Genomic DNA, 60,948 nt, shown 5'->3' with positions numbered 1-60,948 from the left:
TACATTTATGGTAAAGGTCTAATGAATTTTTCTACTCCTGTCCACAAACTCTAGGACCCGATCGAGGAGCGGTGACCGTTGATCGCAAATCGGACCCGTACGACCAAACCCCAGATCCGATGGTCTCCAAATTTTGCATGGCCCTTCATCGGGCCATGGAACAGTTATCTTATAAATTTCATGGCCAGAGGGCCACAAGAACCGCTCCAATCACCGGAATGGCCCCACAGGACCATTTAAAGATCGAAATCGTTGACTCAAACCCCATAACCGTTCATCCGTTTGTTCCCAAAATTTATATGGCCCCTCATTGGGCCATAGGGCACTTACCCACCAAATTTGGTGGCTGGAGGGGTGTTAGGGCCGCCCCTGGGCCAATATGGAGTCCTAGGGGGTCATTGTGGGCATTTAAAGAAACTTAAGGCCAAAGGGACCAAGTTTAGGAAATAAACCCTATCTCTCTCCTCCATAACTTCCTCCATTTTTTCAACAACCAAGCTCTCCCTCATATCTCCCACCATTCTCCAACAACAACAAATCCCCCTCATAAACTCCCCCCATCCATCAACAACCAACCTCCCTTATCTCATAACTCTCACCATAACTACCATTGCCAAGGGAGTGAAAAGAGAGAACTTGGGAGCAAGGAGAGAAGAAAGAGAGAGTGGCAGAGCTTAGGTGGACCTTGGATCGAGGTGAGGCCAAAGGGAATCAACCCTTTTAACTCCCTATCCCTTCTCTAAAGGAAATCCTACACCACTACCACAATAATCATTTCGTTGAGCATCTAGGTAAGATCTTTCACCTCTTTTTCTTGAAACCCATGTATTGAGAAGAGATTGACTTGGATTTCTCACATGCAAGACCTTGTTTTTAGAGATTCCGGCCAATCAACCCCCGAAATCCACCCTCTTAGGTCGATCCCATGCCTTCTACAAATCCGAAGTTGCGAACTGTTGTTCTTAGGTGGCCTAGCACCAGTTTTAGTACGAGCTTAATGATTTTGATTGCTTGGATTGTATTTGAAATTCTAGAGAAAACCCTAGGAATTATATGTTCGTTGGAATTGTATGGATGTGCATGCTTAGCTCTCAAATTTGATGTTGATCTTACCTCTCACATGATATTATGTATGGATGATAGTATGCTCATGTTTGCTTGATTCTTTTCCCTCATATGTGGTGCTTCATTGTGTGTATGATTTACTACCCTTGTGCTCATGATTTCTTAAAGTGGAGGAAGTGCTTCACTTCCTCACAAACCCACGCACTCACACGCACCTTGTTTGTAGATAATGTTTGCTTGCTTGGTAAGAGTATTCGTTTTGTATGGTTGAGATGCATGAGAACATGTTGTTGATATGTTAGTTGATAACCTGGATAGTTGGCAGGTTATGGACCACCCTCACACTCTTGGGTTGGTCAGGAACATGAGGAGAGACGGTAGTCCCATCGGTAGGACTATGCTAGGGCTAGATCCGTGGGTTTGGGCGGGTGTGTTCGGGTGGCTGTAGTTCGACTACATGGGTCCCTTGTGCCCGATGTCACTCGTCTCACGCTCGCCTGACTCGTGCGGTCTAGCCTACTGTTTAACCAACCTTATTTGTTAACTTTGTTTGCTCACATATGTATGGAACCTGATCCACCCTACAACTGTTGTAGCCCATCAATAACCCACTTGAAATTGGTCCACAGCCTCGTGAGCCGGGCATTGTGGGATGAGACACTGTGTCGAAGCTGTCAGCCTATGTTGGGGTACTACGCCTCCCCGTAGTGACCGCGAGCGATTCCTTTCTCTCGGCACTCCTCATGTGTTTGAAGTTGGGGATGAGGAACCCGACGGGATCACCGACCGCGGGGTCTCGGCCTCACGCATTGGGGGGTCATGGCCTCGCAATTAGTTTAGGGCATTGATACGTGGGGTGTACCAAAATTTTCAAGTTGCTGGATGAATGGACTTAACTAATAACTCGGCTAACACGATCGCATCGCATCGCATTAGTTAGGGTGACGACTCGGTAGTCGAAGTCGCTTTGAGGGAGTGTTGTCATACGCGATCGTTAGATGGAGTCGCTCGAGGGAGCGTTGTGGAGAGGGCACGCATAATATCATTTATCATGCATGCGCATTAATAAGATTAGCTATGTGTTTATGATTGACTGCTTTTTATTAAGTTCATGTTATAATTGATGCCTGTTATAACTTGAGACTAATAGCACCCACTGAGTTGATCACTCACTCCTACTCTGGGACGGTGTTTTAAAACAACAACCAGACCCGTTCATAGATGCAGGTGACTCAGGGCTGGAGGAGCCTGGCGAGGCGAGCTTCGAGGAGGAGGACGAGCTGTCCTACTTCCAGTTGATGGACGGTTCACCGCCAGCTTGAGAGGCAAGATTAAATCGCTGAGTAGGGGGCTCAGTTCTATTCTTTTGGACTCTCTATTCTTTTTCTGATTTTGTTTGGTGGCGCCATGTGCGCCCCTTTTATTCTTTTGGACATGTATATAAATATATGTTTGATCTCTTCATCTCGGTAGACTTGTGTGATTATATTCATGTTCCAGGAAATTCTAGGCTGCGCAATTAAACCGGATTAAAAGCACATTAATAAAAATCTGTTATATGTGACTCTCGGGAACTCGGGAGTTGAGCGTATGCGTGACCCCCAATTTTCAGGGCATTACATTAAGTAGGCAGAGTAGCTACGGAAGTGACATCACCAAGTTATGTGTGCCCCGCATGATGTATGTGTTATATCCCCACCGTCTATACATTTGGGGAGATCATTTTAGGATATGGTCCAAAGAACGAGGTAGATTGAAGGTTGGGGTGGACCCCACCATAGAAAATAGTGGTGAGAGTGACGCCCACCATTAAAACCTTTAAAAGGTCCACCATAATTTTTATTTGAGATCCAATCTGTTCATGTGTTAACGCATACATGAAAGAAGGGAAAACACAAATATTAGCTTGATCGAGAACTTTTGTGGCCCACTGAACTTTTTAATGGTGGGTGTCACTCTCCTCACTATTTTCTGTGGTGGGGTCCACTAGATCTTTGGATCTGACTCATTCTTTGGATCATACCCTAATACGATCTCTCCAAATGGATGGGCGGTGTAGATACAGAACATACATCATGGTGTGGTCCACACACCTTGGTGATGTTCACTTCATTAGGGAGCCTCTTTTTCCTTCTTTCATGTCTGCGATAACACATGGACAGTTTGGATCTCAAATAAAAATTACGGTGGACCTTTTGAAGGTTCCAACAGTTGGTGTCACTCTCACCACTGTTTTCTACGGTGGGGTCCACCCTAGCCTTAGATATACTTCGTTCTTTGGACCATATCCTAAAATGATTTCTCCAAATGTATGAATGGTGGGGATATAACACATACATCATATGGGGCATACAGAACTTGGCGACGTCACACCAGTAGCGACTTTGGCTAATCAACCTCTGCTAGTATCCAATCCGCGTTAGCTACTCAACCTCTGTCATGACGTGGATTTCCTACGAAAGCCTTTTGGAGGAAGTCCCTGGGCAAGGATTCTAGGTGGGGCCCACGACCATGTTTTTGGAAAATATACTTCGTTTATCAGTTTTGCAAGCTAATTTTAGGACAAGCGACAAAAAAGAGGTATATCGAAGACTCGACTGGGCCACACGAGAAGAAACACTAGGGATTCAGTGAGAACCGTTGAAACATTTTTATAACCATAAAAGCTTCTTTTTTTTTTCAGGATAATTTTTTATTTTTTATTTTTAACTTTTCACTTCATCCTTGTGTTAATGACCTTATAAACGGTTTTGATGCCATATAAACATCAAGGTGGAGCCCAAGAAGGTTTCAACGGTAGGTATTTCTTTTCCTAATTTTCCATCTCGTGTGGCCCACTTTAGTTTTGGATCCACCTTGTTTTTGGTTGATTTTTCTAAAATGAGTTCGACAAATGGATGAACGAAGTATATTTCCCAAAAACATGGTGGTGGGCCCCACCCAACATCCTTGCGCACTGACCTCCTGCGGAAGGCTTTAACATGGAATCAAATCCGCCCCTAAGTTCGTTGGAAATCTAGGTGGGCCCCACCATGATGTTTTTGAGAAATCTACCCTGTCCATCCATTTTTCCTTATTATTTTAGGGCATTATCCTAAAACTGAGGTAGATCCAAATCTCAAGTGGACCACATCACAGGAAGCAGTGGTGATAATGATTCTCACCGTTAAATATTTTTTAGGGCCCAGCGTGATATTTATTTGACATCCAACCTGTAGATTAGGTCATATAGACCTGGATGATGGAAAAAAAGCAAATATCAACTTGATCCAAAATTTTGGTAGGCCCATGAAGTTTTTAATGGTGAGAGTTCAATCAACACTGTGTGCCCCACTTAAAAATTTGATCTACCTCAGTTTTGGGTTCATACCATAAAATTATTTTTAAAAATGTATGGATGACATAGATTTATCACTAATATCTTGGTGAGACCCACTTAGCATTTCAATAGAAGAATTTAATGTGAAAAGGCTTCTACCGCCATCCTTCGAAAAGAGGTGTGCGAGACATATATATATATATATATATATATATATATATATATATATATATATATATATATATATATATATATATATATATATATATATATATATATATATATCCACGCCTCCATCATTTTTACAAATCAATTTAGGTAATGAACACAATAAATGAGACAAATTGAATGCTCAAGTGGACTACATCACAGGAAGTGGGGATTGAATGCTTACTATTGAAATCCTCTTTGAGGGCACAGAAGTTTTGGATCAAGATGGTATTTATGTTTTCCCTTTATCCAGGTCTATGCGACATATGAATGGATTGGATGGAAAATAAATATCACAATGGGCTGTTGGAAGGTTTCAATGATGGGGTCATTGTGCCACCACTGCTTCCTCTGGCATGGTCCACTCGGGCCTTTGATATGACTCCTTTACGGGATCATGCTCTAAAATTATCTTTAAAAATGGGTGGCCAGCTTGGATAAAGCAAATATATCACGGTGGGCCCCACAGGCCCTACAACAAGATCGTCCGTATCTGGCGAGGTCCTGATGGGGTAGTGGGAGCTGAATAAGTGTTACCCGGATAATAGCTTAGTGTGTGTTACCCTTACCTTCGTGATTTGTTGTATATCCATGCCGTCAATCCGTTTCTCCAGCCCATTTTAAAGAGTTATCCCAAAATTTAAGCAGATCCAAATATCAGGTGGACCACACTACAGAAGCAGTGGTGATAGAGTTCTCACCGTTAAAAATTCCAAATGTCCCACTGTAATGTTTTTGTAATATTTACTTTCCATCCAACCTATTTATAATGTCAAGAGACCTTAATGAAGAGAAAATACAAAGATAATCTCATTCATTACTTTTTTTAATACTGTGGTCCACTTGAGATTTATATATCTAAAATGAGATGGAAAAATAGATGGATCGTCATGGATAGAACAAAATACATCCACAGCATTAACGTAACACCTAGTAATCTTATACCCGGGTAACAGCCAATCAGTCCCCATGGGATCCAATCCGCGCCCGTTGGTCTTTGGAGCTTGGTCCCTGGTCAGGTAAAGCCCACCCGATAGCAACCGGATCTATGACACGGATTAGCTACTGACAGGTTGAGGAGTGAGACAGGCTATTGAAGTTACGCCAACTAATTTTGTGGATCCCATCACGATGTATGTTTTGTATCCACGCCGTCCATCCATTTGGAGAGATCATTTTAGGGCATAAGACATAATGAATAAGAAACAAAACTCGAGTGGACCCCACCATAGAAAATAATGGAGAGAGTCACGCCCACCATTAAAAACTTCTAATGAAAGTTTTCAATTGAGCTGATATTTGTGTTTTCCCTTCATTAATGTCTTTGCTAACTTATAAACAGGTTGGATCTCAAATAAATGGTAGACGTTAGGAAGGTTTGAAGGGTGGGTGTCAGTCTCCCCACTGTTGTCTGTGGTGGGGTCCACCCCAGCTTTGGGTTTGCCTTATTCTTTTGATTGTGCGTGGATTGGATACTAACAAGGTCAGTAGCCAAATCGCTGCTGAAGTGACGTCACTAAGCTCAATGGACCCCACCATGATGCATGTGTTGTATTCATACAGTCCAACCATTTTTAGAGATCATTTTATGACATTACAAGGAGAATGAAATAGATCTAAATTTGAGGTGGACCCACCATGAAAAACCGTAGGAGAAGTTACACCCATCGTTAAAACATTTATAGGGCCCATCGTGATGTATTTTTGAGATCCAACATATTCATAAGTTAACATAGAGATAGATGAAGTGAAAACAAAAATATCAGCTTGATTGGAAACTACTGTACCCCCTAAAAAGTTTTGAACGGTGGATGTCACTGTCCACACTATTTTCTATGGTGGGGTCCACTTGAACTTTAGATCTATCTTATTCTCTTTGTAATGCCATAAAACTATCTCTAAAAATGGTTGGACGGCATGGATATAACACATGCATCATGGTGGGGTCCACAGAGTTTGGTGACATCACTTTAGTAGCGAGCTACTGACCTTATCAGTATCCAATCCGCGGCCCCTTTCGATCATGCCCTTAAATGATCTCTCCAAATGAATAGACAATGTGAATACAAGACATGCATCATGGTGCGCCCCGCAGAATTTGGTGACGTCACTTCAGTAGCGAGTCTCGCTGCTCAACATGTCAGTAGCTAATCCGTGTCCCCGGTTCTAAGACGGCGGACCCGGACTCGATGGCCCGTACGAAATCATTAACAGGGACTAGGGAGCACCGAACTGGTGCTCACGCGGTGTCTTATTTCTTAGACCTTACCTGTATCCAAAAAAAGAATAAGAACAAAGAAAAAAGAAAAAAAGAGCTATAACTGTTGTCGAGCAAAAACAGAGAATCCACAACACAAGGGAAGATGGCGAGTGTTTCGATCAAAACCCTACATTTCATTATCTGCTCCAAAACGCCACCTTCAAACCACACCAAAGCCCTCTTCTCTCTCCCAACCAGCAGCAGTAGCAGAATTCCACTCTCTATAACTAGAAATAACAAGAAGAAGGTAGAATTCCTTCTTCAAAGAGCCCGGGCTTCTTCAACCGACGGTGTAGATCTTGCCGATGGTGACGACAACCCGGAAGGAATCATCTCCGGAGAATGGTCCCAGAATTTCTCCCTTCTCAGCTACGACGACTTGCGAGCTTATTTAGAGCCTGAGATCTTCAAGGACAAGGTCACTTCCTCTTCTCACTCTTCTCATTTCTTCTCTTCTCTCCTCATTTTAATTCTTTCTTTGTTTTCGGTTTCTGTCATTTCCGTCTGCAGATGCAACCTTCTGCTCTATTGGGAGAGGTCATGTCGACCCTGATACGGACCGTGACTGTCGATCAGACGCTGGAGGAGATCGACCATCACTTTGAAGTGGTATCGGGGCTTCCCGTCATCAATGAGGAGTTAGTTTGCATTGGAGTCGTGTCCAAGAAAGACAAACAAGAAGCTTCAAATGGGGTCTGTCTTTTCCTCTGCTATTCATCTACATTTCATTTATTTGTTCTCTTGTTCATGAAGCAGAATTCTTTAATTGTTTTGGAGTCGGTTGGGATCTAATCGCTCTCGGGAAATTAAAAATGAGAAATGGATGCGCCTTTCCGTAACTATCCAAGGTGGGAGTAAACACAGAAGAGAATAACATAGCAATATGAACAAACATGTAGTGGTGAGAGTTTGGGGTCTTGTGGCAGCTTGGATTTGGATTTTTACTCAAGAATCCAAATCTAGGATTTGGAATGGTTGAGATTTCCATTCTATCAGTTGGCAACCTGGATGGAGAGTGATATGTCTGTTGTGTTTGACAACCTAGATTGAGGGAGGGAGAGGTGGTCCTTTTGAAAATTTGCAATGCAACTTTTTAAGAGGAATTGAAAAGTGGTCCTCATGAGGATCTTTAATACCACTCAACCAAATTCTAGGGGGCCAAACACAAGATTTTCGCTTGGATTTGGATCCAAATCCAAAAGGCCCAAAATGCAAGCATGCTAAACAAGCCCTTGAGAAAACTTGATGTTGTATTCTCAACAGCTGCATCTAGAGAAGGTGACTTATTATTATTATTTTAAAATTTAAAATGTGTTATGAGCAGTCAAAGTATCTTCCTTTTGAGGGGGATGATGTTGTGATACTGATTTCCTGCAAGAATGGATAGAAGCAAATTTCCACTTGGGGGAATGGAGGTCATCATCCGTCGGGTTTGTTGATCAGTGATTATCAGTGAATTCGTGAGAATAGGACCAAGAGATGAAGCAATGGAGTTACATCAAGCTTAACGATGAATTGTTCCTAGGGAGAAGGTTATACATGCACAAAACAAAAAATGGTTAGGAGGTCCTTCAACTCAGGCTGAATATGTTGGTGGCAACCACAGAGTGAGTAACATAGCTGGTCCTGATGAAAAAGTGAAGGCGGCCAAGATAGGAAGGTTGAAAACGAAGGGGAACAAATCCTATCATAGGTCGTTCAGGAGTTTAGATCGATGAGTCCCAGTGAGGATAGGGATGGAGCTTCCATAGTCAAGAATACAAACCTTTGGGACTTAGCAGCTGTTGTGTAGAGCTCTTAGAGGGCCTTGGAGTGGTGTGTAGTGGCATTGATGTAGGAAGGTGCCTCCATTGAGGAGGTTAGAGACTGGCATGCTTAGAGGTGTGGTTTACTAGAGGACCATGTTATCAAGGAAATCAGTTAGTCGGAACTGTGAATCTCTTCAGCCAAAGTGGACATTGATAGTCCTTTGTGTGCTACCAAATTTTCTGGTGAGGGTCCGTTCAGGCATTTGAATAGGTGGGTGGAATGATCATCGCTTGGATTGGTTGAAGGGTTTTCTAATCTTGTAATTTTGCTTGTGATCTAGGATCTAGAGGTGATGAGAGCAATTGATGCTATCCTTTAAAAAAGGATACGTGTTTTTGCTTGTATTGGAGAAGTCATTGAGATCGATACCAAGTTGGAATTATGTGAGGACTTTTTTTTTTTTTTGAAAGATCACTGAATTATATTAAAAAGAAAACAATTTACAAAAAGGAGAAGAGGGGACGTTGAGAAAGCATGCCCAGCTAAACTCCAGGTAAAAGGAAGTCACTGCCCTTTAGGCTGTCAACATGAGTAGCCCATTCTATCAAAGTGCGCTTAGCCTTACTAGCTGCAGACTCAGCGGAATGAGCCATATCCCGAAAGCATCTCTCATTTCTTTCTTCCTAGACACACCACCAGATTGCGATTATAGCCATTCTCCAAATCTGTGTTCTCTGCTTGCCTAATCTGACCCCATGCCACGCTTTTAGGAGGAAATCCGCTGAATCTGAGAAGCATCAGGTGATTCCGAAATGAGAGAGAAAATCAGACCATTTGCGATTGATAAAGGGATAGTGAATAAGAAGATGTTCCACTGATTCTTCCTGTGACATGCAACAAAGACATAATTCACTAGAATCATTCCCCTTTTCCTCAGATTATCAACTGTGAGGATTTTCTTCTTACCAACCAACCATCCAAAAGAGACATGCTTGGGAGGAATAGAGTACTTCCAGATATGATTAGTCAGAGATTTAGCTTTGGGGAGACGATTGTTAACCATCTGGTTGAAGAGCGAATTAACCGAGAATGTGCTGGATTTATTTGGCCTCCATATTAACTTGTCATCACTTGACTGATCTGGCACAACTCTAAAAATGCGATCAAGAAGAGCAACATACTCGCTGATTTCCTGGTCTTGAAGATTTCTTCTGCAGGGCACGTTCCAAACAACTTTCCCACCTTGAATATCGTAACAGGAAGCTACAGAAATTGCTTGGTTAGGGGCAAGGAGAAATATATTCCGGAATTCATCTTTCAATGGCATGTCCCCTACCCATAAATCTTCCCAGAAACAGATGTTATCTCCCTTCCCAATCTGGAAACCAACACCTCTGATCACCTCCCTTTGCAAGGAGACGATACCCGTCCATAGGTCAGAAGCCTTATAAAAGGAAGAGTCCTTGGTCCACCAACCTCCAACCGAATTGCCATATTTACTTTTGATTAGCTTGTTCCAAAGAGTCCCACTTTCGGAGCCTAATCTCCCGATCCACTTTCCTAAGAGAGCCCGATCCATTTTCTTAAGATCCTTGACCCCTGCTCCGCCTTCCTGAAAATGTTTGCAAACCTCTTTCCAATCTACTAGATGAAATTTCTTTTTATCTTCCTTACCTTGGCATAAGAAATCCCGTCTAAATTTTTCGGAAGTTACCAGGACTGAAGGCGGGCATTTAAATAAAGACATGAAGTATAATGGGAGATTTGAGAGAGCAGCCTCGATGAGGGTGAATCTCCCTTCCAGCGAAAGATATCTACACTTCCAACTAGCAAAATATTTTTCAAACCTGTCTATGACCTTGTCCCAAAGATACTTAGGGGGTCTACCAATACACAGGAGAAGCCCAACAAATGTGGTTGGAAAGGAAGCTATAGAGCAATCGCAATCTTTCGCATAATTCCTTAACTCTTCTTCCTCCATATTGACTCCAAACATCTTAGATTTAGACATCTTAACTCTAAGCCCCGAGACAGCTTCAAAACAACGAATCATAGTACGTAAGTTATTTACATTGTCTAGATTAGCTTTGCTAAATAGTAAAGTATCATCCGCAAACTGAATATGGGAAATCGGAGTGGCCATTCCTTTCACGCTAATTCTGCTTAAGATACCTACTTCTTGACCTTTTTGGAGCATTCTTGATAGGGCCTCCCCGACTATGAGAAATAGGAACGGGGTGAGAGGATTGCCTTGCTGCAAGCCTCTAGAGTTATGTGAGGACATTAGGTAGACCCAAGTAAAAATCAAAAGAAAAAGGATTCTTCTGGTGGTGATTGAGGTATATATCGGATATGTTTCTGTAGGGGTTAGAATTTATCAAGAGCCCATTGAGGGCCAATCTTAGATGTTAACCAAAGAACGGGATAAACAAGTTTTGTGTTAGGAGGCGTGGCCGAAATCAAGCTATTGGGGGTGGAGGAAGCAGCACGGAATTGCATACTCTTCGATCAACTAGAAGAGGGTAGCAGTACTTGTCCCTCTATGAATGGTCAACAGGGTGAGGTTTGACAACTTGTTGATTCTTAATGGGAAAATGTCTACAGCTGGTGAGGCTTGTTTAATCAGAAGACATAAGACATAGTTTTCTCATGCGTGGAATCTCCGTATCTTACACTCATGATGGGACTGTCTCATTTCCTAGAGCATGTAATCAGGTGGTGACTTACTGTCCGTTAGTGGAACCACAAATAGCTTGAGATTTGAGAGCTTACTATTCAATTGAGAAGACAGTCTTGTGAGGATTATTAGAAGGGGCAGTCAGATCTGAACATATGGGCAATCATGCAGCTATGGTGCGTGGTGTTAGATGGCTTCCTTGTATCATTGGTTCTTAGGGAGGCTTCTGGTTCTACCCTCATGAGTTTCAGGAAGACATCAACCCCCATGTTTCTTCCACGCAACAAATGGGCAATCAGGGAGCCTAGAATGGCAGAGTAGCAGAGGTCCTAAGTCGCCTGACAAGAATTCAATGGGCGGAACAAGAATCATACATGGAAGGTGGGTAAAGTCAGGTTCACATGGGTCCTTATCTGCCGAGAGTTGCAATTGGGGGCATTTGATGCAAATGACAGCAATGATATATGGGTTAATTGTAGTGGATGAGTCCCAATTTGGTGATAGAAGACGAACTGCTAGTGGTTATGGTTTGTTATCAAAGTCTTAGAGTCGCAATTTGGTGATAGAGTCGCAATTGGGGGCATTTGATACAAATGACAGCAATGATATATGGGTTAATTGTAGTGGATGAGTCCCAATTTGGTGATAGAAGACGAACTGCTGGTGGTTATGGTTTGTTATCAAAGTGTTGGAGGAAGAGGAGGTCAGTCAGGGGATGATTATGTTGTCAGTGGATTTTTGAAACCCCACAGAAGCATACATTGGAAAAATTGCATGTTTTAAGAAACCCAATTAGGATCCCCATTGGATATTATCAAGTTTTAATAGTAAAAATCAAAATTACATACACACCTTTGATTTACGCTGTCGGATCGCTTGTGTAATCTGGTATTGCTCTCTCAACGTAGGAAGTCTCTTCTAGATCTATCCTAGAAAAGAGGTGAAAGGAGAGCCGCTACATGCATGAGTTAGGGTTGGGCCTGTGCACCTGAGAGCCGCCCAAGGTGGGCCACATGTAACAAGTCTCTGCTTTTTCTTCTCCTTTTCTCTCTCACAATAGACGTCCCAAGGGGTGTTGGGGTGTCCAAAGCTCTCTGTCTCTCTACCCCTCTAGGATGGGATCTATTTATAAGAGGAATTGGGGATCCTTCAATATAATAATAATAATAATAGTAGTAATAATAATAATGATGATGATGATGAGGAGGAGGAGGAGGAGGATGAGAAACCAGAGTTCTAGAGAAAACACCAGTTATGGTGTTCTCTCACCCCTACAAACTTTTGTAGTGCCTACCCCATCAAAATTTCTATATACTTGCCTTATGCATGCATCGAAATTTACCAAATTCCTTCACCATCCAGTGGCATCTATGCTTGACCAAAATCTCTTGTTTGCACAAGAGGCAAACCACATGATTTTAACCATTGAATACCCATTAAGTACTACAAAAATATTTTTAAAGGTTAAAAACAAAAGATCAACAATTACAATCTTTAATTACAGATTATAAACCTTTTAGCTAGAAAACCCATGATGGGTGGTCCGATAAGCTCCAAGCCACAGATAAGTTCCTCAAGGTAACCAATGGATCCCATGTTGGAGCACGCAGGCGTCTTATGTTGAATCCTAATTCATGCATCCAAGAACGCCATATGCCAACCACTAATGTAACCTCGTAAGGTGAGCCAAAGCATATAACATTAGGACTATGAATTCTTGACATGATCTTAGGTCTTGTGATTAGTCAAAGCTAGTGCATGATCAAGTTTATCCGATCCGGGCATGATGGGCCTCGCAGATTAGAGACTTAATGTGATCTTTCAATGCAAGTGCTTCGCCAAGGCCTCAAACACAAGAATCTACTTCCATGAAAACTAATGTAGGGTAGGGCGTAGGCACAAGCTCGTCATTGAGCTCGATGGTAGAGACCTTCCATCCTAACTCTTCGTTGGTTCCCTCACAAAGGATGACTAATCTACCTTTAATGGATTGCCCAATCCTGCTACTATGGTCATGGAATTTAGTGTACTATGATCCAAGATCCATGAACACAACTATCCGTTGGCCATGGTAGTTGTGTACTTACATTTCCCTATAACAATCGGTGGAAACCTTCCCCTTAATCCATATAGCTGATTGCCCAATCCTGCTCTATGGTCATGGAATTTAGTGTACTAAGGTCCATAAACACAACTCTCCATTGGCCATGGTAGCTGTGTACTTACATTTCCGTATAACAATCGGTGGAAACCTTCCCTTTAACCCATATAGCCGAGGCTTCCCACACATATAATTATGGCATCCATTACAAGAAAAACACGTGTTCATCAATGTACATAATCATAACAATCATCATTGGTAATTTTTTTTTTCAGGGCACAAAATACCAATAGACTATTTAAGCAGACGTTGGGAAAATCATTATCCTCTCAGGCAGTGTTCTAAATATCGGTATCGCACAATGTATCGCACCCTTGGGATATAGATATGTATCGGTTATCGCACGGGATATATCGTTTGTATCGCGTAATTTATCGCACTTTTTGGGAAACATGGGGATACATTGGGAAAATGGTTGAATTTTTCAATGAAACTTCGGGGATTATTAAATAAGACCTTAATACACACTTTTAAATCATAAATTCTCAAAAAAAAAGTGCACATAATAGGTTTCCTTTGTATAGGGTCTAAGCTATGCGCTGTCCCATTGAACTAAGACAACTATATTCAGTTTCCACCCCATCCATCCGTTTTTCCATATCATTTTAGGACATTATCTAAAAAAAAATGAAGCAATCCAATAAGTAGGTAGACCATACCATTTGAAACAATGGTGATTGACCATTAGTGGACCACAAAAGTTTTGGATCAATTTGATAATTGTTCTTTCTCTTCATTCAAACTTATGTGAAGTTATCAGCAGATTGGATGCCTAATAAAATATAGGGAAAATTAAGGTGCACCTTAAGAAGTTTTTAATAGTACCGTATTCAACTACCACTGTTTTCTTGAGTATAGTCCACCTGATAATTGGATTTTCTTAATTATTGGGATCATGCTGTAAAATGATCTGAAAAAACGGATGGATGGAGTTGATACAAAATACACATGTCAAGTTGGGCTCCACGATAGGGTTTTACGGTCTTGGGTGAGGCCAAGGTCTTACCTAAAACCATAAAATTATATGGTAAAATGGATGGACGGAGTAGACACATAATACACATGGATGGACGGAGTGGTCATTAATCACTGTTTCATGTACTGTGGTCCACCTTAAACTTTTATCTTATTCATTTCTGGTACCATGACATAAAATAAGCTAAAAAAACATATGAACAGCATGGATATATAATTCATACATCGAGGTGGGCCCTATGGTCTGCGGTCCCACACAGATTGCTGGTTTCGGGGACTCACCCAAGTTGCGATCGGACACGGATTAGGTGTTGTCTGGGTAACAATTCTTTGGGTGTTACCCTTACCATAGGGCCCACCTTGATGACATTTAGTATATCCACTCTGTCCATTCGTTTTTCCATAATATTTTAGGACAAGTTTCTAAAAATTAAGCATGTCCAAATCTTAGGTGGACCGCACCATAAGAAACAGTGATGATTGAATATTCACCATTAAAAACTTCCCAAGGCCCACTTCAAGTAGATCCGTAATGTTTATTTTCCATCCAACTTGTTGAAGTACAAGCAGAAATGAATGAAGGAAAAATACAAATATTAGCTTCATCCAAACCTTGTGGCCTACAAAAAGCTTTTAATAGTTATCTACCACTTTTTCCAGTGGTGTGGTCCACTAGAGATTTGGATCTGCATGATAACGTCCTTTAATGAGCTAATAAAATAGATGGATGTTGTGGATATGGATAAAAATCATCAAGGTGGGCCCCACACAGTAAGGTTAACACCCACAAAGCTCTTATCCAGTAACAGCTAATCCGCTCCCTCCGCCCGTGCATAGTAAGGGACGGATGGACTATCAAGAACTGTATGGGGCCCGCCATATTAAGTATGTTTTATCCATGTTGTCCATCCATTTTGACAGATCATTTAAGTGCATAATCTGAAAAAAGAGGCAGATTGAAGGCTTCAGTAGACCACACCACATTAAATAGTGTAATTAAGTTATTTACCATCCAACCTGTTCAAAACATGGTAGGGCCCATCGTAATGGTTATTTGGCCATCCAAGCTGTTCATAAGGTCTCATGGACCAGAATGAAGGTAAAAATTGAATATCAGCTTGATCCAAAACTTCTATCCCTATCAAAAAGTTACTAGTGGTTAGCGTTCATCTCCATTGCTTCTCGTGGTGTGGTCCATTTTAGCCTTAAAAATTCCTATTTTTTGGACTCATGCCATAAAATGTTCTTCCATAATGAAATGGACGGATTGGATAAAACATATATATCAAGATGGACCCCACGGAGCCCGTGATATGATCGTTTGTCTTCAGCTAGCACGACACACTTGCGTTGGTAAAACGATTTAAAAGCCCATGTTCGAAAACCTGCAAACAGAGAGGGTTTCGGAAAATCTCTCGAAAAAAATCCCTAAAATCAAGGGAAATCTCTCAATTAAACCCAAATCTCTAGGGCTTTCGCAGATTTCTTGCCGAAATCTCCTATACAATGTAAATGGAGCATCTATTCGAAGAAAATCAAGGGAAATCGAGATTTCGTGGAGCTTACGACGCACCGCTATGGATCGATTAAGTGGCCTACCAAATTCTGCTTCCGATCACACAATGTTCTTCCATAGGTACTGAAATCCTCTGGATTGAATGATTTTCCCTATTTTTTTCGATTTTTTTGGTGATATCGCAAAAAATTGTGCGATATGGTGCGATATATCGCACGATACATAGATATCTATATATATTTTTATTTTCCAAGGGGTTTCGACGGGTTTTGTTTCACTGGCCAGCGATGACGATAATATCGGCCGATAGTATCGATATTACGAACACTGCTCTCAGGTGAAGCTAGCAGTAGGGAACGATGGGGGCAAAGTTTGGCAAATGGATGCAATTGGGCATGTGGGGCATATGGAGGAAGTTATTTTTGGAGACCGTGAAGAGGACTATGTTGCTCAATTTAAATTTGCTAATGGGAATTAAAAAGAAGCAAATGCTCATGCAAGATAGGTTGTGAAGATGCCCAAAGTAAAAGGGGAGTTGGTGGGGCTAATCCCTTTTGTGAACTACGATAAAGGGGGAGTAGTATGAGAGGGTGATAAAAAGGAAAGTGGGTTAGAAAGTGTTCGTAATGAACTTCTATCTTGGGCATAAAATATCCCCCCAAAAAAAAAAGGAAAAAAAGAAGAAGGATAAAAGCAAGAAATTTTGTAAGTGCCAAAAGATGAATTTGTCAACTTCCCAAGAAACTAGTTTGTAGTCTATATGTAGCAGGGTGATACTCTTTATGGATAGGTAGGAATAAAGAGTGTGTGGCTCTAGATGTCGTAGGAGCAACAGGTGGCATTGTGGCAGTTTGGAACTCCGATGTGTGGAGGAAAGAAGATTGTCAGGTTGGAATATATTCGATTTCACTCCTAAAGGATTTGGCTTTAGGTTTCAATTGAGTCTTCATTGTGGTTTATAGTCCAAATTACTTGAGTTTGAGATCTATGCTATGGTCAAATGAATTCTGTGTAAAATAGATAGCATTAGTTGTGGTGTGTTGGGTGTGAGTTTAACATTGTCAGGTTCTCTTATGAGAAGCTAAGTGGGGGTTATATTATTAGAAGTATGAATATCCTTTTTGACCGAATTGAAAGAAATGAGATAGTGAACTTTCCCATGGAGCAAGGTATTCTGTAATGGTAACAGTGGCCGTAATGGCTACCATTGTTACCTTTACAATACGGGTCGTAACGGCTGTTACAGCTCCCGAACGGCCGTTAAGATCTCTCTCTCTCTCTCTCTCTAATTTTTTTTTTTAAAAAAAAAGCCTATATCTTCTCCGTAATGTTGAAAAAAGTCCGAAAAACCTGTATTTGCCCCGTAATAAACGAGGTTGTTGGGGCCTTTGCAAGGGGCATAACGGGCCATTAACGACAGTTACGGGTTATGTTTCCATAATGGTTGTTATGGCCCTTGTAACGTGTAACGGTTGCCACCGTTACCTTTACGCAACGGCCGTTATGGCCCCATAACGGCCTTTGCAACACACTATGCCATGGAGGTGTGAATTCCCTTGGTCTAACGGACTAGATTGGTTAGCTTTGTCTAAATTGCATTATTTTGGTGTCATCTCCACTCATGGAGCAATGGGGTCTTCCCTGTCTAGTTTCATGTTGTTGTGCCATAGCCATGGAGGTTAAGGAAGATGATTGGGGCCCACTCCCTTTCCAGTTTGAGCTCATGTGATTGGAGGTGGAAGGCTTTTGTTAGCCGGTGAAGGAACTGCCTCTCAGCAGAGAGTTGGGCTGGTCATGAGTTATTTCACAAGCTTAAAGTCCTTAAAAAAGTTTAAGCAAAGGAGAAAAGAGCATTATTGGAGCATCTAAGAAGGCAAAGATAGTATTTTGCGAAACATTAGATGCACGACATTAAGGAGGAGTTGGAATTGTTATCAATAGAGGAAAAAAATTCGAGAACCAATCTCATTCTTGAATATGAAAATAAGTTAAAGGAAGAAGAGATCAAGTGAAGGCAGTGGCCAAGGGCATTGTGGTTAAAAAAGGTGATAAGGATATGAAATTCTTTTAGGGCATTGCTAGTGCAAGGTGTAAAAACAATCGGATCTATAGCCTTTTGGTAAAAAGGGATAGGATCGAGGATAAGAGCCAAAAGTTTTATTCCAAGATCTTCATGGCAAAAAGGTGGAGCCGTACAATTTAGATAATTTGTCTTTTGATAAGGTATTGAGGGCAGATGAAGATAGTCATGAAACTCTGATTGATGAAGAAGAGGTTAAAGGTGCAATTTCTTACCTGGGAAGGGATGAGGCATGGTTGGATGGCTTCCCATCGCGTTCTATCACATATTTTGGGAAGTGGTGAAGGGCGGTGTCATGGATTTCATTTCCATGTTCGTCGATAGATGTTATCTTTTGTTGAGTTAGGGGTGTTGTTTATTGTGCTTATTCAGAAGAAGGGACATGATTTTTTTAGAGTTTTCAAGCCTAATAGCTTAATTGGGAGTCCATATAAAATCTTGGCTAAAATTTTGGTTGCTAGATTCCACAAAGTGTTGGGAAATGTTATTTCTAAGGCTTAGGGAGCTTTTGTCTTTGGAAGAAAAATTCTAGATTGTGCTCTAATTGCTTATGAATGTATTGGCTTATGCTATAGGAAAGGCAGAAGGGGTGTTATATGTAAGCTTGACCTGGAGAAAGCTTATGATCATGTGAATTGGAAGCTCTTCGATTATATGTTTGCTTCACGAGGTTTAAATTCATTGTAGCTCAACTCATTGGTGCCAAGGGCCATTCCTTCTTAGAATTGACATCCACACTGTTTTTCCGATAGATTTTTGCATTGGCTAAGAATTTCAACGACAAGACGAATACACTCTGGCTCAGTGACGTAAGACAACTAACCACTTGCTCTAAAAGCTCGGACTAATAGAGTGTTGTGAATCAATCCCTTTTATCTCATAACCCAAGTCAGGCCCTTAGCCAAACCCCCCTTGCGGGCCCCACTACACATGAGTCACCCACTTCACACGAGCCGCCCACCTTGAGTGTGCCCCCGCTTCATACAAGCCACCCCACTCGAGCCCGGTGTGAAAATGCCCTTACATTAATCACCTTCAGTAAGGAGTCTTGAACATGAGACCTCCCGCTCTGATACTACTTTTTACGCAGGACAACTAACCACTTGCTCTAAAAGCTCGAAATGATGGAGCGTGACGAATCAATCCCTTTATCTCATAGCCCAGGCCAGGCCCTCGGCTAAACCCCCCTTGTGGGCCACATTTCACATGGGTCTCGTCTCACACGGGCTGTCCATCCCGAGTGTGCCCCTGCTTCACACAGGCCACCCCACTCGAGCCCAGTGTGAAAATGCCCTTGCATTACTCAGCAACAACCTGGTTTGATTTGTGATCAGAAGATGCACAATTACCTCTTCTCCTAACCTCCATTTCAAATCCTCCTGGTTTCTTAGGAGGATTTCAGTATTCTGATCAGAACTATACAAATTTAACACTGTTTTGACCTTATCACAAATTGCAGATGCCTTGGCAGGCATCACCCTTCATTCACAAATTCAAGTGGATCTTGAAAATGAGCTTTGATGGGCCATTAGTTGCAATGGTTCTGCCTGTGACTGCAACAACTGAGTTCAGGAGCTTTTCTTGCAAAGAACAGCAGTACGGAATGATAAAATCCAGACTAAAGATGATGTTCGGTAAGGCTGCTGGTTGAAGCCAGATGCCTGGCTGAAGATCCTCGTTATCATTCCTCCTTAGTCCTATCATTCATTAGAGCTCCTTGAATCCAAGGAACTTGCCCACTGGAAAAATGAGGTACAGCATTGGGCAAAATTCCAAATGTCCAGAAATTACTTTAATAGCTGAATTTTCAAAATAGATAGCTAGATTTTGTCAGAATACAGAGAATTGTCAGGGTTCTACGGGTGTAAATTAGGTTTTCAGATTAGGATACGGAAACATACAGTTAAACACTGTTCCAATACTTCGGGTTCCTTGTCCAGTCTGTTGATTCAGATGCTCAAGGACTCCTAATCATTAGCTTGAGTTGCATCTCCTTTGACGGTTGAGAATATCATCAGTTCCTCTGTGGATATGAAAATAAATCAATATTTTTGCTGATGACATGGACAGCATGCTGGTGGCTGTATTCCCCATTTTGTATTAGTAGATGTTATGAAGGATTCATTGTTTATTATAAGGTTTTTCATTCTCAACCTTCAGTTATCATGGCGCATTCCTTCGCCAGCACTGATTTTTGAAGAGTTCTTTCCCCTCTCAGTAAAATCTTCATTTCTTCATATCAGGCCCTCCAATCATTCTCTCCCAGAGAGCCCCCAATTATGTAGCTTTTATAATGGTTAGTGATCACTGATTGCACTGTCAATAACCAATCACCAATCTAATGTTTCTGATCAATCACCAGTTACCAATCTTTGCTAATCATCAAACCCAGTTCTCGAAAGATTCAAAATGGACTACTCAGGGATTGATCAAGTTCTTCACCTTGGTTGTAAATGCTGAATCCAAAGCTGCTAAAGGATAGTAAACCATTAGCAGTTGTTAACAGCAATCTGTTTTGAACAAATTGTATGATTCATCTCAATTCCTGTCAAATAGGGTTTTAGATGAATCGTAAATTGTTTTTTCTACATGAATAATAGAATCCATTCCCATATCCTAAATGGTAAATTCTAGAATGTTAACAACAGCAGTTTGAAGCTTATAGCTTAACAGGAGTCAAAAGGAATAGGCCTCTTAAGTAGATTGTTCGAAACGTATGAGTGTTCCTAGTATCAGCCTTCACATGAACTCCTGCTATGAGAACTGACAGCAGAAGACTGTCATGCTTTAGTGCTGAGCTATTAGATCTGAGTATTTCCAGCTAAGCTTCTTCTGATGACCGCATATTTTTCTGCTTTTTGTTCCCAACTAATCATGGTTATCCAGTTGAAGTCGAAGGTGGGTGAAATCATGTCATCTCCTGCCATAACGCTATCACCTGACAAGACTGTTCTGGGTAATTTTATCTACCTGCTTCCCTTTTCATTTTACTTTCTGCTTTCCTTGAGACTGAGTAAAGAAGATCACCTTTCTTGATTTCTTCTTATAATTGCAGATGCTGCGGCTTTGATGCTGAAGATGAAAATCCATAGGATACCAATTGTGAATGAGGGAGGCCAAGTTGTAGGTGAGAAATATATGTAGAGACCCTTGTCAATGTTATTACCTGCTGCATGCAGCGTTTGCAATATTGATAATATCGGCCGATGTTATTGATATCGCATGTCAGTGATACGAAATCCATAGGGAGTAACACGGGAAAGGCCAGATTCCTGAGTATCGACGATAATATCGCATTTTATCACTATGTATTGGCAATATCGTGAGATATCGTCGCTTTTTTCTGAAGGGTTTTACCAAGTATTGACGATAGCTGTCGATATCGACAAATATCGTTGATACTTTTCAGGAAACGTACGTTGCCCTCCCAAAAAACCCCCAAAACCGATTTTTTCCCCCATTTTTCTTCAGATTTCTCTCTTCTAAGCTGTTAGTGGGTGGATTTCAGTCCATCCTTTGCTTGGATTTGGGAGAAAAACCTATATTTGAAATTAGAATCAAGATTTTCTTGCATTGGGGGCCGTTTCTCATTCGATGAGTTATTTTGCGTGCTGATCTTCTTCTTCTTCTTCTTCTTCTTCTTTTTTTAAAATCATATAAAATGAGTGTGAAATCATAAGAAATCCTTGATTCTTCATGTTTTGCATGGAAAATCAAGGATTTCAACCTTCGATTTCGAGATTTGAGTGTAGGTTGCCCGATTTGGGGAAAATTCAAAATTTCTCCAATTTCTCCCAAATCGCTTGCAATGTTGCACTCCAAACATGAAATCAAGCATATACGAGGCCTGATTTACTGATTTGTTAACTTTTTGTCAAATTTCAGATTTTTTTTTTAAATTAAAAAAATTAAAAAATTAAAAAATTAAAAAAATATTAAATATATTATTATTATTATTTTTAAAATTTCCCTTCTAGCAATGACCAATTGAGTGCAATTTAAATTATTTAGGAGTCTTTGATAAATTCAACCAAATTTCCAATGTTTCCCAAAAAGTCAATAAATTACCCAATACAAAACGATATATCCCGTGCGATAACCGAATACATATCTATATCCCAAGGATGCAATATGTAACGCGATACCGATACTGCGAACATTGGCTGCATTTAGCTTCTTCTTCTTCTTCTTCTTCTTCTTCTTCTTCTTTTTTAAATACCTGCTGCATGTAGATTATTAGCTTATTAGATAGTTTGCTAGTTGGTTTCATTAGTTGAAGTAGACACCGACTTGGAATGTCAAAACAGGCATAGTCACTCGCACTGACATTTTCAAAGCATTGGAGGGCCTGCCAGCATGAGTACCTGTTATTCTCAGTTTTTTAAAGCATCGCCTGTGAGCATAGTGGAGGTAGGTTTTTTGTAAATTATAAAGTTGTTGCTTGTCTTCTATGTATGTATATTATGCTTGGTGCATGGAGACAGGACATGAATTAATTAGTATACCATGATGCTCATAACATGACAATCTATCTTCCCAAATAAAGACTGATAATGTACCAAAGGCTCAATAGAAATGTGGTAGGAAATGCTGACCAGTGGAGTAGATAAGTTACAAGAGGGATTTAATTGTGTGTATGCTAATGGTAACAGTGCCATGCTCAAGTTAGACCCTAGACCTTCATGGTAACATTTGGTCCCCACTTCTCAACACCATATGATCTTTGGGTTAGATAGTGATTAGCTTCACCCATAGGCAACATTTGTTGCAGATATTTCACAAACCCTCATTTCCTAATTCTTGAAGGGGAATGATCAGGTGTGGAAAAACCAAGGTGAATTCCTTATTACTGTCCAATCAAGTATTATGGTGATTGGAAGTGGTCCCCACTATTTTGATGGTTTAGGGGGCGGTTGGAACAATTGGTTGCACTTCCACCACCATTTGGTTTGATCAGTGATCATATATTTGCTATTGGTCTTTGGTAGGGAATGATGTGATATGAGAGACACACATTGAATGCAAGCTTATCATTCTCCGAGCAACATCCAAAAACCATGGAAAATGGGTAGGATCAAGTAGGTCTTCATTTCCCATCACCTTCTCTTCTTTGATTGGCCAATGATAATTCACATCCATAACAAACATCGAAAATGGGTTTCACATCTAGACCTTTGCCACTTATCATTTATGGTAGGTGCTCCTAGTTAGACTTTATCTTTAGAGATCATAGTGAAAGCCATAGATGACCCCAGTTAAGCAGGGAACTTCTATTGGGGTTGAAGAGCCTAAGAGGATTAGGGGCACACCTGAAAGGACTTGGCTTGTGGTGGCGAAAAGGGGTATGAAGGCTTCCACACTTCCCAAGGATAGGGCCTTGGACAGGAATGATCGGTGAAACATGATTATGAAGGCGACTCCAAAAAATTGGGATGAGGCTTCCAATTACGACGATAACATTAGAGATCATAAAGCAGAAGAAGCTCTCTGATAATTTGTAGTCTAATTGTGCCCGTTCATTCTATAAAGTATTATAGTTCCATTGATATTTCAGCATTTTTTAAAAAGCGTCTGGAGAATAAATAGTCATTAGAAGCTACGACAGCTGCAAGACGAGGTTTGGGAGAAGTGGAACATCATATACAACCTTAATTGACCCAAAAGAGGAACACAAGTTTCTTTTCTTAGGTTGAAAACCCATGTTGTAATATTATGCCATTATTCTTCAGAATTTGACTTCTTATTCCCTCCTATCTCAGATACAATGTTTCTCATTCGGGTTTTCCCTGAATTCTGTTTTTAACCTCCCTGTAGCTATATCTTCCTTTATTATTATTATTATTTTCCCAAATTCTGTTTTTAACCTCCCCCGCAGCTATATTCATTGTATTATACAATTTAAGAAAATCAGTGTTCAGTTCAAGAAATGAAAAAGCCCACAACAACATTTGTTTATCTATCTTCTGATTTTATTCCCTTCACCAAAGGAGTTGGGTATAGCTTTTTTTATTTGTTCGGAATGGCATGTGTGGCGTCGTGCTCAATTGATAATCTCCTCATGGCTTGGCATGGGGGAGGCATGGGCAAGATAGGAAAGAAAATCTGGACTCTCTTTGCTGGCAAGCATCTGGTTTCTGTGGGAAGAAAGGAATTCTCGATGTCTTAGGAACTGATGCAGGCGGGTCTCCAAGGACTTCAACAGGGCTAGTTGAATGTAATGGGTTGGCCTCGGCCTTAAAGGTTCTAGGTGAGGGTTTTTTTTTTTCCTTCTTCTCATTTTTGGTCTGATTTGTAATTCTTTTGGCTCCGGCCTTGCTTGATAAAGTCGTCACCTTTTGAAAGAAAAAAAAATTTTTAGGAGCTAGAGATCATGAACTTATCTACAAAAGATTTTTTAAAACTAAAAAGAGAGGAAGAAGGGGATCATGGAACTTGGGATGTCATCCTAATTCAGACTCAATAACAAAGCATCAAGACTCTGCCCAAAAATCCAAGAAAATCTTCCCAATTACATCCTTGAATCGAAGACTTCCAGAGGTCCAAAATATCATTGTCCCTTTTGCCCTCTGGAAAACCACTTCAAGCCCTTTCCGACTTCTTGTTAAAAATCTCCAACTGTTCTTCAAGCCTTTTCCGACTTCTTGTTATCATGCTTGGGTCACTACCGCAATAGACCCAGGAATCACCCATAGAATTTTGAAAACAGTGAGCAGCTTCCTCCAAACCACAAATGAAAACTCGCAATGAATAAAGAGTTGGTTTACTAATTCTGCATCTTTCAGGCATAATGGGTTGGTTTACTGACTCTTGCAGATGGCAATAGTCAGTACGTTGTTCTTTGCAACTAACCAAACATTACCACCCCTGAGGATCCAGGAAATTGCCACAAGCAAGCTGTCAGATAAGAATGAGAATGATCCTGAATTCTACCCTTTCTATCAACGTCTGTGGATCCAGGAGACAACAATAAATGCACTCTAAGTCTTGTAACTGACGAAGTCCTCAAACTCATCATCAGATAGGTCCCCACCAAATGTAGGAGACCAAGTCACCACACCTCTCGTCACTCTAAAGCATTGGAATACTAATTCGCCCTTGTTGATGACAATGCTATAGAACCTACCATGGTCGAGGTAGATTGGTCTATCATCGAGCCATGCATGTTCCAAAAACCTGATCAAGTTCCCTCACCTAGTGCAAATGCAATTCCCTTGAAATCAAGTACTCCCATCGTCACCTTCCAAATGCCCAATGTTGTGTTCAATGAAGAACTTGAGGCAAACCATCCTTTCTTTTGAATGCCGTGTGCACATGATATGATCGTTTAAAAAAAACTGTCCATTTCCATGCTAAATCTCCAAAGCCACTTCCCAAGCAGAGGGCGGTTCATCACTTTGAGGTCTTTTATACCATTCTGCCAAGGTCGTGTGGGTTGCACGCCTTGTTCCAACCAACCAGGTGAAACCTTTTCTTTTCTTCCATGTCTCTCTAGATAAATCCCTTTGCAATGTCTCTATTCATTGGATGACAAACATGAGCCGATGTTGGCTGTTTTGTCATCCATGGGCTGTGTTTCCTTTCCTTTTTTCTGCTTATGAGTTATTTATAAAACAAAATTTTCATACACACAAATATGTGTGTGTGTGTGTGTGTGACAACATATATCTTTACATCAAAGGTCTTGCAAATACAAATGCTGAAAATGGAAAGAAGAAGATGAGAACTGCATACAAAATGAGTGGTTATTTGCCCAGGGATTTGAGGGACGATGATTTCATTATATTGCCAACTCAGCCCAGCAGTCTTGAGCTTGTCAATAGTAGCCCAAGGGACAACAGAGATCTTTACATCAAGGTCTTGCAACTACAAATGCTGAAAATGGAAGGAAGAAGAAAAAGAAGAAGATGAGAACTGCATACAAAATGAGTGGTTATTTGCCCAGGGATTTGAGGGATGATGATTTCATTATATTGCCAATAACAACTTCTCAAGCATTCACAAGGTAAATGTTGTTTGTTTCTCTTCTACTATTAATACTACTAAACAAATCTTTACATATTCCATTGCTAACATTCTAACTGATAGCAAAAGAGAAAGTAACGAGCCAAAGAAGAAAGACTTCAAATGTCTTCTTCTTCTTCAAGTACAGAAAGCATCATCTACTTGAAGGCTGGTTTGGCATTATTATTAGAGGAAGAAGAATATAGCAAGGAGGAAGCAGAGAAACTGGTGTTGTTGCTCTGTTGACATGACACTGATGCTGATGATGCCGGACCTCCTTTGTCATGGCAGTTTGCCGGACTTCCCTTGAGGAGCACATCCACCTTGGCGTACTCTTCTCTCTCATGCCGGATCTCCTTGAGCATCGCAGCCACATCCTTCATCGTTGGCCTTTCATCAGGGGTGGGGTTGACACAAAGTAGAGCTACACCCAATGCCTGAAGCATCTCCTCCACTTCTGATTCAGGGCGACCATGTAAGCTCGGATCAAGGACCTCCATGCCTCCTTTCCTATGCCTCACCCAGTCCACGACATGTAGCCCGTCAGGGATTGTTGGATCAATTGGTTGCTTCCCTGTTAAAACTTCCAAGACGACAACACCATAGCTGTAGACATCACTCTTCTCTGTTATCTTCATCATGTACCCATACTCTGCAGCAATCATCACCACAAGCCAGAGATGATCTTATTTATATTTCCTCCCTCAACAATAATTTAACAAGATGGAGAAAATGAAGAAAAATATTAAGAAATGAGATATTAGTACTAACCAGGAGCGATGTATCCATAGGAGCCCGCAACAGTGTTTGATGACCTTGCGTAATCTCCATCATCAATGAGCTTAGCCAGCCCAAAATCCGCAATGTATGGCTCAAAATCAAGCCCAATAAGGATGTTGTTCGCCTTGATGTCCCGGTGAACGATCGGAGGCACACAATCATGGTGAAGATATGCTAGACCTTGTGCTGCTCCCAACACTATATGGTACCTCAGATCCCATTCCAACGAAAGCCCACTTCTCTCATGCAATAGACTTCCCAAGCTTCCATTAGGCATGTAATCATACATTAGAAGTCTTGTGTTCCGATTTGAGCAACACCCCAAGAACCTCACTATGTTCTTGTGTCGGATTGACCCCAGTGTCTTCACCTCTGCTGAGAACGAGTCACGCACTGTACTGTCATTATGGTTGTTTGTACCCATAGTCGTAGGCCACAGCTTCTTCACTGCGATAACCTCTCCGTTGTTCATGTCTGCGCGATAGACTACGCCAGAACACCCCTTACCAATCACATTAGCGTCAACTAGGCATCTCACTACTTGATCCACTGAGAAGCTTAGCTTCTGGAAAGGAGTTACTTCCCACGGCCATGATGATTCTGAGCCCATCTCAGAATCCTCCTCTTCCCTTCCTAGAATTCTCCTCCCCCGGATCACTGCCACCATTGCAAGAAGCATTGCGACAGTTACAGTAATCAGCAATGCAATCCCCAACTTCAACTTCTGTAATCTCCTCCTGCTGGAGCTATTCTCCTGTGCTGTCCCTTGTATAACATCACTTAGAAAACAAGAGTTGTCACCAGAATTACATAGCTCTTCGTTACCTGCTAAGTCAGTTATCAGTAACTGCCGGAACAGTTTGGTGTCGGGAAGATAACCGGAGAAGTTGTTGTATGAGATGTTGAGAGCAACGAGGTTCTCCAGCCCGGCCAGCGGTGTCAGATTCCCAGCGAACTTGTTGTGGGAGAGATCAAGAACAGACAGCTTGTTGAGATTGGATATCTGGGATGGGATGGGCCCCGCCAGAGAGTTCTGACTTAGGTTGAGTGCAATGTCGAGTGACTCAATCCGACACAATTCAATTGGAATGCTGCCTGATAACCCGTTGCTGCTCAGATCAAGCAGTTGGAGATTTGAGCAGAAGCCGAGTGATGCAGGGATTGATCCGGAGAAGGAATTCTCACTGAGAATGAGCTTGTTCAAAGATGATAAATGCCTGAGAGAAGATGGGATCTGACCCACAAATTGGTTTTGTGAAAGGTCGAGAACCTGAAGTCCAATTAGTGAAGAGAGCGACTCGGGCAGAGCTCCTCGGAGTGTATTGTTGCTGAGGTTCACCATCTGTAGCTGCGTGCAGTTCCCGATCTCATCGGGAAGGGGTCCTGCCAGACGGTTTCCGGACAGGTCTAGGAAGGTCAGGCTATTAAGTCCACCAACTTCGCTTGGTATCTCACCGCCGATCCTGTTGTTTCCAAGCCGGAGCCTGACAAGAGACTTAGCATATTGAATTTCCGACGGGATCAAGCCTGATATGTCATTTGAAAGCAGCAGCAGCTTTGTTAAATTCTGGAGTCGAAACAGGCCCGGTGGGATGCTACCAGTAAGAGAGTTATGGGAGAGATCGAGAGCTTGGAGGCTGCTGCAATCTCCCAGAGTTGAAGGAATACTCCCTTCAAGCTGATTTTGCCAGGCAAAGAACACTGTCAGCTCGCCAAGCATTCCAATCTCAGGTGGGATCAACCCTGATATCTGGTTGGTGTCAAGCTGCAGCTGGGAGAGATGGGTAATGTTTGCAATGACGGAAGGGATCGATCCAGATACATTGTTGTTGCTCAGCATCAGCCCTTGGAGCTCAGAGAGGTGTCCGAAAGATTCAGGGATGCTACCAGTGAGTGAGTTCAAAGACAGATCAATCATCTTTAAGTTGCTGCAGTTCCCAATCTCCTCTGGGATTGCCCCGACTAAATCGTTCTGCCACAGCAGCATCTTTTCAAGTTTCCGCAGCTTCCCCAGCTCAGGCGGCAGCGACCCAGATAGTGAATTCTCGTATAGATAGAGATTGATGAGCTCTAAGCAGTTTCCAATCTCACGCGGGATTTCTCCAGATAGCATTGCTGTGTAGACAGACAGCGTCTGAAGCTTGCTGAGGTTCCCGAAAGAAGCAGGGATGGAGCCAGAGACCTTAGTGTCAGCGAGGCCCAAGATGGTGAGGTTGCTGCATTTTGAGAGCTCGGGTGGAATCTTCCCAGAAATGTCTTTGTTCCCTCCAGCGCGGAGGATTTCTAGACCAGACAACTGCCCGAGCTCGGCGGGAAGGTTCCCACTAAGGCGATTGTCAAACAGCTGCAGACTCTTGAGTTTGAGACAGCTGCCTAGCTGCAGTGGGATCTTCCCGGTGAGCTGGTTGGAGTTGAGAGTCAGCACCTCGAGGTTCATGAGCTTCCCGACAGTGGCAGGAATGGAGCCTGCGAGACTGTTGGAGCTGAGATCAAGAACAGAGAGCCTGGCGTAGCTTCCTATATCATCTGGGATAGTCCCGGTGAGGTTGGCACCGGAGATTACAAGTATCTGGAGGGACGTGAAGGAGGAGAATTGGGAAGGGAAGGAGAGTCCAAGTGGAACAGATTGGATGATGATTGATGTAACGAAGCCGGTTCGGGAGCAAGTAATGTAAGTCCAGTTGCATGGGTTGGAATCCAGAGGATTCCAACTAGGAATAGGAGATGTAGAAGAAGAAAGAGAGGTATTGGTGGTGGTGTGGAGCCAAGAGAGTAGAGCAAGAGACTCATGATTTGGAGGAGCAGCAGCAGCAGCAGAGGATGTGATGAATTTTCCAGGGATGGCTAAGAAGAAGAGGAGAAAAAGAGAGAAGGTGGTATTGGAGACGGTGGTTTTGCGGTGGGTTTGCTGCAGCAGATGCAGCTGCAGCTGCCTCGGCCTTGTCATAGACATTGCCCCAAATCCCAACCCTCCCTTCTCAGCATTTGATGCATCGGGTCTCATCCTACTCTTCCTTCCTTAAACTCCTCTCCTTTCTTTCTCCTCATCAGCTCTTTTGCCGAGAGAGAGAGAGAGAGAGAGAGAGAGAGAGATGCTCTTTTTATTTTTAATTTGAAAGGGGGCCAGACCCTCTCTCTCTCTCTCTCTCTCTCTCGCTGAATTTTCTTTTGGGTTTTTGGGATTAGAATATGTATATTGATAGATCGCGTCACGCGCAACAAGCAGAGACACCATGTGTGCGTGAAATTCTTTTTCTATTCCCAGCCTTTCCTTTCCTGTTTATTGTTCTTTCTTTTTTTTCTTTCTTTTTTTTTCTTTCATTTTGTAGCAAATGATCCAGTGGACTACCTGAATATGGTGGGCCCATCTCTCCACAGTCGTTCTTAGGAACCGTCGTTCTAGCAGCTTCTATCGTTAATAGGGAAATGCTTCAAATTATTCATTGATCAGATGAACTTAGTTAGCCATCTAACCAATGTCCTTCAAAGCAATGGTAGAAACAGAACAAGTTGAGTAAATCGAGTGGTAGGTGTGAGTTTTGAAATATGAGAAATCCATGATATGTCTTACAAGATGGACGGTCGGGATTGATGCATCTCCCTGCCATGTGTACTGTCAAGAGATAGCTCTACCAGTTTTGTGTAATCTCCCGTGTTTTGTTGGGTGTTAAATAATGGGATTTTGTGGGGCCTTGATTGAAAAGAAAGGTAGGGTTGTGAGTGAGGGAGGTGTGACCGACCGGACTCTGTTGTTGTTTGCTTAAACTAGTTAAGTGTGACAGCTCACTTGCACTTGAAGTTACGATTTGATTCTGTTGATAGTTTAATACCATTTTCCCACTGGTGGTGACTAGTCCTATATGCACGTGGCATGCATCTATGTCAATCCAGACCGTCCAAATTGTGGACCTGCTTCGTGGTTATTTTTATATGTAGAGTGGCTGCAACTGGACTTCCCCCAAGTGTCCAATCAGTGGCCGTCGAATGAATGGTTAGAAAGTTATTAACAGTCCGAATTCAACAGTCACCACCAGATCATTAAGATCATTGTCTACGGATAATCATCCACAATCCAGTCTGCAATTTGGCAGTTTGGATTGGTGTATATATGCGCAGCGTGTAGGATTGATGAGCCACCACTGTTTTGTAAATGGTGGCGAAATAGCACCGGTGTGTTGCGGTTGAATTTATTAGGATTTTGTTCGTTGTGGGAGCTTCGGTAGTGCCGTGTTGATGTATTGGGTGGCTAACGCATCTCCATGCACGTGGGGTGAGCCGGGAACGCGAATTTCCTACAACAGTTGTTGTAGGGTGCTCGTGCGACAAAAATCTCTGTGGGCCCACCGTGATGTGTGAGATCCTCTCCATCCATCATTTTCGCCAGCTCATGGTGAGTGTGACCCAAAAATCAGGCCGATCCAAAACTCAAGTGGGCCACAAAGAGGGGGAAGTGTCGATGGGGGCGCCCCAACATCAAAACCTTTGGGGCCCACCCAAGTTTTGGCTCATGCTGATATTTGGTTTTTCCTTTAATCCTGATTGGACCCACCATATGAATGGGTCGATGGCCTATAGACATCATGGTGCCCTGGGAAGGGTCAATGACGAGATGGCACAAAGGATGAACGAAGTGGATGCCACACAAGCATCAAGGTGGACCCCACAGCTTTTGTTACTCGGCTCGCCCATAACAACCGTCGAAATTCTGCGTCTCGATGTACATGGTTGGATTGACCCCATTTACGTGGCCAGCAAACTGATATATGTGGGTCCATTTTAGTGATCCACGTCTTTTGGGGTTGGCCAGTCGTGGATGAGATCATTGGATCTGATTGCCCGTCAGCAAGCAAATAATCACATGGCTAGGATCTATCTAATAAGGAGAGTTATATGGGCATGACCATGGTCCATACCATGATGGGGAGTCATTGGTTTCGATTATAAGGAAATGTCTTACCTTTCTCAGATTAGTGAATTTGTTTTGGGCGAGGACTGTTGATGAATGGCATAGATCTCTCACACAGATGGACTATGTTAGCATGTGTGTAGCTGACTGCCATTTCATTTAATTTTCAATCTATCCTATGGACGAGTCGTCGTCTTTATCTAATATAAAAATGTTCCACTTCTCTGTGCGCACTATAAAGGTATAGTGCTCCTTGTTGCACTGGATGCTTAGTCTGATCCATCGATTAGACTATTCAGTCGTGTGTTGACGTCACCAAGTTCTGTGGCGCCTGCCATGATGTATGTGTTATATCCGCACCGTCCGTTCATTTTGGGAGATCATTTTAGGGTAGGGGCCATAAAGTGAGGCAGATTCAAAGCTCAAGTGGAACACACCGTAGAAGCAGTTTTGACAATGACGTTTGCCGTTGAAACCTTCCTAGGGTCCACCATGATGGTTATTTGCCATCCAACCTGTTCATAAGGTCACCTGGATGAAGGGAAAGCACAAATATCAGCTTGATCCAAGACATCTCTGGCCCTAAGAAGTTTTTAATGGTAGATGTTCAATCTCCATTGCTTTCTTTACTCGGTGTGGTTCACTTGAATTATATTTCTGCCTTATTTTTGGGTCCATACCTAAAATGATCTCGTAAAATGGGCGGACGGTGTGGATATAACACATGCATCATTGTGGGTCCACATAACTTGGTGACGTTAACGCACCGGCGGGCCGGCGGCACACCACGCAATCCGCTTCCCATGTAAACATCACCCTATCTGTTGACTATTAGCCATTTGATGGATGGCTTTTAATACTGACGGTCAATATTTTTTTACTCAAAATAGGTTCAATCTACAGTTGGATCATTTGTTAGAGTAACAATCCCATCCATGGCTTGTAAAAAGGATGGGTATTAGAGAGGGGAAAAAAAAAAAAAAAGGCCAAATCGCGATCGGTGTTGTGTTACAGGTTGACCTCAGCAAGTGTATATGTAAAAGCTTCATTACACCTTAGCTACATACCCAAACCTTTTAAATTGCATAAGGGGGGCCTATGTGGATCTAAACCATTCATTCATTCATACAACTATGAATAAATCATAGTGCAAGAATCATTCCGATAGGAGGATCCTAACCCTTTAAATGGGGCCAATTTGTTACAATAATCCGTTATTACATTGTTAAAATCATCAAATTTAAATGTTACTTTATAACAGTAAGAAATAAAAGGTGAGATTTGTTCATTAGATATTTCAAGATGATGATTGAGTCTATTTTGTTTCTCCGGTCAATCTTGATTGTCCATTTTCTTACTGTTGATCGGAAGCTTAGGATTTCTGTGGGGTCCATCGTGATGTATTCGTCTTATATCCACACTGTTCATCTATTTCGCCAGCTCAGTTTTGGGTATGATTGAAAAATTGCAGCAGATCCAAATCAAGGTGGACCACACAATAGAAAAGAGTGGTGATTGACCATTAAAACTTCTAGTGGGCCACAAAAGTTTTTGGACCAAGCAAATAATTGTGTAGTCCCTTCATCCAGCTCTTTGTGACCTTGTCAACAGGTTGGATGTAAAAAAAATAAAAATAAAAAATTCCTGTGGCCCCAAGAAGATTTTAATGGTGGCCATTCAATCACCACAGTTTCCTATCGTGTGGTCCACCTGGTATTTAGATATGTTAAAATTTTGAGCTCATGCCCCACAATGAGCTGGAGAAGCAGATGAAACGTGTAGATATAAGACAAATACATTACAGTGAGCCCCACAGAAAGAGATCCACTGACCTCGATGGATCTAAGGATCTATGGAAGCCGTGTCCCACTCAATTGGCATTATATGTTTTCTTTCTTTGCACTATAGCTTGCTTCTACTAGTATGAATGAATGAACGGTTGCGATTGACAATAGGTTACGATCATGTGCCGTTTAAAGGTTTGGGGACGTTTTAAAACCCATTTTAAAATCCGTGACCGAATGAAGTATTCTCATTTCCGCATTAAAATATAGAGCCATGATCCCATACGAATCGTTCCTGCCTCGTAAGTGGACCCAAATGGCCCACTACGACAAAAGAAAACCGTTTGATAGGAGGATCCACTTCAAATTTGCTACGACCGAGAACTACAACCAATTGTACATGCAATTCAGTGAGCACATCGGAGTCGATGCATTACTCAAATTGATGTAATGTGCAATCCAACGGTCGGAATAATTAGTTTAGATTTGTGACGTAGTGGCCACGCTGTATGAAAACCTTCCCACTTGGACTGAGTTACATCCAGATCACATATCTGGACCGTTCATTAGGTTCAGTTCATGATGAGAACGATTATTTAAAACCATAAACCACCCACTAATTATATACCCAACAAATGGACGGTTCAAACTCTTGATTGTACCGATTTTCATAGACAATCTCAACCATCACTTTCGTTGCTATTGATTGGATGGTTGGAATCATTCCATTGGGATAATTTTCGAATGGTGATTCATGAAGTATGGACTGGAACTGATGGTCAAAGCCAAATCGGTTGATCCAATGGTAGCAGATTAGGTGCGCCCGTCTCACCCAGCACAGTGCGTCCTTGACCGTGGAGCCCACCTTGATGTGTGTATTGTATATCCACACCGTCCATCCGTTTAGCCAGATCATTTTAGGGAATAGAACCAATAACGAAGCAGATCCAAATCTCAGGTAGACCACACCACAGGAAAAAAAAATGATGATTGACCATTAAAAACTTCTTATGGGCCACAAAAGCTTTAGATTAAGTCAAATTTTTTCTTTTCTGTTTCCTTCATCCAGATCTCTGTGACCTTATCAACAGGTTGGATGACAAATAAACATTATGGTGGGCATTACAGTGAGCCCTATGAAGTTTTTAATGGTTGGCATTCAATCACCATTTGTTTTCCCATGGTATGGTTCTCTGAGATTTGGATCTCCTTCGTTTTTCACGCTCGTGCCTCAAAAGTAGCTGGCCAAACGGATGAACGTGTGGATATACAATACATACATCAATGTGGGGCCCACGGTCAGGGCCGCATAGCCAGGGCCGAACCTAATCCGCTCGCAGATCCAACGGTCCACGCGTTTCTATGTAACTGAATGGTCATGTAGCGGGCAACCTTGAGCTTAGATATAATACGAAGTCCTTAGACAGACAACTCATTTAATTTAAACTTCTAATTTCCAATCTATAAATAAAATAGTGAAGGTGTTGCATTACAATAGATTAGTGCGTTTTATCTTATTAAGGTTTTGAATGAAAATTGATCTAGTGCGGACTAGGTGTATCAAAACCTTCCCATGCAACTAATTGCATCTAGACATTCAGACAACCCTTATCGTCAATCCGGACCGTCCATTTATTATGACCCAATAATTCAAAACCGCCCATTAAAAATCATACTAATCAAATAATCCAAACCACCCATTCAATCTCATAAAGAAAAGGATGACCAAGGACGTTAATAAAAGCTAGGTCCAGTCAAAGGACATTCATGACCATCCAACAGCCGTAGCTTTTGCATGGCATCAGAAGAGAAACGAACTAAACTTAATGGATGGGTGATGTAGATGAGAACGAGTCCAAATGCAATCAGATGCATGGAAAGGTTTGCATACAGTAAAGCCACTAGACGGAATCTATTTTGAAAATAAAACACTAGAGCAGCTTTAAGACCTATTCCTGAAATCGAGGCGAAACCACATGGAATTCCAGACTCACATCTTCTTTTTGCCTGTCCAAACCAACCCCCTTTCTAACCAGCTTGTTAAAAAAATATTATTTTTTTAATAATAAAAACGATTCTCCATTGAAGAGTAAAATAAAAAATGGTTTTGGCCACAAACAAATCCAAAAGGAAAGCTAAACGGCGCTGCAAACCCCCCACCAGCCCTTATTTTCAGGGTCGTGGCCTCGGGACTTTCCCCAATCGAATCTCCCTACATGTTAGCTGGGTTCGGTTTTGTTACTCTGGCTTACTGTCATGGATGATACGCGAGCGCATGGAAATTATATGGGAATTGCATTTTAAACTGTCCTAATTTAGATGTATCGTGTATGAAAAATTGCGATTATCAGATTGGTGGATATTTATTGGACGTTTGAAAATGAAAATATCTGATGCTTGAATGAGTGTCCGCCATCAAATGATATGATTCTGCATGGGCTGTCTTGTTTTAGTTCATTTATGCCACGTGTATATTTTTATGAACGACTGTGTATCAAGCTACTACGCTGCTCGAGCATCATATAACTCTCCTTATCTGATAACCCCCACAAGGGATGCACACGTGGCTTATGTGTAGTGCATCTAAACCGTAGATGGATTGTATTACTAAAAATGGGGTGAGTGGATGAGTATAGCTTCTTTGATATGGATTTTTTTTCGTTGAATTGGTATTTTTTTGAAATGACTTATCAACGGTGGGCCACGCTATTTCAATGGCTTCGATTGGAGTGGATGCATGCCAAGTGTGATCTGCTGGTCTGACTGGGCACGGATGGTCATGCGGTGCTAGGGTATGGAATTCTTTTACCTGCTCTCTCGGGCCTTTTGCTTTTCAATGAGAGAGCATAATCGACCGGGTTTTATTAAACAAAAAACCATTTAATGAGGGTCAGTCGGTCACGTTCCTTCTGGTTTGAACATCGCATATAAAAAGGAAAATAAACCAATGTGCGTCCGGCATGTAGTATTAACTTGTGGCAGTCGTCCATGGATACACGTGGTGTAACTTTACACAATCATGACCGTCTAAATATGAGTTTTGGACGGTTTGGACACGTGACCATATACTTAGTGAATGGCCTTTTTCTTTATCAACAGTAGGGCATACATGAGTTGTATTCGACTACTTCGAATCTTGTGATCCCAAGTGTCCAAATAGCTAGATTTTATAAGATCAGTAAAGATTGATTTAACCATTTAACCATTTGATTGATAAGAAATTAGATAATTTGTGAATAGGAAGATGAACTTTTGAATGAGTTATTTTTTACCTTAAAGATAGATTTTTTATCACAGTAATCATAGTTATGTTGTGTTTGTCAAAAAAATGAATATTAAAATTAAAAAAAATTAAGTATTAATTTTATTAATCTAAATGTAAATGCAATACAATTTACAAATAAAGAAAATAAAACAAAAAATTATTGACAACAATTCAAGAGGACAAGAAGGCCCGGGAGTCTACCACCTGGAACTCTTGCGCGGGTGGTAGACTCTCGGGAGTTTCAACTCCCGGTCAAGGGTTTGAGTACCCATAGGTGGTGAAATTCCACCAGCGTGAGTGTGTAGGGTGTGTGTGTGTGTGTAAAAAAATAAAAATAAGGGACAAGAAGGTCATGGATAATTGGCAATTGACAATCATCAAAACATGGATCATTGTAAGATAGTCGCAGTTTCGTAAGTAAGCTATGACCAAAGAAATCATTAAGGACTTGGGAATTTGGAGTATTTGATGACGGTGTCATGAATAATTAACTAAATTCGCCCTATTGGAAGGATGTGCTAGAAAAAAACAAAAATTAAACTAAACTATACTAATCAATCAAGACTTATTGCAGCATCGTACTGAACAAAAGTGAATATGCTTAATTAGGCTAAGTTAAACTAAGATAAGCACTTATGTAGGACGAAAGATTGTGGGCAATATTGAGTTGAAAAGAATTATTTTGTTTAGATTGGTGAGGGCACGAAGGTTTTCATATTGTGGTACTTTTATAGATTCAAGTTAGGTGATGACCATGTGTACGATCTTTTGACGTTCCAGACCAATGTTCTGATTGGTTAGTAGAGCTTTACTTTAGTACACTTTTGTTTTAAGACTAGATTAGTTAACAATTAGGTTATTGAGCATGGTTATGTTTCTGTTTTTGAAAAGCTTTCTACTTAGTGCACCAATTAAGAGTGTATAGCTGCATGTAGACAATTAAATCTAGCTTTGCGTATATGTAATTTATACTTGCTTGCCACGTGCAACTAAGAAGATGACCACCACTAAGATTTTGGTACATGGTGTATACAGCTCTAAGTATCTTAGTTTTCTAAACCGGCACTTAACTTCTGTATTTAAATGTGTTTTGGATTCTCATAATCTTTCTTCTATATTTTGTATATATCTTTCATCGCATTCATACAAATATACTAACACGTGATGATATTCTATACGCTAGATCTGGTCCATAATAGATTGGGTGTAAACATATAGCCCGACAATCATATCATCAATACCATCCTCGCCATGCAACAGGTATCACGACAGTTCAAAAGAAATTGGTCAGAAATTCAAAGAGATGGTTAAGATCGTATGATCAAGGTCGCATTTGGTCCATCCACAAAGGATCACATCATTTGAAGGCCTGGATTGACTTGAATATATACTCAACGTCCGTTAAATGAGTTGCCACAAAAATTATAAGAAGAGTAGATAAACAAGACAGATAAATAATCTAGCCTTCCACGTGTATGGAAACTCATGCACCTAGTTGCATTGGGATTTGTACACAATGCGCACCGTCAATCTGGAACGTCCATTTGGTGCGGATCAGTTTTCGTATGATGCAATTTAAAAACAATATTGATCAGATCATCAAAATCTTTCCTGGCGGTATGGATATTTAGGACCATCCGATTTATTTGGTTTTTTGTATAGGTGACCGAAGAAGGGTGGACCCAACCTAATTGACGGTCCAGATTGGTGACGTGGATGCCATGGAATATAGATACAACTGGGCGCATGAAAAAGGCATATTTATGAAGAAGGTAAAAACAGCTGTTCGTGTCATTGGATCAACCTCAGTATGAGTTACCTTGGTAAACACCCAAGACAGTTGTTTATCGGGATTCGGGAATTTTTAAGGTATGGGCGACTCTGTAGTGTCCTTAATCCAAAAACAAGCTCTGGAGGGTCCACTTCTCGAAAGCTGTGCTGATCAGACGATCTTAACCGTTCGATAGACGGTCCAGAAATAGCACTAACCAGAGTTCACACTAAACTTCAAAGGTCCTGTGATCGAACGATTCAGATGATCCACTCAGTGCAATGTTTGAGCCATGGCCCATCTGAAGTATTGCACACCTGATGATCGGTCTGGATCTCATGCGGGTATGGAGTTGTTGAGACGGACGCGGCTTTGATGGATCCTTGACTGTGGGGCCCACCATGATTTATATGACTTACATCCACGCCTTCCGTCCGTTTTGAAATTTTATTTTAGCATATGATCCAAAAAACGAAGCAGATCCAAAAATTAGGTGGACCACACCACAGGAAACGGTGGCGAAAGTTTTGGATCAAGCTAATTATTCTGTGGTCCCTTCATCCGGTGGCCCCAAGAAGATTTTAATGGTGGGTATTCAATCATCACTTTTTCCTCTGGTGTAGTCCACCTGAGATATGGATGTGTTTCATTTTTAGTATCATGCCTTCAAATGAACTTTCAAAATGGATGGACCGCATCGATTTAAATTACATACATCAAGGTGGGCCCCTCAGTAAGGGATCCACCGAAGCCGTGTCAGTTTCAGACGGTGGCAGGAAATATTATATTATAGGATTTTCCAACCGAGGATTTTAAAATTATAATGGGGCTTTCAATTATGAGATGTCAATTCCATGGTTTGATAATCCAGACCGTCGCTATGATGCGTCCCAACACAAAAGGACACTGCCCCAAAAGTAACTTCAATAATAATCTAAACTTTCAATCAGTAGCCTACAAGTGATTACGGAAAAATAATGACGGCCGTCCAAATTCAACTGAGAAACACCCAAATGGCTAGGATCTTCCGACATGGGAAATTTTTTCCAACATGGCCCATCCAGGGTAAAAATCGACAGACCAACGGTCTGGATTAAATGAATCCGGCTCCCACTTGTCAGGCCGGAAAACCCAAGTGTACAACGCAAGGTGGGGTCAAGAATCTTACAGATGACAGACCAAAGTTCTCCTGTGGCAGAAGGATGATAAGTACGCGATAGTACCCGTGGCACATATGTTTTTGAATCTGAACCGTCCAAATAGACGGACCCACTATATATATATATATATATCAGATTTATCAGATGAAGCTGATTCTGATTGATGGACACTTGTTGTTGATTTCCCACAGCTGACTATTCTTATTTTTAATCGTCCATTTTGTGTCCATCAATACGCTGGTGCTATTTTTGGTCATGACCTATTTAAGTGGGCCCACTTGTGCAGTTTAACTCCAGGCACATATATGCCACGTGTACATTAACTGCACGTCCATTTCTGGTCATGACCTATCCGCTGGGCCACATGCTAAAATGGTCAGATGATTTGAACCGTACATATTCTTTTTAATAGCATCAATGAGCTGTTGACACGTAGGAACGCGGATTGCGTCCTACCGACCTGCCCGTCTTCAGCTGGGAATGGGCAGGATCTTTGAGTGCCAACCATGATGTGTGGGTTTTATCCACACCGTCCATTCATTTTTCCGTGTCATTTTATGTTATAAGACCAAAACTGAGGTAGATGTAAGACACAGGTAGACCACACAATGGGGATTAAACTCTTACTATTGAAAACTTCTTAGGGATCATAAAAGTTTTGGATCGAGCTAATATTTGTGTATTTTCGCCATTCTCCGACTATGTTACTTTATAAATATGTTGGATGCTAAGTAAACATGACGGTAGGCCTTTCAAAAGTTTCAATGGCGAGAATCATTATCACGCTTCTTCATGTGGTGTGGTCCATTTAAGATTTAGATGTGCCTAACTTTTGGTTTTATCCCATTAAATGCCTAGAAAAACAAAACATCGATGGACAGTTTTGCTAAAACTCATACATCACCGTTGCCACTCAAAGCCCCTGCCCATTCCCGAAGAGTGAGGCGGATTGAGTGGTAACCCAGTATGCTGAGCGTACTGGGTAAACTCTATGGGGTCCACCCATGATTTATGTAATTTATCCGCTCTATCCACCAGATAATTTTAAAGTTTGAGCCTAAAATTGAAGCATATACAATCTTCAAATGGACCACACCACAGGAAACAGTTGAATTTAATGTCTAACATTGAAAATTTCTTGGGGGGTAAAAAGTTTTGAATCAAACTTATATTTGTGTTTTCCCTTCATCCATGTCTGCATGATCTAATGAACTGGTTGGATGACAAATAAACATCATTGTGGGGCCTAGCAAAGTTTCAATGGTGGAGATCATTATCTCCACTATTTCATGTGGTATGATCCACTTGATTTCACGAAGATTAACACCTAATGCCAAAAATCGTGGATGCAGATTGCCTGCTGAGTAATTAGCACGCTTTACTGTATGAAGTCTGTGGAGCCCACCATGATGTATGTAATTATCCACGTCAGTCATCCGTTTTTCAGATTATGTTAGGGCATGAGTTTAGAATTGATGCATATCCAAAGTTCAAGTAGACCACATCACGTGAATTCAACAACTATTATTAAAAACTTTTTGGAGGGCTATAGGAGTTTTGGATCAATCTAATATTTGTATTTGATTTTTGTGGTGTGTACATGACCTAATGAATAAGTTGGTGCAGACACCCACTCAAAACTGGATTAAATTACTTTTTTAATTTCGATTGAGCTTTGATAAATTTATCCATGAACAATTCACGGACCATTGAAAATCCAATCAATCAAACGGACAGAACTCTCGACATGTTGTAAGAACAATTGATGGACCTGATCTAAGGATCTAGAGCATGACAAATCAAATGCGGACCGATCATCCAAGTGCTCAGGAAACCCTAATCAACACATTAAAATTATCTCTAACCAACTTGTAAAACATCACAAATCCAAACTGGTCACACATTAAGAGTTCCCAGCACCTCCCAAACACAACCAACCAATTAGATAAAAATAAAATAAAGCCATAGGCTCTTAAAGGGCTGACGATGACATCGTCATCTCTACTCTCATTTTTGGATCCCCCGAGTGTCAGGAAGAGACCCATTTTAAAGTGTCACATGGACCGTCAGCTAACTACTTGACAATGAATGCATGTACTCACATTTTTCGCTTGGAGATTTAGATGCTCTCTGACAGATTTTGCACGACAAATTTTTGCTAAGTGTCCACCATTGTCCAACCGTTAGTTGACGGTTTTGACTTATAAATTCAACCTCCAACCTTTGGTCCAGAAGGCAAAGAAGACAGAGGGAGGGTGAGAGATAGAGAAGCGGGGTAAAGGTCATGCTCTTCAAAGATTCCGGAGATTTCCTATCATAGTCGAGGCTCTACCTAACTCCAAAAGTCAACCCTCAAAAAGAATTATATTGAAAAAGCCAGTAAAGTAAAGAGTGGAGTTGGAATCGGGGATATCCAATAATCACTTTTGTAGACAATGGTATCGGGTCTCCCATTTTCCTTTTTACATCTCAAATCAACTTGCATTTCAATGAACACATTCCAAACACATCAGTAATACACACTCACAATTTTATTTTATTTTTGTGATTTTCTCTTCTGACTACTTTTTATTTTATTAGCCTACCTGGAGTTTTATACCCTATGAAGTAAGGTTATGTTACATTTTTTCTTTTTTCTTTTGCTTGCCCAAAAGTCTTAAACTTTGCAAAGCACATTTAGATATAATAATGCTGAAACTCTACTAAATACCCTTAAAAATAGTAAAATCCCATAGATTAGAAATTGTACATTTTACAGATAAAAAATAGTGTCTAACCCATTCATATTCCATAACGAGGCTTTTATTTAGAATTTATGGTCGCAAGCCAACCATAAGAGTCACTTGAGTTAAGGAATCTTGCGATTTTTAACCTTTAAGCAATTCCACAATTTCTAACAAAGCTTTATTTTGCTAGTGACGACTTCAAGTCAAATATATTTTTATCTCTGAGTCAATTCCACATTCAAATCAAATCAAATAAGAATAGACAAACACAAAAAGCCGAGGAAGTGAAGGCATCCTTTGCACACTTATATGGTGGGTAGATAACAAATAAACTTCACTGTCAGCCTAGGGAAGGTTTCCATGGTGGACAGACATCATTATACCAACTGTTCCCGTGATGTGATCCACTTGAACTTGAATATGCTTTGATTCTAGGCTCATGCCCTAACATGATTTCAAAAAATGGATGGACAGTGTGGTAATTCACATACATCATATTGGGCCCCACGGATAAGATTACTAAGTAACCACCCAGTACCCATTCTACATCCAAAAATCAGCCATTTAGCTTAGATGGGACACATCACATTCAACGTGGGATGGGATGCCAACCGTTGGTATCGTAGGGCCACCGTTATGGGTATCTAGTGTAACCCACATGGGCAAAGAGAAGATTAAAAATAAATAAATAAATAAAACCTACCTGATACAATACTCAACCTGGCCCAACCGTGTAAATTTGGGAACCATTTACGTTGTTTCCATTTTGTCACGCCCATGTGAGCTTTTATAGGGCTTTTAAAGGACTCAGTCAGGTGTTGGGATCGGACTGAGTTTGGTAAGAACTCAGTCAGTTGACTGAGTTTGGTAAGGTCACGACTGTGGGACCCACCTTATTATATAAGTTATATATTCATGTCCATCCAAATTTTCAACGCATTTTAGAATGTGGGCCCAAAACTGAAATCAATTTAAATCTCAGGTGGACCACATCATGGGAACACTAAAAACTTCTTTGGTAAACAAAAGTTTTGGATGAAATTGGTATTTGTATATTTCCTTCCTTCAGGACCGTTTTAACTAGAGTCTTACACGAGTCGAGTCAGCTCAGTCAGCTCGCTCGATTCAACTTGGAAAAGCTTGACACAACTCGGCTTGAAATTAGAATCGGACCGAATTGAGCTGGTTTTTGGAGCTCAAAAGAATTTTGAGCCGAGTTCGAGCTTGCAGGACATATTAATGTCCGTGTTTTATTCATGCCATTCATCCATTTTGCTAGAGTATGAGTCTAAAACTGAGATAGATCCAAGGCTCAAGTAGATAGAACGCCCACACTTAAAAATTTCTCGGTGGCTGCAGAAGTTTTAATGAAGTTGATATTTGTATTTTCCCTGTATATGTGATCACACAAACAGATTGATGGAAAATAAACATCAAGGTGGGGCCTGCGAAGGTTTCAACGGTGGGTGTCATTATCACCAATGCTTCCTGTGGTGCAGTCCACTTGAGTCTTGGATCTGCCTCCCTTTTGGGGTTATGTCTTAAAATGATATGTGAAAATGGATGGACGGTATGGATAAAACACATACATCAAGGTGGGCACCACGGAGCCTGCTGCATCCTTGTTACTTGATGGACGGAGAATATGTTGGACCCCACAGAGCTTGGGTGTTTTAAGAGTGCCTAAAACAAGTGCTGTAGACCACGTGAAATTGGGAATTAGTGAAAGGGATGGATTTGATCTTGACTAGCGCTGCTTTCTGATGAGCGGTCAGTGGGTGACCTTTGACACTTGAAATCTAGTGATCATTGCGCCAGTGTGAAGTTGCTTCCGCTTCAGCGGACGGTTATCCTTGTATCACAAAGAATCCGCAGTATGAACGGTTCAGATCATTGGAACACTCAGCATGTGAGCCCCTATGGGTTAGTCTGACAGTTGATTTGCATTGGTATGTACGTAGGCTTGTAGCAAAACGGTCTAATGATCCTAGCCACTGATTCTATAACTTTTCATGATTAAAAATGGACGGTTGAAACAAAAGCAAAACATCCAGCAATCGTTGACATTCAATGGAAGAAAATCCTTAAAATCTGCAGTTAAGGCCACCGGACCATGGTAGTTCTTTAGTTATGGTCCATAAACGTCAAGACCAACATATGAACGGTCCGGATTTCATAAATGGGTGCCACGTGTACAGAGATAGTAAGGCATTGCTGGCAAATGATCAACATACAATATTGTTTGACTAGTTCTTTAGGAATAGAGAACCCAAAAAATAAAAAAATAAAAAAACTGTAGTGTTTGAAAATTCAAATATTACTAACATTTAAATATGTTGGTTCATTTGAAGATCCCAGCGTCCAATCTTTGACCTTGTTTGGCATTGAATGTGGACTGTTGGTGTATTCTTCTTAATCATTTATTTTCATAAAAACAACATCAATGTTAAAAGTTGTCTGGTCGAGGATTTGTTTATTTATTTATTTCTGTGCACGATGTACCCATGATGTGGGCCATCAAATCAATGGCTTCGATAACCCAACCATGAGCCCAAATGTACAAACTTGGTGCAAGACAGGGCAGCTCCTGTTAATCACCAAGAGCCCATCCAATAGAAGTTAAAACTGTTGCGGAAAAATACGTGCACATGATCAATCTAGCCTGGGCCAAAACACAAAAAAAGGGGTAAACAAAAGGAGAAAAGTAGGGCGGTACACGAGCCGAGGTGGCTCAGTTAGCTTGCTTGACTCGACTCGAAAAAGCTCGATTTGATTCGGTTTGAAACTGAGTTCGAGTCGAGTCGACCTGATTTTTTAAGCTCGAAAAAAATTTCGATCCGAGTTTGAGCTTGCTCGAGCTCGACTCGACTCGGATCGAACCCAACTCGTATCAAACTAGTTTGGTGACTTGGTTACTTTGATATTGATGTTGCTCACCAAGTGTTTGATGAAATGACTCAACAAAGTGTGGTTGGTGGCAAGGAAGGTACGTACATGAAAAAAATACCATTTTTTTCTTAATTTTTATGTTGCTTACAAGGTGATACTTGTAAAACCAATGTTGTTGTTTTGCATATAGTAAGATTTTGAAGGTATAGTCCATGTGTTTGTGAAAATGCTACACAAGCGAACTCGGCTCGATCTTGGCTCGAACTGGCCCAAGCTGCTCACTAAGTCGAGCCGAGCCGGCCAGTTAGGCTCGAGGACCGAGCCGAGCCGAGTTCGAGCTGGGGTCAACAAGTGGCCGAGCTGTGTCAAGCTCGACTCGGTTCGACTCATGTACACCTCTAGTGAAAGGTACCAAACTAAAATAAAAAACAAGAAGTATATGAATTTATGTGATTTCAGTATATGACTAATATTTATGGGGTGATAATAGAGCTTTCTTCTTCATTAGAAATAAGAGGAACAAAAATACATGTCTTACCTTTCTCCCACTTGTACAAGGAATTCCACAAAAGGAAAATCTTAAAAGATGAATTAACAAAATACCTCTTTCTAACTATAGCCCTCACTTTATATACAATACCCTAAGAGAGAGCTAGTGGCAAAACCTAGAGAAACTAGGCATTCATTGAACCGTACATCCATACGCACGTGTAAGAGGTAGAGAGAGATTGTCTTTCACTAGGAAATGTTCCCACGTTCCACCTCTACAACATTTTCTTAAAGACTAATTTATTAAATAGTATGAAAAATACTCTCAATAATAGTGGATCAAACATCACCAATCGTTACGTAACAACAAGCCCAAGAGAAATCCTACACCAAACAAAGTTTTTCCTTTCAATAGGTTTTATCAGCGTATCTGTTATGTTGCCGTAAGTGTAAATCTTTTGTAATGAGATTTGACCATCTTTTACCACATCATGAACAAAGTGATATTGAACAACGATATGTTGATCCAAATATGAAATACTAGATTTTTAACCAAGTGTAACATGCTTTGACTATCACAGTGAATCACCACGACTTTCTACTTGAATTTCAATTCTCCTATCAATCTCTTCAACAAAGAACTTTCATGCATGCTTATGTAGCTAATATATACTCTACTTCTGAAGTAAACAACGACACTACTAACTACCATATCGATATCCAACTAACGACAACATCAACCAGAGAGAAAATATAACATATGGTAGATATTCTTTTATCACGATCTCCTATATCATTTAGATCCACAAATCCAACCAACTCTAAATTTTAGTCACTATAATAAATAACTGCCTCAGAAGTGCCTTTTAAGTAATGAAGGATCAACTTTATAGTAGTCCAATGATCTCTTCCTGGGTTCGCGATGTATTTACTAACTACTCCCACTACTTGAGTAATGTCTGGTCTGATGCATACTATAACAAATATAATGCTCCCTACTGCTGGTGAATATGATAGTTAAGACATATCTACCTTCTTCACTTCTGTGTTAGGACACTAATCGGAAGATAGCTTGCAACTAACAGGAAATGGAGTACTTAATAGGTTGAAATTTTGTATGTTGAAGCAGCACAAAACTTTTTCAACATAACCCTTATAGGTTATCTAGACTTTATTATTCTTCCTATCTTTAAGTAAAATCATCTCAAAAATTTGATTAACGGCACTTAAATCCATCATATCAAATTCCCCAGCCAAATGAATTTTTAATGTTGTAATATTATTTCTACCAATACCTGTACCCAACATGTCATTCATATATAATAACAAGATAATAAAGCCCATATTATCATAACTATAAACATGGCACAATGGTCTACCATGCATCTTTGAAATCCTACACTCATAATGAAGAAATCAAACCACTTATACCAACACTTTGTCGCCAACTTTAAAACATAAAGCAATTGATTCAACCAAAAAATGAAATTCATCTTGTTTTTTTCAATAAAACTTTTAAATTGAGTCATATAAATTCTTCATCAAGATTTCCATGCGAAAAATCAATTTTTACATCCAACTACTTCAGCTCCAAGTCAAACATTGTTGTTATACTCAATACAATATTGATAGTACTCAAACAAGTAACTGGAGAGAAAATTTTATTAAAGTCAATACTTGATTCCTGATCATACCCTTTTACTACTAATTGAGCTTTGTATCTTTCAACATTCCCATTGGTATATTTTTTAGCTTGTAAACCCATCTTCAACCAATAGTCTTCCGTCCTCTGGGTAATCCAATTGTCAAGTCTTGTTCTTATGCAGGGTTTCCATCACTTTCTCCGTGGACACTTTCCATTCATTAGCAACCACAGATTCACATGACCCTCAGTATGAAAAAGGTTCACGCTCTTCTGTCATATAAGCATAAGCTATAACAGAATCTTTGAGCCAAACAAAAAGTTTTGTAGCTCTCTTCAGTTGACCTTGATCATTTTAAGTTTTAGCACCTGATATCTCCTCTTCATGCTCTTAATCAGCTTCATCTTTAACAATATCAATTTGTTAACTTTCTGAATTAACAAAATAATTTTGAACATTGTTTGAAGATTTTAATTTAATTATCTCTCATGACACTAGGCTCGACAATGCTATGTTTTTCTGCAATGAATCTTCATTAAAAACAACATCTCAACTAGTCGCTAACTTGTGGGTAGTAGAGTCTTACAATCTATACCCCTTTATTCTATTTATATAGCCAATAAAAAGACACTTTTTGGACTCGCATTTAGCTGCTTAGTCATGTGCTCTTTAAAAATCTACACATAAGTATCATAATAATAAAAAAATGAATGAATGAATAATTAACAAGTTTTTCAGACCATACTCTTCAAGGATCTTGCAGTCAAGTGCAATCATAGGAGAATGATTTATCAAGTAATAAGCTATGTTAGTAGCTTCCACCTAAAAACACTACTTGAGCCTAGTCAAACTTAGTGTGCTTTTAGTACGATCCATATGTGTACGGTTCATACGTTCTGCAACTCCATTCTGTGGTGGAGTACCAAGAACCGTGTAGTGCCTCTCAATGCAAATTCTCAGTTCTTAAGTATTTAATTTTCTTTTCCTTCTAATTTTCAATCAATGCTTTAAACTTGATGAAACAAGTAAAAATATCATTTTTTTAATTTTTAACATGTAAACTCATACTTCTCTAGAGAAATCGTCACTAAAATAAATAAAGTACTTCGAACCTCCCAATTATCAAAATGAATTAGATTTAAAACATCTTTACTTTTGATAGTAGAAGAAAGAAAATGAACTTTATAAAGCTGTCCAAATAGGTAATGCTAAAAAAAAATCTAAATTAATATATTTTAAACAAGTAAATTTCAATTAAGAAGTACTTTTAGTCATTTCTTGCTTATGTGGCCCATTCACTTATGTTAGATTGTAGCAGAGTCTGTCACAACATTGGCACCAATAGCATCGCCAACTATAGTATTTCCTATTAAACAATGTCAACCGCTCATTAACTCTCATTTTGCCACCATCACTATCCCTCTAACAATCTTCAATCAACCTTTTCAGCACAAAATTTATAGCCATCTTCATCAAACTTTTTCCATAACAGAAGACTCTTCTACAAGTTCGGTATGTACCGCACACCAAAAACTGTACGTGTGATACCATCAAATATGGTAACTATAATATTTTCAATCTCCATAATTTTACACGTGACATCATCACCCATATAAATTGTGTTGCCATTGCATGACTAATATGTGTAGAAACAATCTTTGTATGAAGTCATATGAAAAAAATCGTCCGAATCTATGATACATTGATGGCTCAAATTCTCTCATGGAATCATTACAAATAACACTTCTCCATCCTTGAATGAATTGCCTTTTTTAACTAAATTTCTTTAGGAACCATTTGAATATGATGCTTGATCATGCGAATCAGGTTTGTAATTTTAATAATTTTTTTCTGAGTTAATTAGCTATTCTTTTCGCAATTCTATCACTTACCTGTTTTGTACCCTTTCGATTTGGATACCGTCTTATATCGGCGTTTGCGCGCGATCCTAAGTCGTGTCCCGTATAACAGAGTCGGCTCGACTTAAGACTTGTACCCTTGCGATCACGCTGTCGCCACATATTACGTGCCGAGGCGATGCCCGGGTCAGGAGATGTGGGCCCGCGTTCGATTCGAGAAAAATTCCGTGCATTGCAATTCTGAGAGAATCTCTACGAAATGTCCCATCAATCACCTTACATATCAAGTACAATATCCCATCCCCAAGTACCAACACCCATTCTTAAACTCAACTCTCTCCCTTACATGTCAAGTACACATTACTCCATCACTCACATCTCCCATCTCCCTCTCTTTCTTACAACAATCTCTCTCTCATCTCTCTCTCCCTCATTTTCTCCAAGCAACCCACGTCCATGGCTTCCATGGGAGAGAAGCTAGTATGGCCCACTTCCTATCTCCCATCCCCACCATCCAAAGTCCATCTCAACCGTTAAAATCCACCACTTGGAGCTCTAGATCGTGTTAGCGTAAGAAGGAAGAGGAGATCAAAGGTAGGTGCTTTTATTTATTGATTTTGTGATTTGAAGGCCCACATATGTGGGACCCATCATGTTGTATGTATATAGGGAGGGCCCATAGTGGCGGGGTCCCTCCCATCCATCACATGTCTCTCTCTCTCTCTCCCCCTTTTTTTTCATTTTATATGACGATGTGATTGTGTGGCCCACTCGAATGGACCCCACCCTGATGTATGTCTTATCGAAACCGTCCAAGCCATGTGGGCCATACCCTTTGGTGGTGGAAAACACAAGCATCAGACTGATCCAAATCAAGTGAGCCACGTCCATGTGGGACCCACCTTAATGGACATTCACACCGTACAGCGTCCCTGGACGCTGGACGTGGTCCAGTGAAGGGTGAACCGACAACAACAGACAAAAACAAACAAATAAATAAATATTAGCTTGGTTTGAGGATTTTGGGTGGGCCGCTCATGCAGGCCCCACCTTGATGTACTGATCAAATCCACGTTGTCCATCCCATTCCCTAGATTATTTTAGGCGTTGAGCCGAAAAATAAAGCCAATCCGACTATCTGGCGGGCTGTAGCATAGAAAACAACGTTTTTACCATTGAAATCTACCCTGATATTTCTGTACCCCAAAATATGTCGAATATTGGGCTTAATGGGTTTGTCTTGGGTCATAAAAACCAATGGTTAGGTCGGATTCCCCCGATGCGGGCCCCATCTATGAAAAACCGTAAAAAAAAAAAATCAAGCAGTGTTGTTGCTGCTGGTGTAACAACGTCCTGCTGCGTTTGACGGACGGGCAGGGACCATTGTCCCAGCTGTGGGCCCCACCGTGATGTGTGGGAACATCAACACCATGCATTTTGATGGGCCCCTTTAAGATAGTGGGCCCCTCCAAAAAAATTAGCCATGTAGGGAACTCAGGTGGCCCACCCTATTAGGGAACAATGGAGGATTGAACGTCTGCCATTGAAACCCTTTGGGTTTTACAAAAGTTTGGATCATTATGAAATTTGTTTTCCTCTTCAGCCAGGTCTGCCTGACCTTACCAACAGATTGGGTGGAAAATAAACATTATGGTGGGCCCCACGTGGGACCCACTGATGTATGTATTGTATCCACTCCTTCCAATAGTGTGGACCCTCACCATGAGGTATGTACTTTATCTATGTTGTCCATCCCTATGGGACCCACCATGATGCATGTGTTGCATCCAAACCGTCCAACCATTTGACAAGCTTGTCTTACAGGCTTGAGACTAAAAATGAGACAGATCTATACTTCAAGTAGACCCCACCATTGAAAATAGTGGGGACGGTCACATTCACCATTCAAAACTTCTTAAAGGCCACGGTAGTTCCGATCAAGCTGATGTTTTTTTTTGCTTTCACTTCATCTACCTCTATGTTAACTTATGAATAGGCCAGATCTCAAAGATACATAAGGGTGGGCCCGATTGATATACATGAAGCCCATTTGATTCGGCCCATTTGGTTCGGCTCGTTGATACGAACCATTGGATGTATTTAGGGCCCACTTGATGAGGCCTGATGTAATGTATTTAGGGCCCATGGGCTGAGGCCCATTGTGATGTATTAGGGCCCGTGGGTTGAGGCCCATTGTGATGTATTCAAGGCCCATGGGTTGAGGCCCATTGTGATGTATTAGGGCCCGTGGGTTGAGGTCCATTGTGATGTATTCAAGGCCCATGGGTTGAGGCCCATTGTGATGTATTAGGGCCCGTGGATTGAGGCCCATTGTGATGTATTCAAGGCCCATGGGTTGAGGCTCATTGTGATGTATTAAGGCCCATGGGTTGAGGCCCATTGTGATGTATTAGGGCCCATGGGTTAAGGCCCATTATGATGTATTCAAGGCCCATGTTTGAGGCCCAGTGCGATGTATGTATGGCCCGTTAAATTATGTATGAATTCCTTGTATGGGCCACTACTTGGGAGCAATGTTGGTTAAATGGCCACATTGTTGGGCATTGCTGGTTTAATGTCTACATTGTGACCTTCCCTTAGGCCTTGTTCGGCCGATTCCAATTGTCGAGGCCGATTATTAGTGCCGGTTAACGATACCAATTATGAGTATGTGACAGCATAACATCATGTTACATGCTCATACGGATCATCTGCATGTTTGTTATGAGATGTGGTTGACCATTGCATATGTCATTGGGCAGATTATGAGACTCCCTGATAGGCGGAAGTTATCTTACATGAGTGCACGATATACACAGGATTGATGCATGACTGGATTGTATGACTTATGCATCCCGCATTGTGTGTTGTGATTACTGTATGCCCTAGCAACATCAGGGCCGTAGCCTCCACATGCATATCGTGGATGGCCAGATGGGACACCGAAAATGTTTGGTTCTAGCATACGGGCGCCATAGATGTCCCTGGGTGAAAATTTCTAAATCTCCGTGGCCAGGAGACGCCCCAACGTCTCGACCGAGTGGATATATATGAGAGCATGATGGCTGTATACCAGTAGGTCGCGTCTCTCACTGTATCATGGTCGGTTAGGAGGGGGTGTGACCTTACCCGCCTGAGTGAGGGGGCATTATCTACGTTGAGTTTGACCAGCTTGAGGAATGGGTCCACTATCGATGAGCCGGGCCCGATATTGGCAGGCGGATAGTGAAGTCTCTTCCACTTACCCAGTTGCGCGCTCAGATAGGGGCGGCAAACTGGCGTAGAGTGTACTTGACCCCGGTGATTTTTTCAGAGAGGAACTGTACTAATATGTGGACTTATTGAGCAGGAGTTGCATACTCATTCATTCATTCATTCACTATCCACTCAGGCTAGTGGTGCGTAACTATTTGTTATGTGTACCTTCGCAATGGCCGGGATTTTGGTTGGGGTGCGTGACTAACCTGAGATCAGGAGTTTACCACATTGAGTCTAACTATCCAAATTTAGGTATGTGACTGGTTTGGATAGAAGTCCCTTGTGATGGACCCCATAGCCTGCGATACTATATATTATCATCCCGACTTCACTCCAGTTTGGTCATTTCATTCGCACCGCATATTACATTGTATCATCAACATCTGATATTTGGCTTACTGACCCCGCATTGCATAGCTGATCTACATTGCTTCCTCAGTATATGATATTGGCTTATTGGTTTTTACATCGCACAGCCTGGATAAGGCTGATGGTACTTATGGACTTACAAATATATTTTCGTTTACTCTGATATCGTATGATTCATGATCTTGTCAGTATTTTTGTTTATCCCAATGATGTATGATTTATAAGCTTTATTGTATACTTGACACTTATCTTTGTGTACACACTTTCACCACCCTCTAAGCTTTCTATAAGCTTATGCACGATAGATGCGCGCAGGTGGCGTTAGGTTGCAGCAGCATTGAGCATGGAGTGTGCAGCGGTCTTTTGGAGCTTTGATTTCGATATATGTATTTTCCTTTCAGCATTGTATTCAAATGTTTATATTAGTGGATATGTGATGATGATGTTGTCTTTGTGATTTGGGTAAACTTGTGGTTATGCTTATTATGAGATAAATGTATGCTAGAAAATCCTCCTTGTAGGATCCCAGGATCAGAATCTGGCGCATGCGCGCTAGGAGCCGAGAATGGGGTACTACGGAGGTTGTCGGTACCGGATTTGGTGATTGAAAATTTTGTGAGCCCGATTTTTGAGTTTGGGGCATGACACCCTTCCTAGTAGATATCCATCTAACTATCATAGCATTACCAGTAGATTTCTATGTGTTTTTCTGCATGACACTTCTGTAAGTAATGTGAATAGGGCTAACTCTATATTAAGATCTAGACCATTGTTGAGATTCATGATCATCAACCCATCTCACGAATTTGGCATCAAACAGAGTAAAAGTGTGACATTTTCTTTATCATTAATACTCATATCGATCGCCGCCAATCTCTTAATCAAGGTATTAAACCCATTAAGGCGTTCTTGTAAAGAGTATAATTCCTTCATTGTCAAGTTGTACAGTTGCCATGGGAGGAAGATCTTGTTTGACATCGATTTCGCTTCATATATGTTTTGCAATTTGTCTCACAAACCACTTGTAATGGTTTAATCGAACATGTTGAACAAAAATTAATCATCCAATGCAGGAAGAAGGTTCGACAAGGCTAATTGATTTTTCTCCTCAAATATCTTGTCTTTTATCTCTAATGGTTTTTTCTTTTCTTTTCTTTGAATCACAATTGCACATCATTCCTTCACTAATACCACGTTTATCTTCAGTTTCCACAACATATAATTGAATTTGTCAAACTTCAACGCCTCAAATCTAGTATAACTCAATCCAGCCATCTTAAATACAATTACAAAACAAATGCTAACATAGACGTAATATTAAAAGGTTTCTCAACATTTGCCTCTGATACCAAATATTGTGGTAAAATGTCTGCACGTGATCAATGTAGGTGAGGTCAAAACACAAAAGAAAATGGCAAAACAAAATTCTAAAAGGGTTAAATTATGTATGTTTGACCTTATCAACAAGTTGGATGGCAAATAAACATTATGGTGGCCCGGGAAAGTTTTGAATGGTAGGCGTTCAATCACTGCTATTTCATGTGGTGTGGTATACCTGAGATTTGGATCTGCTTCAGTTTTGGCCACATCTTAAAATGAGATGGAAAAATGCATGGACGGCATGGATATAAAACATATACATCAAGGTGGGTTCCACGTTCATGAATCAGTCAGGTCCACATGGCTGAATCGGCGCTCTTGGAAATAGGAATGGATTAGGTGCGGTCCGGCATCACTCAACACAATGTGGCCTTGACTGTGAGGCCCACCTTGATGTATATCTTATATATCTACATTGTACATCTATTTTGCCATCTCATTTTAAGACATGGGCTCAAGACTGAAGGAGATCTGAATCTCAGGTGGACCACACCATAGGAAACAATGGTGATTCAAGGCTCACCATTAAAAACTTCTTAGGGCCCGCCGTAATGTTTATTTTTACCTATTAACTTGTTGATAAGGTCACACAGACCAAGATGAAGGGTTATAAAAAATAAATAAATAAATAAATAAAAGTTTTCATTAGTCAATCACCACTGTTTCTACCCCACAAGGGCTACAACATGCTAATGCTCACCGCCATAACTACAATCTAAATAATGGTTATAAATGGATGGAGAATATGGTGGTCCCCACAGAGCTTGAATGTTTTAAGTATTGCTTAAAACAAGTTCCGTAGACAATTCCGGTCCGTTGGTAGTAACCAATCCCTTATTCTTTTCTTTTTTCTTTTTCATTTTTTTTATGATAGGAAATACAAGCAAATTTATGAATAGCAACCAACAAACCTAAGTCCAATTACAAGCAAGAAAGTAAAAAATAAAAAAAGAGGACTAGATCATGTTGAGATACCATGTGAAATTGGAGTTAGAGAGGGATGGATTTGATCTAAGTAGAGCTACTTTACGAAGAGTGGTTAGATAGGTGACCTTTGATGCTTAAAATCTAGTGATCATTGCGCCAGCATAAGCTGCTTCCGATTCAGCGCTAGTTTCTTATGGTGGTTCGTAGCACGAACGGTTCAATCATTGGAACACTCACAATTACAATGCATGTAGGCTTGTAGCATAACAGTAAATTGATTCTCATGTTCTGCTTGAAATTCAGTTGTTGGTATGTGTATATAATGTTGGGCCTGCTATAGTCTATTAAGGGTCAATTCTAACCGAACACCTTGATGGGGATTTTCTCCCCAAGCTTGATCGGTTGAGTGCCTCGCTCGACCAATTGAGTGGCGCTCGACTCAAAGTTCAGCAAGCAATTAGTTTGGAAATTCCGAGGTGCTCGACTAGTCGAGGGAGGTGCTCGACCGGTCGAGGACCCTACTCGACCAATCGAGGTTACGCAGATTCATATCCAGATTTTGTGCGGACTACGTAAATTTGAGGCGGTTTCGCAAGAGGTGTGAAAGGGAGTTGCATAAACTATAAATAGGGGTTCCTAGGGCTTTTTTAGGTAATGCAAGAGAGTTTTCTAAAGCTTTACAAGGGTTTGCTAAAGGGTTTAGGGCTATCAAAAGTGTGTGTGTGTGTGTGTGTGTGTGTGAGAGAGAGAGAGAGAGAGAGAGAGAGCTTGTGGAAGTGAGGTTCTGCTCGTAGATGTGATCTACTGTGCACTCAACATCTCAGTGCTTCTACGTCCTCGTAATCAGTGAGATCTCTCTGTTTTTCTTTATTCTCTTATTGTTTATTCACTCCTGCGTGAGTGAAGAAGGTTTAATCTAAGCCAGGTGTGCTTGTGATCGGTTGTAACTAGACCATGGTTTCTTTATTCTCTTCATTTTTTTCTTTTCTACTTCATAGTGGATTGTTGATCTAGACGAGGTCCCGTGGTTTTTACCTCTTTGAGGATTTTCCACGTAAAAATCTCTTGTGTTGTGTGACTTGTGCTTTAATTTATTTCATTACTTTATTATCCCATAATTCTAGTATTTTTGGGAGGCTAGATCCTAAGATTTTGTGCAACGGTCTCCTACAAAGTGGTATCAGAGCTATTGGTTTATTGAACAGAGTGGGATCGGTTTGAATTATGGAAGGTGACTCATTAAGGATAATCAGTCTCAATGGTTCTAACTAGACCATGTGGAAGGCTAAGATGGAGGACTTGCTTTATTGCAAGGACATGTATGCTCCAATCTTAGGCATATCAGCAAAAACAAAGGATTTGACAGATGATGATTGGAAGAAATTAGACTGGAAGGCGGTAGGGTTTATTAGACAATGGTTGGACGATTCCATATTCCACCATGTGTCTACAGAGACTTCAGCCGCTAGCTTATGGCTGAAATTGCAAGGGTTATATGAGAGGAAAACAACCGACAATATGATTTTTCTGATAAGACTACTTGTGAATCTCAAGTTCAAAGATGGTGGTTCTGTGGCTGAGCATATGAATGAGGTCAGCAATATATTGAACCAGCTCTCCGCTATGAAGATGGTCCTGTATGATGAATTACAAGCTTTACTATTGCTTAACTCATTGCCTGATAGTTGGAAGACATTGGTAGTGTCTCTGAGTAACTCCGCGCCAGACAGAAAGGTCTCCATGGAACAGGTAACTAGTTGTCTCTTCAATGAGGAGACAATGAGGAAGTCTCAGGGGTCTACTCAGCAAGAGGATCTTGTGACACAAGAACGGGGGAGAGGAAAGAACAGAAAGGGCGGGAAGGCCCGAAATAAACCAAGAGGCAAGTCGAGTACCAGGAAGGATGTTGAATGCTGGAATTATGGTAAGAAGGGCCACTACAAGCATGAATGTCGTAAGAAGAACGATAAGAAAGGAAAAAGGAAATGAGAAGGAAGATGAATCAGATTCCACTGCAGTCGCTTCAGATGGCGACGTTGTAGTTATTTTTTCAGTAGATCACGATGTATGTCTCACGGCTACGAGTCAGGACACCGACTGGGTGATAGACTCGGGAGCTTCGTTTCATACGACTCCACGCAGGGACTTCTTCACAAGTTACAAGTCAGGTGACTTTGAGATTGTGAAGATGGAAAATTCTGGCGTATCGAAGATCGTAGGGGACAGTGATATTTGTGTGAAAATCGATGTAGGCTACATATTGGTTCTCAGGGATGTGGGGCATATCCCAGACCTTCACCTCAACTTGACGCCAACAGGAAGGTTGGATGATGATGGCTATGAAAGCCAATTTGCTGGTGGGCGCCGGAAGCTCATCAAGGGTTCATTGATCACAGCCAAAGGAAAGAAGTGTTGCACCTTTTATAAGGCAAGTGTCAGTGTGTGAAAGGGTGGGTTGAACGCAGTGAAAGATTCAGCTATTGACATGTGCAACAGGCGTCTCGGCCACATGCATGAAAAAAGGCTTCGGCTACTAGCAAGGAAGCGGCTCTTTCGAGACATGACAGGTATACCTCTCAAAACATGTATTAATTGTTTATCAAGGAAACATTAAAGAGTTTCATTTGTTAAAACTCCTTCCCATGTTAATAAAGTGCATGCATTAGATTTGGTTTATTCTGATGTTTGTGGTCCTATGAGGACAAAAACCTTGGGTGGGGCATTGTATTTTGTCACTTTTATAGATGATGCATCTAAAAGGGTTTGAGTTTATGCTTTGAAATCCAAGGACGAGGTCTTTGGTATGTTTAAATTGTTTCATGCTATGGTTGAGAGAGAGACAGGTAGATCATTGAAGTGCATCCACACTGACAATAGTGGTGAATACATTAGTGACTTTCATGAGTATTGCAAGTCCTAGAGTATACGGTATGAACAAACAATTCCTAAGACCCCCCAGCATAATGGTGTGGCTGAGCAAATGAATCGCATCATTGTAAAGAGAATCAGATGCATGCTATCCCATGCAAAGTCGCCCAAGATGTTCTGGGGAGAAGCAATGCACACGGTAGTGTATTTGATAAACAAGTCTCCATCAGCCCCGTTGAATGGAGAAGTGCCTGATAAGGTGTGGACTAGACAGGATCCATCGTACAGTCATCTCAGGGTGTTTGGATGCTGGGCATCCGTTCACGTACCAAAGGACGAGAGGTCTAAGCTCGATATGAAGATCAGGCAGTGTGTGTTCTTGGGGTACGGTGATGAAAAGTTCGGTTACAGATTGTGGGATCCGACCGAGAAGAAGCTCGTCAGGAGCAGAGATGTGATATTCTTTGAAGATCAATGTATAGAAGACATTCGTAAGCCAGAGAAGAACCAGCCTAGTTCAGGAGAGCTAGAGGATATGGATCCGGTTATTCCTCCCATGGTGCCTGATGACGGGGGAGTATAACAAGGTACAGAGGACGAGGGAGTTCCTATAGAAGATGGACCGGGGGAGCAGCCCCCACCTGATCCACCTGTTGAGCCATAGGTGAGGAGGTCATCTAGGGACAGACAGTCATCCAAGAGGTACTCGCCGCATGAGTACATTATGCTCATTGATGGGGGATAGCCAGAAGATTATTCTGAGGCCCTAGCCGACGAGCATAAGGGAGAGTGGTTGAAAGCCATGCAAGAGGAGATGAAATCTTTGCATAAGAGCCACACTTATGATATGGTGAAGTAGATACTTCAGTATCTAAGAGGCTCATCTAGGTTGAGCCTATGCTATGGTGACGAAAAACCTGTGTTAGAGGGCTACACAGATGCAGATATGGCAGGTGACATAAATTTCAGGAAGTCTACATCTGAGTTCATGTTCACGTTTGTAAGGGGAGCGGTCTCTTGGCAGAGCAAGCTACAGAAGGTCGTAGCATTGTCGACTACAGAGGTCGAGTACATTGCAGTCACATAGGCATGTAAAGAGATGCTTTAGATGAAGAGGTTCCTACAAGAACTTAGCTTGAAGCAGGAGCAGCACGTGGTCTATTGCGATAGTAAAAGTGCTATACATTTGAGCAAGAATGCAAGTCAGCACTCCAAGTTGAAGCACATAGAGATTCGGTAATATTAGATCAGGGATACTTTGGAATAGAAGGTGTTATAGCTTGAAAAGGTCCACATGGAGGATAATGGGTCAGACATGATGACCAAGGGATTGCTCAAGTGCAACTTTGAGGTTTATAGAAACCGAGCTGGCTTGAAGAATGTGAATTCCTCCTGAGTTGAAAAGGGAGAGATTTGATGGGGATTTTCTCCCCAGGCTCGACTGGTCGAGTGCCTCGCTCGACTGGTCGAGGGTGATGCTTGACCAGTCGAGTGGGCTCGACTCAAAGTCCAGTGAGCAATTGGTTTGGAAATTTCGAGGTGCTCGACCAGTCGAGGGAGGTACTCGACCGGTCTAGTCGGTAGCTCGACCGGTCAAGGACCATGCTTGACCGATCGAGGTTACGCAAATTCATGTCTACATTTTGTGCGGATTGCGTAAGTTTGAGGCGGTTTCGCAAGAGGTGCGAAAGGAAGTTGCCTTAACTATAAATAGGGGTTCTTAAGGCTTTTCTAGGCAATGCAAGAGAGTTTTCTAAAGCTTTACAAGGGTTTACTAAAGGGTTTAGGGTTATCAAAGGTGTGAGAGAGAGAGAGAAAGAAAGAGAGAGAGGAAGCTTGTAGAAGGGAGGTTCTGCTCTTAGAGGTGATCTACTATGCACTGGACATCTCAGCACTTCTACGTCCTCATAATCAGTGAGATCTCTCCGTTTTTCTTTATTCTCTTATTGTTTATCCACTTCTACGTGAGTGAAAAAGGTTTGATCCAAGCAAGGTGTGCTTGTGATCGATTGTAACATTCTACTTCATAGTGGATTGTTGATCTGGACGAGGTCCTGTGGTTTTTAGCTCTTTGAGGGTTTTCCACTTAAAAATCTCTTGTATTGTATGGTTTGTGCTTTGATTTATTTCATTGCTTTATTATCCTATAATTCTGGTGTTTTTGGGAGGCTAGATCCAAAAGTTTTGTGCAACGGCCCCCAACATGCCTATGAACTCGAATGTCAAGATGGACAAAAATATTGGGCGGTCATATATAACCGAGAATTGAAGTAATTCAATCATTTATTACACCGCTTGTACGATTTACAAAGGAGAGGATTCATTTGTCTAATAATTTTTTTTGGTAATAAGTTTTTGTTAATCTTTCAACCAAAAAAAAACTTTTTCTTGATATGACAACAAAAATGTGAGAGTAGAAAAAGTCAAATTACATTAAATGAAATAAAAATAAAAAGTTCCAAAAATATTCTGTATAGATCTAACATTTGTGACATAAATGGTGAAATCTAGAACTAAGTCTTTCTTGGTCTAGTGATTTAATAAGCATGGCTGAAGAAAATTATACTATTAATGGCTTAGTGGTGGACTCACAAGAATTTCAACATTGAGGTTATGGGTTCGAGTACCCATTATGGTGTGTGTGGGTGTGAAGGTGTGTGTTTAAAAAAATAAAATGCTGTTGAAGGAAAGGAAAAAAGTTATCCCTGTGATCTAGTGCTCGATGTAAATGGAAGAGAATTATACTACTCCTAAGTTAAACCGATCTAAGGTATCAATGTAAATGGATGGGATTATACTATTAATCTAGGATAAATAAATAAATAAATAAGAAAGAAAAAAGATAGGGAGTGTTACATTGA

General features: G+C 41.0%; 2 protein-coding genes across 2 annotated transcripts; one reads left to right on the top strand and one right to left on the bottom strand.

The window, feature by feature from the left end:
* Window positions 1-6,880: 6,880 nt before the first annotated feature.
* Window positions 6,881-22,575, top strand: LOC131245684 (uncharacterized). The gene is made up of 5 exons (XM_058245292.1): window positions 6,881-7,272; window positions 7,365-7,547; window positions 20,899-20,968; window positions 21,068-21,139; window positions 22,320-22,575. Exons 1-5 carry the CDS (start codon window positions 6,958-6,960, stop codon window positions 22,370-22,372), a joined length of 693 nt encoding a protein of 230 aa, XP_058101275.1. The 5' UTR covers window positions 6,881-6,957; the 3' UTR covers window positions 22,373-22,575.
* A 3,596-nt stretch (window positions 22,576-26,171) lies between these two features.
* Window positions 26,172-29,797, bottom strand: LOC131246981 (LRR receptor-like serine/threonine-protein kinase RGI1). Its single transcript, XM_058247433.1, has 2 exons — window positions 26,785-29,797; window positions 26,172-26,665 (listed from the first exon to the last, which is right to left on the bottom strand). Exons 1-2 carry the CDS (start codon window positions 29,795-29,797, stop codon window positions 26,172-26,174), a joined length of 3,507 nt encoding a protein of 1,168 aa, XP_058103416.1.
* Between the last annotated feature and the right edge of the window lie 31,151 nt (window positions 29,798-60,948).

The sequence above is a fragment of the Magnolia sinica genome, chromosome 5 (genome assembly GCF_029962835.1).
Source record: "Magnolia sinica isolate HGM2019 chromosome 5, MsV1, whole genome shotgun sequence".
NCBI lineage: Eukaryota > Viridiplantae > Streptophyta > Magnoliopsida > Magnoliales > Magnoliaceae > Magnolia > Magnolia sinica.
The sequence above is the reverse complement of the archived record's forward strand: the minus strand, read 5'-3'. Positions and strand labels throughout refer to the sequence as shown.

Excerpts from the sequence above, each read along its gene's own strand:
- LOC131245684 (XM_058245292.1), top strand. The coding sequence starts at position 6,958 with ATGGCGAGTGTTTCGATCAAAACCCTACATTTCATTATCTGCTCCAAA. Across the intron at positions 7,548-20,898 it reads AACAAGAAGCTTCAAATGGG|TTGAAGTCGAAGGTGGGTGA; the intron begins GTCTGTCTTTTC and ends ATGGTTATCCAG. Across the intron at positions 21,140-22,319 it reads TGAGGGAGGCCAAGTTGTAG|GCATAGTCACTCGCACTGAC; the intron begins GTGAGAAATATA and ends ATGTCAAAACAG.
- LOC131246981 (XM_058247433.1), bottom strand. The coding sequence starts at position 29,797 with ATGAGACCCGATGCATCAAATGCTGAGAAGGGAGGGTTGGGATTTGGG. Across the intron at positions 26,666-26,784 it reads CTATGGATACATCGCTCCTG|AGTATGGGTACATGATGAAG; the intron begins GTTAGTACTAAT and ends TGATTGCTGCAG.